This window comes from Mustela nivalis (assembly GCF_964662115.1).
Source record: "Mustela nivalis genome assembly, chromosome: X".
NCBI classification, from domain to species: Eukaryota; Metazoa; Chordata; class Mammalia; order Carnivora; family Mustelidae; genus Mustela; species Mustela nivalis.
Window position 1 is genome coordinate 28,044,093 of NC_139040.1, and position 72,089 is coordinate 28,116,181.

A 72,089-nucleotide genomic window follows, 5' to 3' on the forward strand; every position below is an offset into this window, starting at 1 on the left:
CTCGTAGAGATGTTGGGATTACTAAAACAATGGTCAAATACCTTGTACACTATCTTCCATGCAGTATCAGTAAATGCTAGATTTGTTATTCCTTTTTCCTTTTTTAAAGATTTGATTCATTTGCCAGAGAGAGAGAGCACACTTAGGCAAGGGGAGGAGCAGAGGGAGAAGGAGAAGCAGGCGTCCCGATGAGCAGGGAGCAGGATGCAGGATTTGAACCTGAAATCTGCAATCAGGAGCTGAGCTGCAGGCACACACTTCACCGACTAAGCCACCCAGGTGAGCCACTAGGTTCCTTATTCTGGAGATAGACCTGATAGCATAATTTTTACCTTATGCTTGTTCTGACTTTGGATAACTTCCTAATTCATCCAGGTATTTCAGAGAAGAACTATTTATTCTACATACGTGGAAATCCATAGAATGATTGTAGAAATGGTACAAATGGAAATGGAAGAAAAAAACCTGTGGCTTCTGGTACATAAACCAGAAGGCACACACAGAGATTAGGATGGAAGACCCAGGTTAACTTCCCTAACCTCAGATAAATACATGTGGATCCACAAGCAAATACACACATATATAAAAATACTCAATATACTGGATCCGTAAGTGAAAAACAAATCAATAATGAAAATGCTATTAAAGTACTAGAAAAAATGTTTATAAGCTGGAGGTAAATGTTTAAGATGTTGTTGTAAAATAATTCACACACAAAAAAAAACCATAAGGTTAGAAAAGTGACAAATTTGATAATAACAAAATATAAAACTTGTATGAAAAAAATTACTAAGCCAAAATTAAAAGCAAGTAACTGACTAAGAGAAAATACTTGCAATGGATTAAATGAACCAAGAATCATCAAAAGACTCCTACAAATCCATATATTAAAAAAAAAAAAGGAAGAAAAGTAGGTAAATAATTTGCACATGCAATTTATCTAAACAGAAACACAAATGATGAAAAAAGATGTGAGAAATAGTAGTCGACTCTTTACTTATCGGGGAAGTACAAATCAGAAATATCAGCTGTTACTTATCACTTTATTTGCAAAAACAAAAAGTTGACTCTAATTAAGGTTTGGTTAAGTTTTGGGGGAAAATGCCACAACGAGTTTTGGAGGATAATTTGCTTATACATTGTTGTTAAGATTGCTTTTATCCAAAGATACAGTTAAGTTCAATCTTCTCCATTTCCCTGGAAGAAATACTTGCACCTGTACATAAGTGCCATATACAAAATTGTTCATGGTAGCCCTATTTTTCTTTAACAGTGACAATTTGGAAACAAGCTAAATATTAATGAATAAGATGACAGGTAAGAATAAAAATAATTATGTGATCATACATGTAGGTATCTCCTGGTGTCTGTGCATGCGTTGCATACATACACACACATATGGACACACACACACACACACACACACATCCCCAATAGGAACATACATAATACATGAGTATGCCTGGCAAAATTTTGGAACAATAAAAAACAAATGCATGGAAGTAGTTCATTATGAGACGAAAGACTGGACTGTAGTAGGGGCTATGGATCAATGAGGACTTGGTCCAATGTATAATGTCTTCATTTTAAAAAAGAAGAATGTAATTACGATATTACTCAAAACTAGGTCACCTCATGGTTCAGCTGATTAAGCATCTGCCTTCAGCTCAGGTCATGATCCAGGAGTCCTGGGATGGAGCCCCACGTCGGGCTCTATAATCCTTATGGAGTCTGCTTCTCACTCTCCCTCTCCCCCACCCCCGGCTCATTCTCTCTCTCTCTCTCACACACACACACACTCTCAAATAAAGAAATAAAATCTTTTAAAAAAAGAAAGCTATTACTTAAAATTAGAAGGAAAAGAAACCCTGAAGTTCTGGAATAACAAGACATAAAATATTGCAGACTTAACCTTGCCATAAAATAATTCTCTTTACTCATGTGCACCAACTACTTGGTCTTACGCAGCTATGTTGACTCACATCATATAACAAGTCCCTTCACTGAGACAACAATTGCTTCCTTGGGCTCACAGGCACTAAACTACATCCAGAAATGAAACTAGTCTGGGATCAGACCTATGTGAAATGAAAGCCCATCCAAACTTGCCGAACTATCCGAAGTCCTCCATGTTCTAATGGGCGGCAGGGAGGAAGGCCAAAACAAACAAGAGAAAAAGGTCAAAACATGCATATTTAGAGAGCTCACACTTCTCTGCTTGTGACACTGTGCACATCTGGCCTTTCGTCAATGATTTCAATAGGGACTTTTCCATTTAAAAAGTGAAAACTTGTAAATAGCAAAATCTCCTGCCTCTCCATCAGTGAGTTAGCTAGAACCTGCTACTCTGTGGCCAAAGCCCAAATATACATAACTTTTTTTTTTTTTTTTTAATTGAATGGCCTTTGGAGTTTCTCTCCAGAATTTTAACTGGTGTGCGCACACAGACGGGCGTCGCGGGCTGCATCTAAAACAGGGAAGTTATAACAATGGTAAAATGACTAGAACGTTCATCATAAAAGAGACAATTACATTTAATGCAGATTCCATTTTGCACCAAAGGAGCCATTTCATGGTTATTTAAGGCAAGTAAACTGCAACAGTGCCACAAACTGTTAGGGAAGGTCTTCGAGGGAGGGGCTCTTACCACAGACCAGTCCAAGAGCTGATTGATCTAAGGGAGCTTATTGATTCAAGAGTTGCACCAGGCAACAGGGGACTCTTCAACACTCCCCCTGTCCTCAGAGCACACTCTCTGGCCACTGTGAGAAGCCATTGTCAAGGATCTAGCTTTGCGAGAGAAAAGTGTTGAGCCCAAATGGGCTCGATTGGTAACAGAGTTCTACTATGGCCTCTGTATAATCGTCTGAGATGCTGGTTGGTGGACACAAAGATCTAAGTCTCTCTCAGTCGCCCAAGACAAAACAAGGGTAATGAGCAAGTTTCCTTGTTCATTGAACCTGCCACATACCAATGGGGAGCAGTCTGCCTGTACTTTGATCTCTCTCTGCTCCACAGGAGGGGCTGGTTGCACTTCTCACCTGCAGAAGCTAGCAAAAGCAACACAATAGTAGAATATTTAAGTACACGTCTTAGCTCTACCACTAGATTATGAATTATAAATGTCATAGAAATGATTTTTTAAAGCTACCAATTTCGAGCACTTACTGTGTCAGGCCAACACCACTCTACATACAGTCTTGATTTTACATTGTAAACCTCATAGCACGATATAAAGCAAGAAATATTTAGCCATTTTCTTGACAGAGAAAGTGATGCATACAGACTTTAAGCAAACTGCTCTCACGGTCACCCATCTAGGAGTAAAAGAGCCAGGGTTTGAATGTGGGTTTGGTACATTCCAAAGACAGCTCTGGCTGCACACATACTACAACACCCTTTTCTAGATCAAATGGAAAAGCAGGGCTGGGAAAGAGATTGACAGAGGGAGCCCACAGGATTTTGCATGGTATCAGACCTTCAATAAGGATCTCCCACCATACACAGCACCCTTATTTATACATAGAAAGGACTCAATAAAAATTTTCAGAATAAATAAATTAAATGTACATTGAACCTTAGAGAAAAATGAAACAAAAGACTTTCAGCATGCTATTCCACTCAGAAATAACCCATTTTTAATTCATCCTCAATGTACCATTACTTCCTAAAGGACAATTGACAAGCATGATAGAAGAAGACTGGACCTCATCACTTAATAGAAGCAGGATGAGCCCCAAACCAAACTGTTAGATTAAAATAAAATTAATTACTGGATGTGGCATTTTATGACACCAAATGAAAATCCCACCTGTGCTATGCTTTTAGTTTTTGTTTTGAAAACTATTGCTAATTTTATTTTTTTAAGGATTTTATTTATTTGAAATAGAGAGACGGTGAGAGAGGGAACACAAGCAGGGGGAGTGGGAGAGGGAGAAGCAGGCTTCCTGCTGAGCACGGACCACCCCACCCAACTCCAAGCTCGATCCCAGAACCCTGGGATCATGACCTGAGCCAAAGGTTGTCGGTTAACGACTCAGCCACGCAGGCACCCCAACTATAGCTAATTTTAAATATTAAACCGTATCTTCTCGTTGCTCTAAAACCCTTTTAAAAACCTTTGGCTATGGGTGCCTGGGTGGCTCAGTGGGTTGGGCCACTGCCTTCGGCTCAGGTCATGATCTCAGGGTCCTGGGATCGAGTCCCGCATCCGGCTCTCTGCTCAGCAGGGAGTCTGCTTTCTCCTCTCTCTCTCTCTGCCTGCCTCTCTGCCTACTTGTGATCTCTCTCTGTCAAATAAATAAATAAATAAAATCTTTAAAAAAATTAAAAACCTTTGGCTAAAAGAAATTGAACTTATGGAGAACAATATGTGTGACATATGAAAAAGAGAAATATAATCAGATAAATCCCCTAGGTGGCAAAGTACAATGATTCAGCCACTTTGTAAAACAGTTTGGCAATTTCGTACACAAAAACATACTTGGATATTACCCACAGAGTATGCTCATAGGTATCGTCTTTTAGGATTTTATTTAGTTGAGGGGCACCTGAGTGGCTCAGCCAGTTAAGTGACTGCCTTCAGCTCTGGTCATGGTCCCAGGGTCCTGGGACCAGGCCCAGCATCTAACTCCCTGCTCAGTGGGGAGCCTTCTCCTCCCTCGCCCTGTTTATGCTCTTTCTCTCACTCACTAACTCTCTTTCCAAAAAATTAAATAAAATCTCCTAAAAAAAATTCTTTTTATTTCCTTGAGACACAGAAGGCAAGAGAGATCAAGAGCCCAGGGAGGGGCAGAGGCAGAAGGAGAAGCAGGGTCCCCTCTCCAGGACCTTGGGATCATGACTTGAGCTGAAAGCAGACACTTAACCAACTGAGCCACCCAGGCACCCACTCCTACATGTTTAAGTCAATAAAATGAAACTTATAGTCTCAAAAAAACATGCAAGTGAGTATAAGCATTATTTTTAATCATCAAAATCTGGCGAAAACCAACTGATCTATCAATGAGTGCATAAATTTGTGGTACATAGTTTAATGCCATCTCAGTTTACTTAGCAATTAATGGAATGAACCTACAGATATGTAACAGCATGGCTGAATGTCAAATTAATTAGGATAACTGAAAAAGGCCAAGGAAAAATGCTAAGCGTTGTATGATTCCATTTACATGACATGCTGGAGAAGGGAAAACAATAGTTGAGGAAAACAGATCAGTCAGAGGCTGGGAGGTAGGACTGATACAAGAAGGTATGGAAGAGTTGGGGAGACATTGGAACCATACCCTATCTTTATTTGATTGGTACGCATTTGTCAAAACTCTCAAAACTGGGCCCTAAATAGGCAGAACTGTACTGTGGGCAATTTCTACCTTAATTCTTTTAATTTTAAAAAAGCGTCACTTAAAAAACTTGTAACTATTTGCATTTTTGCATTTCATTTTATTTCCAGGAGTAGGAGTTGTGGCTACAAATGTAGATAATGCAAAAGGTAAAAATTAAATGTAGTCATTTAATAGGTATGCTACCTAGGACATAGTATAAGGAGATATGGTTTCATTCCAAAAATTAAGAAGGAAAATATTCTAGAAAATCGAGGCTGATCTCACTTCTGAAAAAAAGTGTGTTTATATTTAATACACATGTAAGATATATTAATATGTATTATATTATTTAAGCTATAGGTGTATCTGAGTGTGTGTGTATATGTGTACTAAAGAAAATCTTAGTAACTTAAGATATAGAACATTACAATATAATTTTTGAAGTATCAGCTATGACTTATTATTTTTTCCATGAATACAGGCTAGTATAATGTGTTAATTAGGAAATATTTTTAAATTATTGTTTCAGTAACTGCCAAGAAATCGGATTAACTTTCAACATATTTTCTTGATTAAATGTTTTTATCCCAACAATGAAAAGGGCACATTTACGAAATAGTATCAAAAATATAGTTAATGGAGAAGTATGACTACAATTACTCTCTCGAAAATCAAATATAGTTTTGAAAAAAAGTAACTCCACTAACACTAGTTCTTTTTCTATTCCAGATTGCCACTTTTTTTTTTTTTTAAAGATTTTATTTATGTATTTGACCGACGGAGATCACGAGTAGGCAGAGACACAGGCCGGGGGTGGGGGTGGGGGGGTGGGAGAAGCAGGCTCCCTGTTCAGCAGAGAGCCCCATATGGGGCTCGATCCCAGGACCCTGGGATCATGATCTGAGCCAAAGGCAAAGGCCTTAACCAACTGAGCCACCCAGGCGCCCCTGCCACTCTCTTTTAATAGAATATTGACCACGGTTATCTGAGGGGCTGGGGAGAGGAACTGAAGCTGTATTTAGGAAAGGAAGACACTAAAAAGCATTTTTTTACTTATGACATGAATATAAACTAAGAAAATCCAAAGAAGTCAACCAAAAAATTACCAGAGGTAATAAATGAGTTCATCAGGGTTGTGAAGTAAATCCACAAAAATAAATTAAACGCTTCCCTATACACTCATAATACAGAAAATACAATGAATAACTCAAAGAAATGAGATAGCATTCACAAGTTATTAGAAACATTAAATGTCTGCGCATTAATTTTGTGACACAAAAAAGCTAGAGCCCATATGAGTAAAAAGTGTAAAATTTAAATAAATGGAGAAATACACCTTTCTTATTGTTAGAAAGCCTGAATAAGGATGAGCATACACAAACATACAAATATATAATAAAACAGTTGTCAGAATGATGACATCTTTCAACTAAATGAGGGACAGAGTATCCAGAAATAGATTCAAATTATTATTATGATTATTATAAGAACTAAAATTAATGTAAAAAATATAAGTAATGTGCTAATGAAAAATAGATTCCTTAATGAATGTTGGACCATCTGGATATGTATATGGTAAAATAAACAAGTAACTTAGACCCATGCCTTACAATACACATTTCCAACAAATTCCAGATACTAGTCAAGCTTATACAATAGTGTATGTTAAATTATAAAGTTAAATTATATGATAAAAATTGCAAGTAATTGTCAGGAGGGGTCAGACAAATGAAACTAGTGTCTGAGAACAGAAGGCACTCACTACATCGGGACAAGGCATATAGCTGAAGAACCTTGGGGCGGGGAGGGGCACAGCACAGAATATGCCAATCAGTAAGCATTAGGGAAAGCTAGGGCAAGGGTAAGGCAATGGTTACCAGGTAGACAAGTCAATAAGAGAAACATGGGGACAACTGGGTAGCTCATGTGGTTAAGGGTCGGCCTTTGGCTCAGGACATGGTCGCAAGGTCCTGGGATCATGCATGGGCTTCCCTACTCAGCGGGGAGTCTCTTTCTCCCTCTCTCTCAACCAACCTCCCCCCATCATGCTAACTCACACTCTCTCTCTCTCTCTCTCTCTCTCTCTCCCTCTCTCTCCCTCTCCCCCTCCCGTCAAATAAATAAAAGCTTAAAAAAATACAATTAAATAAAAATGTTTTTAAAAAGAAAAGGGAGCAGCAATGGAGCTAGGCAAGATTCTCAGTTGATGTCCTAGGCAGGTTGCGGCAGAAGGTTGCTAGTCTGGGACTTAACAATCAGAAGCCAAATTTCCTGAAAGACAGAAGTCGGAAATGCACAATCCTGATCATAGGAGAATCCGAATACCAGGCAGATTATCAAAGCAGAGGGCCTGTCCCAGAACTGCTGCACAAGGAACAAACACAATCCTGGGAAGGAAGCAAAAACTAAGTTAGTAGAAAACGGATTTATCCAGTTCAGGCTTAGCGTATAAGCAAAGGTTAAATGATTCCAACTGTGAGGATTTAAAGAGATTGGGGATAGTGAACCAGGGAGATCACTATGAAATGGCTTTTGAATTCCAGGTGTGGGAAGGGAGATCTATTTCTGACATTTAAGAAATAGAATACACTATTAAATACAAGATAAATGTATTCAAATGCCCTAAAAATAAAAAGGCTGTTGAGCTATAAAATGTAATAAAATGAACATCAAAAGGAAGCATTATAATGGAAAAAATTCATGAGAAAAATGTAACTGATAAAGGCTCCCTATCCGACTTGAATAAAAAATCAATGCACATATATCAAGCTACTACAGAGATTCTACTTGATAACAAAGAAGATAAAAAGGCAGTTTATGTAAAAAGAAATTGAAATAGGACATCATAATGTGGAAAAAGATAAAGCCTCAATAGCAATTAAATGAATACAAATTAAAATAAGCTACAAGATCCACTGCTCATCTAGTAAACGAACATCAACACACATAGTTTATAAAGTCAGCCACTAAGGGGAATTTGGGGAAATGGCCATGCTTATACTTTGCTGCTGGATCTGTAAATGGATTCAGTTTTGACGAGGGTAATTTGCCTATATATGAAAAGAAAAAAGAAACCATTCATAATTTTTCTCCTAGTAATTCCATCAAAGGGAATATACCCCAAGGAAATAACCAAAGGGAAAAACTGATTTGTACTATGATTCTCATGGCACTGCTCAGCACAACTATAAAAATTAGGAAAGAGTCCAAATGCCCTTTCTTACTGATAATGGCAACAAATAGGTTTTTTAATAGGCTTTAAAAGTGACAGATGTGAGGACTTTGTTGTTCCAAATAATCGTATATGTGTTATTTGAAAAAAAATCAGAGCACAAAATAATAAGTACACAACAAAACACCCATGTTTATAGGTGCAAGACAATTTATAATTTTCTATTTCTTCTGTCAGCATTGGCAAGTTCTATTTTCCTAGGAATTTTCCCATAACATCCAAATTTTTAAATTACATTTCCTGGCATAAATTGATGTGTAACTTTTTTTACATTTAAAAATCTATTGGGGGGGGCACAACTGGATGGCTCAATTGGAAGAACCTGCAACCCTTCATTTTGGGTTGTTGGTTTTCATTCCACACTGGACGCAGAGATTACTTGAAAATAAAAGGCCTTTTAAAAACTAAATAAATAAAAACTTAACACAAAACAAAAATAAAAATGTAACACGATGTTCACCTTTCCATAGCTATACTGGTTATTGGTGTTCTCCCTGGTTTTTTCCTTTGACAATGTTGGTAGAAGTTTCTGTATCTTATTAGTCTTTTCAAATAAATGTTGGCATTCCTGAGTTTCTCTACAATACGTTTGATTTCTGCTTCATTTCTGCCCTTACCCTTATTTTCTTTCTTCCATATTTCCTGAGTTTAATTTGCTCCTCTTTTTCTACCTTCATAAAATAGATGATCACCTCATTGCTTTCCAGCCTTTTTTCTGATGTATTTGTGGCTACAAATATCCCTCTAACTAAAGCTATATCACATAAGTGTTGATATATATTTTCATTGTAATTACATTCAAAATATTTTCTAATTCCCATATGCTTATTTTATGGACTCTTGGGCTGTACAGAAGTATACTGCAAATTTTGCTGATATATCATGAGATATTGGTCATGAGTTTGATGTTGGCTTGATCCCTTATGATCAAACAACATAGTTTATGTAATTTGAATTCACTGAAATTTATTCAGACTTGCTTTACAATACAGGTATTGATTGATTCGGAAAGCTATCCATATGTAATTGTAAAGAATATACGGTCCTTAAAAAGAAAAGAAAAAAAAAAAAAAAAGAATATACAGACCTGAGGCATCTAGGTGCCTAAGTCCGGGTAACCGGCCGTCATGATCCCAGGGTCCTGGGATTGAGTCCTGCATCGGGCCTCCGCTCACTGGAGAGCCTGCTTCTCTCTCTCCCTCTGCCTGCTGCTCTGACTACTTGTGCTATCTCTCTATGTCAAATAAAAAAATAAATCTTTAAAAAGAAGAAGAAAACTCTCAAAAAAACAGATACCCAGATATATATTGTTGGCCAATGAACTGAGTGAATACTTCTACCATGGTCACTTACAAACTACCAGTACAAGATCACTGAATAAGGAAATAGAAAGACAGGAGTATCACAAATCAGTATGGGCTCTCTCCAGTAAACCACTATATATATATGTCTTAAAAGGTCAAATTATTAACTGTATGGTCCAATATTCTTTATCTTTCCTGTATTATTTGCTATGGATTGAATAACAACACATGTTGAAATCTAACACGCAATGTGATAGTATTACAAAGCAGTAGCTTTGGGAGGTGACTCGGTTATGAGTATGGAGTCTTCATGAATTTTTTTAGTAGTATTAAAAAGCAGAGCCCAAAGAAATCCCTAGTCCACTTTTACCAAATTTCCCTTGTATTTCTGTTAATTGTTGCTTTATATATTTTGAGGCTATGTTATTACTGGCATACAAATTTGGAATTATTTTATCTTCACACGTGGTTGACACTTTTTTATTTATCTGATTTACACTCTAGTAATTCTTCTCAACTTTAGTCCTACTTTGTTAATGAGGGAAAGGATCCTGGAAGAAGGCCAAGGTTGCTACATTTCCTAAAGACATATATACAACCAAGAACTGACATGACAATGTTTCTCATTGTCCTTAAATTCCTCGACAAATATTTACTTAAATGAAAATCACTTTCATAATGATCTGAACCAAGAACAGAGCTTTATCTTCTATAAAATGCTCTTGCATGGCTTTAAAATATACTGAGTGTTCCCTAAAGAGGACTACATGTTCTGTCCATAACTGAAGTAAGATTGTTTAACAGTAAAGATAATGATGTCACCAATGGCAATACAGTCAGTGTACTTCTGTCATCAATATGACATACTATATGCTATGTTTATAGATGGTGTATTCAAAGTGGTTCCACATGGGGGTAGAAATGTTTATTTTATTAAAACTCCTAGTGCAGTAATACCTGAAAATCTACATCCTTAAATACATAATTTACAAAAAATTATTTTTCCGGGGCGTCTGGGTGGCTCAGTGGGTTAAGCCTCTGCCTTCCACTCAGATCAGGATCTCAGGGTTCTGAGATCGAGTCCCACATCTGGCTCTCTGTTTGGCAGGGAGCCTGTTTCCTCCTCTCTCTCTCTGCTTGCGTCTCTGCCTCTTGTGATCCCTCTCTGTCAAATAAATAAAATCTTAGAAAAAAAAATTTATTTTTCCTTTATCCTTTCTATTACATTTAGGAATGCTTACATATTCCTAAGTATACAAAGGCTGTATTATCTGGAGGTTTCAATATACCATGCTTAAAAGATAATTACAAAACATTTGTCATAATTTAACGTACTTTCGGGATGCCTGTATAATTTTATTATTGAGTTGTAAACACCAAGGCATTTCTCATTTCTGTGAAACTCAAACAAACCAAGTAATCAAGTATCAGTGGGCCAAGTGCAAGGATATTCCAGCCTTTTGAAAACATTCACAAGGTGAAATAAAGGTCAGGTGACTCCTCCAGGGCCAAAAGCTTGGTCTTTGGCTGACTACTCTTGCCATATAGGGATGAATAAAAAAATAGGTATCCATTTATCTTACAACGGGCACCTCTCTCGTGCAGACATCTCTGATTATTCTAGCCCTTGAGATCATCTTCTGTAATGCAAAAAACCATTATAATCTGTACCTGACAACCTAATCCTTTACTGCCCAAGCAACATCATGTAACTGACTCAAAGAACAGGCTCATAGAATCTGACTGCCCAGACAAAAAACTACTTATTATACTTCTTAAATGTGTGATGTTGGACAAGTTACTTAGCCTCCATACACCCTGATTTCCTGGTTTGGAAAGTGGGGACAATAAACCTCATCTATTGCATAGCAGTTGTTGCAAAACACAAGGAAATTATGCATAAAAGAGCCACTACTGTCTAGGTAGCACCAACCCAGGGACCACGACCACACCACAAACCTTGAACACTGAAAGCTTTCTAAGATGTGTCCTAAAGACATTTCCGCATACATTACTGAGGATCTATTATGTGACAAGCACTACACTAAAATCTTTACAGATATAATAATGAATCCAACATATGTGACCCCTTCCCTCCTTACACTAGAAGAGAGAAAAAAGAAAGCCAACCATTTGAACAAAAGCTATATAATCAAGGTGCAAAGAAATTAAGAAAAAAATATTGCCCTAAATTCTAGAGGAGTTGAGAAAAGCAAATAGTCCCTAGGGGACCACTCCTTATGAAAGAAATACTCACGGCAGTGGGAAGGTTGGACAGTGATGGCAACTCACATTTTCCACAGAGCTACAAGATGCCTAGAGGATCACAGATTAGAGGGGCAGAGTTGAAAAGACAGGTGAGCGTGAGGAAGGTGCCTAGCAAGATGAAACACTGTTGTACAGTTAGACACATCATTCTTCCCCACCTTTCTCCAAGTATTTCATAAACCTCCAAAATGTCACCAATTATTTGGTGTGAATACCATTTTGTAGAAAACGTGAAATGCAGAGAGTTTGGTTTTCTTGTTCAGCACTGAACAAAGCCCAGGTAATTCTGGACCCCAAAATAGAGACAAGAGCCATCACAAAGAAGTAATGTGGGGAATTTATGAAGACCACGGGTAGGACAGTAAACTGGCCAATACTGTAAAAATGGGGATGTGAACCAAGTTTAAATTTCTGAGACAAAGCTGCCAGATAGGAGTGTAAAGAGCTATGGGAACAGAAAAGGAGGCAATATAAGTCCACTTGTACAAAAGAAGTATAAACAAAGGCTGGATAGAAGAATTGGTAATTGAGCTACACCTTGAGAAATGAATGGGAGTAATCAGACAAAGGTGCAGCGGAAGGACATTCTAAGCACAAAGAGCACTAGGTGAAGACTCAGAAACCCGAAACAACACCAACTGTTAGAGGAACTGTAAGTAGTTTAGTCTTGATGGAGCTTAAAATACAAGACAGAGTTCGTTGTTTTGTAAAGGAAGGGTGGAAAGTCAAGTGAGGGTCAAACCACACAGAGCTCTCTACACCAAAGGAAGAAAAACATGCTAATTAGCGTACCTGCACTGGCAATGAGAGAGTGCAAGCTAATGAAAACAAAGCATGCCTCCGCACCTGGACTAGCAGACAGTCGTCTGGGGAAGGGGGAGCTCCGCCAACCTAAGTAGGTTCACCTGCAATTTAGAATTCGGACTGTCTGGCATAGCAGAATTTTGATCAGGATTACAAAAGATTAAAGGGCCCATGAATGTGGATTCTCAGAGTAGTTTAAAACTCCATAACCTGGACCAGGGCGCAGGGTCCGTCCCACCCCCCTGCTTCTTCCATTTTTTTAAACACAGTAATCTTTGAACATTTTACATTCTTTCAGTCTCCCATGATCTTCCTTGGCAAAAACATCACATGGAACTGCAAAATTAAAGTCCAGAAACCCCTCTGTGAACCGGAGCACAGTTTTCAAAGTATCTCGCCGCCCCGCTCCCCCCCCCCCATTCCTATGACAATATGAGAACTCCCAAACATGAAGACTTTTCAGATCTTTAGGATTTACTTCTGGGATGAGAGCTTTAGGAATTGACAGCAGTTATCTCTCAGATTCTCTCCAATAGAGGTTAAAGATCACTGTAGCAAATCCATTTAAAACAAACACTAATATGTGTATGTTCCCACACTGAACGAGGATCGCCATTTTTAAACCCTTATTGCTGTAGATATCTGTCCTATTATTACATTTGAAGATTTCTGAGAGCAACAGACCATGTCTTTATCATCTTTATAATCCACAGCAACTAACAAAGGACTTATCAGTCCTAATAAATATTCACGGATTTGTTGGTTGATTGATTAAATAAATGAATAAAAGTTTTGGTGAAGTGACTTCATCTGTATTTTAAAACCCACATAAACTTCTATGTAAACACGGTTCTTAAAATGCTTTGTTTTGAAAGAGATTGTAGCCCATTTAGAAAGCCATTTTGCTAATAAAAGAAGATTGGGTAACTACAAGGTATTTAAAAAGAGGAACTGATTCCAAAAGCAGATGTATTTGATTATGTGTGATGGTTGCTAAGGAAACAACTGAATGTAAATTTCATTTTACGTAAGACTCAGCTAAAATATTGATCAGAAGAAAGGGAAGAAGCTTAAACCAAGTAATACAGTGATGAGAAATTGCATTCTGCTTGAAAGAGAAAAAAAAGCTGATGCTTTATGTAATCAATCTCTCTATTTCAGCCATTGTGCACAGATACAGACAGGAAAGCCGGTGACAAGAAAGCAGAGAGGAAATGCCTTCTTGCACTTACTCATTCCCAGCTTCTGTCTCAGGCCCTGAATCAAAGCTGGAGAAAAGGCAAAATTGCTAAATGCTACAAGTGTCATTCGTTCAGCCCTTAGGGAAGAAGCTTTCAAGTGAAATCTCACATTTTAAGGCCAATCTCACAGGTCTTGAGTTGGGTGAGGCGCTGTAATATGTGTTCTTACAATACATGGCGCCTCTCCAGTCAACACACGCATTATACCGCATCATGATTTATTACTGCTCAGGTTTTTCCTCTTCATTATAAATTCTAGAAGAGGGTTCTCTCACCTAAGCCTCTACCCCTAGTACCTGGCCCAGCGACCCACTTCTCTTTTCAGGGTCTCAACCTTACAATTGGCCAATTGCACTCTACATACCAAACATGCTTGGAAACTGACTTACTACAATGGGGCACTCTCTCACACCTTACCAAGCTCTCAACCCTGAGCTCCTAAGCCCCATCAGTCCCTGGCAAAAAACTTTCTCATCTTTCACTTCTGTGCTTAGAAATCACTTCCTTCCAGACACTACCCCCACCCCAGCTTTCCAAGTCTGAGTTAGGGAACCCTCTAAAGTGTTCCAGGTTGACCCTGAGGACGCCCACGCGACTCGTCGAATTATAATGATTTCTTTCATGACCAGAAGTTCCTCATATCATCCCCAGGACCTAGCACGGGGCCTACCACCTCACATGAGCTTAATAAACAGTTGATGACTGCCTAAAAAACTGAATCCCTGCCATAGACAAAGGAATCTGACAGGTGTGGGGTGATCCAGGGATGCGTGAGCCACAATTCTCGCTCGCCTGAGGAAAGAAACAAACAAATACATAATTAACGCCAACACAAGGCAGATGTAATGAATGCTACAATTAAGGCAAACATGCACTCTGAAATTTCTAGAACCATCATGATTTCAAATAATCTATCACATTGTTCCTATAAGTATACTTGGAGTTGTCAAAGCATGTGTCCTGATTTTAGAGTTCAGCAAATGCATTTGCTGTATTTCTAACTATGAGGCAATGGAAGCCGGAAAAGAGGAGTTCTAAGGGAGACTTGTTAGAGGAACTGTGATTTGCATGGGGCTTTGAATGGAGAGAGTGAAAAGCAGAAATGAGTGGAGGGAAGCAGAATTTCAGGCAAAGGGAATCAGCCCAAGCAAAAGCCCTGAAGCGGAAAGGCACAGGGCAGTGCCAGGGTTAGGGTAATGAGTGAACCAGTATGACTAGAGGAGTGAAGAGGAGGTCCTCTTATGCCATAAGGAACATTAGAAATGGCAAAGGAATTATTAACCTTTCATTATCACAAGGGAGCTAAATTGATGATCTACATAAGAAAGTTGCAGGGGCGTATAAGCTTGGTTCCAGGGAAGCCAGAGCCAAGAAAACTTCTTAGGGATAGAAAGCAATTTTACAGCTAAGAGGGGTTATTAAAAAGCCTAGGAGGGGTGCCTGGGTGGCTCAATGGGTTAAAGCCTCTGCTTTGGGCTGGGGTCGTGATCCCAGGGTCCTGGGATCGAGCCCCACATCAGGCTCTCTGCTCAGCAGGGAGCCTGCTTCCTCCTCTCTCTCTGCCTGCCTCTCTGCCTACTTGTGATCTCTGTCAAATAAATAAATAAAAATCCTTTAAAAAAAAAAATAGCCTAGCAGGCCAGAAAGATGGGAAAAACGATGTGCATATTTTTAAATTTACCTTAATAGTATTTCTCTAACGGGGATGTCAAACGCTTCATTAAAGAGGGGGGCTCTAAAGAGGATGGCTCATTGGGTTGAGCGTCCAACTCTTGATCTAACCTCAGGTCTTGGTCTCAGGGTCATGACTTTGAGCCCCACTTTGTGCTCCACGCTGGGCATGGAGCCTATTTACTCAAAAAACTCAAAAAATGATTTACTGGGCGGCCTAAGTGGCTCAGTGGGTTAAAGCGTCTGCCTTCAGCTCAGGTCATGATCTCAGGGTACTGGGATGGAGCCCAGCATCGGAACCCAGCATCGGGCTCTCTGCTCAGCAGGGATCCTGCTTCCCTCTCTCTCTCTGCCTGCCTCTCTGCCTACTTGTGATCTCTGTCTGTCAAATAAATAAATAAAATCTTTTTTTTTTTTAAAATGATTTATTAAAGAAGCCTATTTAGGGGTGGAATCCAATTGAGTAAAAGAACATGTTAATCTCTTCTTCAGTAAACTTGCCTATAGAAAACATTTAACTGAATGCAGCCAAACTTTATGGGAGGGAATACTTGTGAGTCAATAATAATCTCCCAATACCTAAATTTATTTGAATAAACTGAGCATGCATATATATATCTGTATATATATGTAGTTTCCCTGCATGTATGTGTAGATTCACATCATCACACAAATTATGCCTTTAAGGTTAGGTAGCACATAAAATAACTGCTTAATTAACTGCTTCATTAAAATGAGATTGGGTAGACAACACCTAATTTCCTTGAATATCTGCTTTTGAATATGGCGCTGGTTACACTAAAATTTCATGCAGGTTACATCAGAGCAAAGAAAGCCATCAAATTCCCTCGCTTTACCATAGCCGAGCAGGTAGGGATATTTGAGAAAGGGACTTTTCGATCCTGCTGTCCAGTGCAAGAGCTGCACTCATGATTCTTCAGGGCCTGGAGAGACGGAACAGGGCAAGAAGGACAATGGCAAGAACCGGCAGCTCCTTTAGCGCTCCAGGTCAAGATGTTCCGACTGCCGTATCTTCTCTGGCTTAGTCTATGAATTAAGTTCTTCAAATAACCACAAAATCAAATATATGTTTAAAACTCCCCAAAGGCAAATAGGAATAGCTTTTCAATTATTGATACATTTAGAGTAGACCTTCACTGAGATTAAGGCCCAGTGACCACATATTTTACATTTTTCCATTAGGAACAAAGAAAATAGAACAGACAGGTTAAAGAACTTCCTGGGAGTACATATTATTGTGCACAGTAGCATTGCATATATACCCAGTACGAATGGAACACACCTTGAGTCGAACAGTGTATAACATGACCAATTATATGACCACCATGTACAGACATGGTCATAGAGATAGCTAACTCCAGAACCGGAAAGGCAGTGTGATCTCACGGTTAAGCACAGTCTATGTTGAATAGGTTCAAATGCTATCACTACCCCTGGCTAGCTGTGTTACCTTATGTAAGTAGCCAAATGTCTGTAAACATCAGTTCACCCATATTAAAGTCCCGAACAATGGCATTTCCATTACCTACTAGGGATTGTTGTAATGGCAAACACTTAATAATGGCCTAGTAAGTATTAACGTCTTTATTGCTGTTGTCATTATTCTTACTAATCACACCAAGTCAGACAAGTTTCCCAAATTCCTTTCCAGATCTCTTATATCAGTAGGTAGAAATTCAACACAGACCAATGTATTTCCTAGCTATACAATGGTATTCAGAAGAATTTCACTCAGGACTCACACTAAGAATAAAAATAATTATCATGTAGAGTAGTTTTTTCAGGTCCAGTGATAAACACACATTATCACACCTCATTCAAACTGCATAACAACCCCATCAAGGAAGTAGATTTATTATTACCGGTTTCCAAATGAGGAAAGCAAAGGTCAAAAGGAATAAATAAATAACCTTGTTAAGATCGCTCAGCCAGTACAGGGCGGCACCAGAATTCAAAACCAAGTCCATTTGACCCCAGAGGACACAACCCTGGTGACTGTGCTTCCCTACTCTGTAGGATGAGGACGTGGGACTCTCTTCCTGATTTCATTAAAGTGGGCCTTGGAACTGGCAATTCAGTCTAAAACTCACTTGCTCACCCAGCCAGCGTGCAGATCCAGCTCTGAAGATGTACAACAACCTGCTTCCTTTTGCTATATTATTCCAGAACAAATGGAAAAATCTCAATCTGCAATGTTATACAAGGGCTACCATGAAGGGTAAATATTTCTAAGGTGCTCATTTCCTATTCCTCTCGGCTCTCTTCTAGTGCTCCTTTGCTGTTTAATGTTTTGAAAAATTAATAGTTTAATTTCCAGTGTTGATTTATTAAAACAACTCTGACAGGAACATCTTACCTGAGTATCTTTCAGCTCATCATTTACTGCATAGCAGGTAATGTTACGGTTGGGGGAAGAAAAGCCCAGGGAGAGCAGGAGAGAAAAACTTCCCTCTCTCCCCTTTAGAGGAAAAATTAGGGCCACAGTTCTGAGAAACAGAGAGCAAAAAGTAAATGCCATCTTACTTTTCATTTGACTCGGTGGCTTCTCCAGGGTCAACATCAATCATAGCAAGTCTGAATGCCAACCTCAATGAAAAGAGTCTGATAAAATGTATATATTGTATGTATGTATCCTAGATACTATATACGCAAATGTCAGCTAAAATATCAATCTTAACATAAATGCTTGAAGCTTCTAATTATCGTGATCAATGGCTACTAATCATGGTCAAGATGATGAGAAGTTATAAGAAATATCTAGAAAAACTTTGATTAGAGGTATAACGTAAGGTTTTTCTAACATTTAAAGATTCTGCATGAGTTGCAATTATCACATGTGTCACTGATGAGTTACTTTTCCCATCAACGGTAAGCTTTGTCAGGTGAAGGCTCTACACACTGGGTTAGCTCCTTTCTCTAGGGCAGATGTTGGCATACTTCTTTCTGAAAGGATCAAATAGTAAATATATAGCCTTTGTGGGCCACATAGGCTTTGCAGCATCTACACCGCCCTAGCAGGGCACCAGGGCATCAGCCGTATATATAAAGGTATTGATGAGGGAGCAGGAGGCTGGCTGAGGACAAAGCAAAAGCTGGCACCTTGCAGCCCCTCTCCACCTGCTCCCCTTGGAAATCTGTGTAGCATTCCTCAGGCAGCCTTGACTGCCATAAACAAGAAACAAATAGTTAACTTGCAGAGATCACAATCCTGATCAGGAGTCTCCCTTGGTTTACAAATGTCCCAGAGATTTACAACAAAGGTGTTACCTTATCTATAGCACAATTTCCAGAGGCAAATAACTCAGTTCCTCAAACCTTAATGTCACCCTCCCCTCCATAAACAAAAAACTGAAGGAGGCTAAGCTAGAAGGAAATGTAAATATAGTTAAATCTCTTCTGAACCTAAATCTCACTAACAAAGACGCTTGATAGCAGGATTGTGACATCCCACCAGGAAAATCTCCCAACTATCTTGATGTTAATAGCTGGCCAAAAGACAACACAGAGTAAGCCCTGAGGCCTCCAGTATCCCTGCACATAGTAGGCCCTCTTTATTAAGACAGCTCCTTTGAAACCTCCCCTTCCCCTCACCTTCTCCCAACCACAAAGTACATAACCTGCCATCTCTCACAACCCTGAGCAGCAGCTCTTCCTGCCCAGGGGTCCTGTCCCTGTGCTTTAATAAACCACCATTCTGCACCAAAGAATTCGTTCTCGGGGCACTTGGGTGGCTCAGTGGATTAAGCCGCTGCCTTTGGCTCAGGTCCTGATCTCAGTGTCCTGGGATCAGGCCCCTGCTTTGGGCTCTTTGCTCAGCGGGGAACCTGCTTCTCTCTCTCTGCCTGACTCTCTGCCTACTTGTGATCTCTCTCTCTCTGTCAAATAAATAAATAAAATCTTTAAAAAAAAAAAAAAAAAGAATTCGTTCTCAGTCATCAGCTCCGGACCTCAGCCCACCGAACCTCACCTAGGTTCTAGAACTTCATCAGTATGAGCATGGTTGTGTTCCATAAAGACTATATTTGTGGACACTGAAATCTCTCTTCTGTACTCTTCACATTTCACAAAATATTATTCTTTGTTATTTTACCAGAGAAAAATGTGGATTCAAGGAGCGTTGGACGGTCCATTCTGAGTCCCGAAGGTGTCCGGTTTGTTCTTCCGGGTGTGCTGCTTTCACGTGGGAGGCGTGGATCCAGGCTGCGATTCTGTCGACCTTCAGTGCCGTGGGTGTTGTCAGGAGTACCGTGTGGGGTCCCTTCCAACGGGGTTCAAGGTTTGTGGCTCGATGTCTGCGGACCCAGAGGGTGTCCCCGATTTTATAGGGATGGGGCCGCAGTGAGGTGTTAAGTTTCTCCTTGTAGGCGGCTGCCAGGGGTTTCCAGACCTCTTGTTGTACCAGCTGCAAGGCTTGCAGATGGGCCTGTATAGAGCGGGAGGGGGAATGAGCAGAGATATCTGGCGCAAAGAATGTGACAGCAGGGGGCAGAGCACCATAGAGAATTTCAAAGGGAGTTAGGCCATGGGGGCCTGGGGTGTTCCTGGCCCAATAGAGTGCTAAAGGTAGGAGCAATACCCAATCTTTAGAGCCAGTTTCAAGCAGTAATTTAAAGTCTCCTTAATGGTTCTATTCATTCTTTCTACCTGTCCTGAACTCTGGGGTCTATAAGCACAATGTAGTCTCCAATCAATCCCCAGAAGCTTGGCCACCGACTGACTTACCTGGGAGACAAAGGCAGGCCCATTGTCAGACCCCAGTACCTTGGGCATTCCATACCTTGGGAAAATTTCTTCCAGCAATTTCTTGGCAACTATGTTGGCAGTTTCCTTTTTGGTAGGAAAGGCTTCTACCCATCCTGAAAAGGTATCTAAAAAAACTAAGAGATATTTATATCCATACATGCCAGGTTTAATCTCGGTAAAGTCAACTTCCCAATGTGTGCCAGGTCGATGACCACGTACCCGGACACCTCGTCCAATAACAGTTTTTCCAGGATTGACTTGAGCACAGGCTTTGCAATTAGCGGCCGCTTGATGAAGAAGGAAGTTTCTTTTGGGGATAAAGTCTTTTAGATCTGCCCTATTTATTAGGGTCTTCATTTTACTTGCACTTAAATGAGTCAGCTGGTGAAGGTGATTTATTAATTCTTTTGCCATTTTTATGGGCATTATGGCTTTTCCATGGTATTCCCATCAGTTCAGGGCTGAGTTGTAATCGGCCCCTAACTTCTGTATGAAGTCCAAGTCGGCCTCCTCATAATTCCAAATGGGTATCTCTTCTGTCTCTCCTGTCCCAGTGGGTATAGTGACAGTTAATAGCTGGGGCCCCAAAGCTGCCTGTTTGGCCGTTGCATCAGCCAGGCGGTTTCCTCTCGCATCGGGGGTATCCCCTTTTTGGTGGCCAGGGCAGTGTATTGTGCTCAACTTCTTGGGGAGAAATAAGGCCTTTAATAGGGCCAATATTTCAGTCTTATTTTTAATCTCTTTGCCGTCTGAAGTTAGCAGTCCCCTCCGCCGATAGATCTCTCCGTGAACATGGGCAGTGGCAAAAGCATATCTGCTGTCTGTACAGACATTAAGATTCTTACCTTCTGCCAGTTGGAGGGCCTGGGTTAGGGCAATTAATTCTGCTCGCTGCGCTGAGGTGCCTTCTGGCAGCGCGCTTGCGCATATAATTTGAGAGTCGGTCGTGATGGCCGCTCCTGCCCGTCAGTTTCCATCCTGCAGGTAGCTACTGCCATCAGTATACCAGGTCAGATCTGCATCCTTCATGGACTGATCAGTTAGGTCGGGCCGTGTCCCATGCGTTTCAGCAAGGATCTGGTGACAGTCATGCAATGGTGCCTCTCCAAGAGTGGGCAATAAGGTTGCGGGGTTAAGAGTCACTACAGGTCCGAACTGGATCCTGTCTGTGTCCAGGAGGAGGGACTGATAATGAGTCAGGTGGGCATTAGACAGCCAGCGGTCCGGTGGTTGGCAGATTAAAGATTCCACTGTATGTGGAGCCAGGATGGTTAGGGGCTGTCCTAAAGTCAGTTTGGTAGCGTCTTTGATGAGGACCACTATTGCTGCTATCATTTTTAGACATGGTGGCCAGCCCGCCGCCACGGGGTCTAACTTCTTGGAGAGGTAGGCAATAGGGCGTCTCCAAGGCCCGAGTCTTTGAGTTAGGACCCCCTTAGCAAATCCTTGTTTTTCATCAATAAAGAGGTCGAAGGGTTTTGTTATGTCTGGCAGGCCTAATGCTGGAGATTTAAGGAGTGCTCGTTTGATATGATCAAACGCCTGATGCTGTTGCTCAGTCCAAATAAAAGGAGTACCTTGTTTAGTTAAGGGGTACAGAGGAGCCGCTATTTCTGCAAACCCCGGGATCCATAGTCTACAAAAGCCCGCCGTTCCTAGGAATTCCCGCAGTTGCCTGTGGTTTTGAGGTGCGGGAATGCTAGATATAGTCTCTTTCCTTGCAGCCGTCAGCCATCGTTGGCCATTATATAACTCATAGCCCAGGTAGGTGACTTTAGTCTGGCAAATTTGGGCTTTCTTTGCGGATGTCCTATATCCCAATTGGCCTAGGGTCAGTAGGAGATCCCCAGTACCTGTTTGGCAGTCCTCTTTATTGGTAGCTGCTAATAGGATGTCATCGACATATTGGAGCAGGATCAGAGAGGGATGTCTTACCCGGAAGTCGGCTAGGTCCTGGTGAAGAGCTTCGTCGAACAGCGTTGGGCTATTCTTAAACCCCTGTAGTAGCCGTGTCCAGGTTAACTGACCTGATATTCCCAAATCCGGATCCCTCCATTCAAAGGCGAAGAGGGGCTGACTCTGAGGACTCAGTCTCAAACAGAAAAAAGCATCTTTGAGATCTAGGACTGTATACCAGGATTGGGTTGGAGGCAGGGTGCTAAGTAAGTTGTAAGGGTTGGGCACCGTAGGGTGGATGTCCTCTACCCTCTTATTGATCTCTCTGAGGTCCTGAACTGGTCGGTAATCATGGGTCCAGGTTTCTTGACAGGTAACAGAGGAGTGTTCCAGGGAGACCGGCATGAGGCCAAAATGCCCTGGTCTAGTAACCGCCGTATGTGCAGTTTGATGCCCTGGTAGGCCTCATTGGACATGGGATACTGCTTAACATTGACAGGAATGGCGGTTGCCTTTAATTGTATGTGAATGGGGGGCTGCTGAATAGCTAGTCCCATTCCTCCTGTTTCCACCCAGGCATTCGGGTAAGACGTAAGCCAGGATTCTATGTTTCTCTGAGGTTGAGGGGGCTCCTCATGTAGTCTATATTCTTCTTCTAACTGTAGGGTAAGGATGTGTAGAGGAGTCCCGTTGGGGCCGGTCACAGTGGCCCCTTGTGGCTCAAAATGGATTTGGGCCTTGAGCTTGGTTAATAAATCTCTCCCCAGGAGTGGGTAGGGGCAGTCAGGCACATGAAGGAACGAATGAGAAACTTTACCTGAAGCCAGATGTACTTTTCTTTCCGTAGTCCATCTATATTGCTTTCCTCCTGTTGCTCCTTGAACCCATGCCATTCGGTCACTTAATGGTCCAGGGCTCTTGGTTAGAAAAGAGTGTTGAGCCCCTGTATCTACTAGGAAGGTGACTGGTTGCCCCCCAACGGTTAGGGTTACCCGGGGTTCAGGGGGGGGGCTCCTGACCCTGACGCCCCTAGTCTTCATCTAAAGCCATAAGTCTTGTAACTTGCTTAGCATTTCCCCTAAGGCGTTGAGGATTCTTCGGGCAGTTCTTGGCCCAATGTCCTCTCTCTTTGCAATAGGCACATTGGTCCCGCTCTATCCGAGGCCTCCTTATGTCTCCCTCCCTGTCTGGTTTCCCTACCTCTAAGTCCTGGCTGCCTTGCACTACACACTATGGCGGCCAAGATTTTACTAAGTTCCTTGTTTCGTTTACGTTCTCGCTTCTCTTCCCTTTCTTCAGCTTCCTTCTTTAGTTTTTCCTCTCTTTCCTCCTGCAACCTCCTAAGTCGTTCCTCCTTTTCTTCCTGAGTTTCTCTTTTATTAAAAATCTTTTCTGCCTCCTTTAATAAATCTTGTAAAGAGAAATCTTGTAGATTTTCCAAACGCTGTAGTTTATTTCTGATATCTGGTGCTGATTGCCAAATGAATACCATTGAAACATTTCCTCTTTGTTCATTACTATCTGGGTCCTTAAGCCTTTCTAGAACAGCGGTTGGAGATTCCTCTGTCCCGAGTCACCTGTCTTACCTGAGCCAAATTGGTGGGGCGGCGCCCCGCATTATGGAGACCTGCTATGAGTAACTGGCGGTAAAGGTGTAGGTGGGCCCTACCTTCAGCCATATTGAAATCCCAGCCGGGGAGGGTCAAAGGGAAGGTAGCATCTATCACATTAGGGAGTTGTGTGGGCCTTCCGTCGTCTCCTAAGACGTTCTTTCTGGCCTCGAAGAAAACCTTTTGTCTCTCCTCGGTGGTGAGGAGAGCCTGCAAGAGCTGTTGGCAATCGTCCCAGGTAGGCTGATGTGTGACTAGAATGGATTCAATTAAGGCGGTTAGGGCTACGGGGTCCTGTGAAAAGGAAGGGTTATGGGACTTCCAATTGTATAATTCGGAGGCTGAGAAGGGCCAATATTGGAGGTTCCCTGGCTCTCTTCCTTGGCGCAGGGGAAAGAGCTTGGAAGTTCCCTCCTGTGTTAGTTCCCAGCGACCTCTAAGTCTTCCCGCGATTGGGGATGGCAAGGGGTCGTCTCCTTCACGGGGGTGATCTGGCTCCCCTGTGGAATTTAGTGCCTGTACAGGAGGAGGAGGATGATAAGGGGGAGGTTCTTCGGTTAGAAGGGGAGTCTTCAGGAGGAAGGACCTTCTGTGGTTTGGGACGCCTCGGAGAGGAGGGATTGTTATTAGAGGAAGAAGAAGGTTTGGGAGGGTCAGTAGGGATTATAGGATATAGGTTAGAAGAGGAAGAAGGTTTGGGAGGGTCGGTAGGAATTAGGATAGGTTGTGGAGCAGGGGGAGCGGAGGGTACTGGGGGAGGAGTAGTGTCTAGAAGGGGTTTAGGCTTTGGGTGAGCGAAGGGAGAGACCCAAGGAGGAGGATCATCAACCAGGCTTTCCCAGACTACGATATAAGGTACTTGGTCCGGATGGCCTTGGGGTCCCTGATTGAAGATTCGCTCCTTGACCTGCAAAATAACATTAAAGGTCCCCTCTTTGGGCCACCCAACATTGAGGGTGGGCCACTCTGAAGTGCAGAGAGTCTGGCATTTTTTTCTTTTAATTTCCACCGACAGGTTGTTGGCTCGAATTTGGATATCTCTCCAGTGACCTAAGGTGAGACTTAAGGGGGTGGTGTTTGCCCCATTTTAGAGTCAAAGAAAACACCAAGGACAATAAGTAAGACACACAAAACAATTAACAAGAAGGACGCTGCGCGATTTCGGTACAAGACCGAAAGTACAAATTCACCCGGCCCAGGGGGACCACGAGGTCTCCCTGTGGCGGATAAAACCAGCCCAGGGGAACCAAGAGGCTCCTCTGTGACGGACAAACAAATGTATCCCTCAGATACTTGTGGGGCCCCGAAAAAGCGGGCCCCTCTAATCCCTAGGGCGTCCCCCAGGGTGGCAGGGGAGAAGTCCGAGTTCGTCAACTCCTTCTCAAGCTGCCCAAAATACGAAGCAACAACGCGCTGTTGTACAATCCTATACAGGCATATAGGCAGGACGGAAGAAAACACGAGACAGGAGACAAGAACACAGTTATTATGCTGGCCAGCTTACCTCCCGGTGGGAGTCGGTTGGATCCTTGGGCAGGAGTCCCATGATCTCGGTGGGACCTCCAAATGAAAGACCCATGGATCCCCGTACCCAAGAATTCAACAATGCCACAGGATGCAAACAGCAAGAGGTTCTTTATTGTAGTGTAGCGCGGGCGCCTGCAGGTGGTCAGCAGCTCCTGGTAGCTGAGCACCCCAGGCTGGGGTGGTGCAAGATTTTTATAGACAGGTACAAACAAGTTTTGGGTGGAGCGGAGCTGATTGGTTGACAATTTGAACTTTTGAAAAAGGCATACTTGGTGTTAGCGGATTGGCTTTCGGAGACCCGCACGCACGAAGAAAAAGGCGGGAAGGGGAAACAAAGAGGGGAAGTTAGACCTTGTTACTCAGCAGAAAAACATCTTGTCTACGTGACTATGCGGCCCCCTGCCTACGTGACCAACGTGACTATATGACCCTCTGCCTATGTGGTCAGGCATTAGGCCATATCTTACGAGAAAGCTATTTGCAGGGAGGGCCATATCCTGCTATGAAGCAGCTATTATGAAACGACCAACTATCATTGTCTTCTAAAGGCCAAGCAGTTACAGAAAAGCAAGAGAACGGTTAACTAGTCAATCCCTAAATATTACATCCTAAAAGCCAAGCAGTTACAGAAAAGCAAGAGAGCGGTTAATTACTTAATATCTGGGGGAAGGGTCTTTCAGGTTATTATTTCCAACTCCTAACCTGGGTGTGGACCAAGCCGATCCTAAAAGGATACAATGTGTATTTGAACGCTGCTATCTGTCCTGGAGAGTCAGAAATAGATAATGACAGCACTTGACAGGAAAACTAATCATCAGGGTCAACAGGTGTTATGTCTTGTGATATTCTAAGGCTCAGATTTGGGGAGGTACAAACCCCTACATGACTGCTTGAAATCTGAGATCGTAACTACGACAGTTCCTGATGAAAGGACAAGAAAATCTGTTGCAACTGGCAGGAGATTCATGTTAATAGATATCTTTCAGCTTCAAAGAAACACCATGAATAAATGTGTTTCAATCATTTCCTTTGTGTTTGATATATAATAGGAAATTGATCGAGAACAATCACCTTCACTTTCCTATTTCATCAGCAGCTGCACATCTTGGCATCCTTAATTTAGCTTCCTAAAACAAGGGCTTCCTCCCCCAAGGACTAGTCAATAGCTGGTCTACTCCCTTGCTGTAATTGCATAGACATGAACATCAAAAATAACACATCTCTCTCCCTCTCTCACTCATGTAATCATTTGCCCGTTAATTCTGATTCATATTACTAAGAAAGCGGTGATATTCATGCCAACATAATGATTTCCAAACGAAAAAGACTGGGGCCAGTCTAACATACACTGAAGCACCATGAAACTAAAAATCCTATGTGCTTTCCTCACTGCTCTATGACAGAGACCTAGCACAGTGCCTAGAATATAGGAAGTTTGCAATAAGTCAGGCAATATCATCTGGGGGTTAAGTGTGTGTACCTCAGAGGTAGACATGGATTTGAAACCAGACTGAACTTGACCTTACGAGTAACACAGGCTCACTGAGCCTCAATTTTCTCATCCAAAATTTGAGGATAATTATACTGAATTGATTTGTGTGTTATCTGTAAAATCACAGCCTAGCCACTGGCCTACAAGAAACATTAAAGACATACTAGCTGCAATACCTTTTCCTCTTCCTCGTCTTCTGCTCCTTCTTCATCATCTTCAGTATTGATTCCTCTCCAATCAGTGTGTCCCAACTTGTTCACTGAGTCACAAGAAATTTGTTTCACCAAGAACTAGGGGATCTATGGATAGGGAGACAGTGCCTTCAGGCTGCCAAGGTTTCTCAATGGAGACAAAACCCAGGGTTTCCAGAATGATGATTCCTCACTGGTTCAGTAACAGTTATCAATCCTGGTTTGCCCAGAACTGAGGGGGTTTCCAGGCCTCCCCGTACTAAAACTAGAATGGACAAGATGGGGTGGATCGGTCCTCGAACCATTAATTTTCCATTCCCTGTCATCCTAACATTACACTGCAACCCATTAAAAAAAAAAAAATCGATTTCCGCAGGGGAGTGGGTGGATTTATAAGAGAGAAGAGGAGATGAGACTAAAAGCCTCTGGTGTGGGCAGGAAACATAATGCCTAACAGGAGTGTCTGTTTTCCCTCCTCTCTCAAACTGAAGATTTTAGCACTTCATACAATGGATAATCAACTGGCTCTGGCCCTGAAGCAGAATTGCTATTTACATTCAGCCCCCTCAAAAATGCTAATTGAAATTATTCACAGCTAAAGAAGTTTGAAAACTCCTTTCATTATATACACAAAGCCTGGGAAGGTCGTTCTCTCCAGTTTATTTTCTGATGAGCTCTAGGGCCACAGAACTAGGAGCACCCAGGCCTTAAGCAGCTGGCCACTCTATTCATATGAAAATCAAACAGTAAGCCTTAGGGAGACCAGAATCGCTTCTCCAATGGGTTTCCACCACAGATCTGGAAAAACTGCCTAGGATGCACTCCTGCTGCAAACAGTACTTCTGGACTTGCTTTAGGACAGGGATGGCCTCAGAGAGGGACTCATCTTTTTGAGAGAGAAATTACAGCTTTTCCTTCTGCGGGGCAGAAGTCCTCCAGAACTAACTATAGGCAACTGCTTTCAGGGGAACTGTGAGAACCTGTTGAAACCAAGTAACCCGGCATGTCACACACTAGCTTACACTAACAACAACATATTATATATCATTAATATATGGTAAAGTATAGTAACAAGGATGATATTTTTTCACGGTTCACAACATGACAGGAATATTGCTAATGATAGCTCATTTAATCTTTTCAATAAACCTGTGTAGGATAGGGCATTATTATCCACAATTTACTGTGAAAACTCAGATTCTGAGAAGTAATCTGTCCAAACATCACACCTCTACTGAGAAGCTGAGCTTAAATACCTCATCTAAATTACACGTCTATAGAACCTACAATCATAATCAGAAAACAATAACAATTGCTCCGTTTCTTTTCATTAAAGATGATGGAGGGGAAGGAACATAATATAATCGCAGAGAAGTGGCAGAATGGGGCTGTCCTCATCATCCGCCCTAACCCCGCCCCACCAGGCACCACTTAAAGGTCAAGATGGACATCAAGAGAATCCATAGCCCAGAAGGTTAGCTAACAAGGTTGTATTTTCGGTGGCAATGCAAATAATTTTGCAGAAAAATCAAAGATACACCAGGATTGGAATGGATTCTGTAAATCTTCTAAATCAACCTCACAGTTTATGCTTGAATCTCTGTATGACACGAATTGTCATTTAGTCTAAATCTGAACAATTCTGAGATTGGGAATGCACTAACATAAAAGATCATTTTTTTATTATGTCTGTGAGACAAATTATCTTTACACTTAAGGAAAATCTATGCCTTAGAGCTTTCATCACTGAACTAGATTTAACTGCTTCAGGACACACAGAGCCACTCAAATTTCTCTATCATGCCCCTCCTCACTCATATAAATTATACATTTACTATGTACCAAGCACGGTTTTAATTGCTTTGAATATTAAATTAATTCCCATAGCAATCCTATGAGGTAGATGCTGATTATAATACCCAATTTTACAAATGAGGTAACTGAAGCAAAAAGGACTAGTGAAAGTGAAGCAAGGAAACCTCATTGAAAACAGAGTCTGGAGGACAAAAGGAAGAGCTCTTGTGCCCTACAGCTCCTGGGAGTCCCTTACAGACACAAAAGGAAGAGATGTCCTTACATTCTCAAAAAAAGAGGAGCGTATTTACAACCCCAGCAGGAGGAAATAAGATTTTCTCCTCACCCTAAAATGCCCTTACACTGAGAGACTGCCAGCATGACTTGGAACTCACAGATTTCTCCAATGAAACTGTTAGAGATAGACAAAGCCCCTCCCATATGCCCCCTTTCCTCTGGAAGACTGGTTCCTCTTCTCCTTTGTTCTCTGGATGGGACCACAGCTTCTGTGATTCCTTAGTCTTCCAGAGCATCATTACCTCTGCTATGCCAAAATAAATCCATTTTAAAGGTAAAAATATCCGGTTGCATTACTTTTAAGGTCAACAAACTTAAGTGGCTTGCTCCACGTCATGCGACTAATAAATTTAGACCTGACGCAAGCCTCTGCTCTTACCCATAGCATTTTGTTGACCCTCAAATATTTCTTAACCTAGAAGTAAAATTCCTCCTTCTTAGATACATTTTTACAAGGTACACTTCTGATTCCTCTCATTATATTGGCTTGCTTTCTTGACGACAGCCCTGTTGATTCATAACTAATTACCGCACTTTGGACGTGCTTTGATGGAGTCATGGGAGAAAGGAGACATCATCTCCAAGCTAAAGCTCTTCTGTTTACCTTTTCCCATCTACCCTCTGGCCTGCTGTGTAAGACACAAAGCTGAGGTCTATATACATTAACTGTGTTTACAAACTCACTGGCTTTCAGTTGGTCTTGGCTTGTGGAAATCATTGGAAAGATAATAGAGGAGTAACATGGGGGGGGGGGTATTTTATTCCCCTAGTACTCACCCCTGCTGGATCATAGAGTGGCCGAAGTTCCATTTCAATTGGTAAATACTCTCTCTAAGCCAACCTTTTGAAGTTTCAGGAACTTCTCTCAATCCTTCCCTCCTTCAGGTCTAGAAAAGGTATGGGTTCTGAAGTGGAGCACAATATACCATGCCCCAAAAATACCATCCTTAGTAGAGAAATTATTTCAGACTGATTATTTTTAAGAAATAACAGATATAGGAAAAGCTCTGAAAACTGTATTGAAGTTACCCTCTAGTGACAGACATTCACATTTGTGGGAAATGTCTCAATTTGTAAGAATGTCTACTTCAAGGTAACAGAAAGGCTGGGGGGTTATTCTGAACCTAGAAACTCTTACCCAAGGAGAAGGCAAGGATTTAAACATGCAAAACAATCTTACCCTCCACTACAACGCTTATCCTAATCAATTCCCATAACATAACATGAGACATGTTATCCCCAAAAAGTACCAACATCTTTTGTCATTAGCAGATGTTTTATGAGGTGACAGCCTGGACCATTTCAGGGAGTTACTCAGTTTTACCAGATCTCTCGCGTGTACACAAGAGATATGTACTGTGAAGTTTAACGAAGGAAACCTCATTTAAAATTAAAGAAATGAAAGAAAAAGTTTTCCTACTCGGAGAACACGTTCTGCCAATGGCACATTTTCAAAGGCCAGAAAAAGTATAGTCACCCTTGTCCCACTGGAAAGGGTACAGATGCACTCTCCATCACCTGATGATTCCTGATCTAAGTTTCACACATAACATCTGGCTTCACTCAACACCAGAAGGTGTGGAGAATGCATCAATAATTTCACAGAGGGTTCTGATTTCTACATTCCAAATTTGCCAAATATTCTGTAAATGTGATATTCCAGCTCTGTATTCAAATAATTGTATCTCTTGGGCATTCTGAAAATATTTTACTCAAAATGAACAATATTAGCAAAAATAAAGGCAACTGTCTTCGGGGAAAAAAAATAAAATAAAATGGAGACAGAAAACAAAAAAATAAAATAAAATGGAGACAGAAAACAAAAAAATAAAATAAAATAGAAACAGGGCAGGGGGGCTTGGTGGTTCAATCAGTTAAGCATCTGACTCCTAGTTTTGGCTCGGGTCATCACTTGCACTCAAGGTAGTAAGTATCAGCTTCAGAATTCTGTCTCCTTTGTCCCTTTATTGCTCTCTCTTGCTCCTGCTCTCTCTCTCTCTTTCATAAAATTTTTAAAAATAAAATAAAATAAAGACAGGAGGCAAGATGGGAGAGCTCTCATGTCCTACCACATACCCAAGACTACCTTGAATGCCCAATAGGAAAAATATTACTTTGCCACTCCAGAAGGAGCGAAGAATTTCTCCATCCCAGCAACAAGATCAGCATAACGAAATATGGCCAGGCATAAAGTTACACTCACACTTCCCACCAATGAAGTTTGTTTGAAAGCATCCCTCTCAACTTCCTCCTTTTGTCCATAAAATAACATTGCTCTCCTTTGATATTCAAAGTTACCTGTGGTTTTCCAAACTTGTAAGTCAAAAATCACAATTCCTCTGCTATTTCAGAATAAAATATTTTTTATTTTTTATTTTATCATATTTTATCATTTTCCTGATAAAAATAACTAGCTTTTTCACTTTTAAGGTTAATAACATTTCATAAACTTTGTGTCTGGTTTTCTTCACTTACTCTGTTTTTTTTCAGGGGGCAAGGGGTGGCAACCAAGAATATACTTTTCCTGCCCCATACTTTTCTTGACCCGCAGTTCCCTATTATTGCTAGCCATAACATACTTCATTATTTCTTGATCTTATCTATATTTGTCCCCGAGTCTCGGTAAATACCCCTTAATTAAACTTCTCCAATTTGACTTCAAAGGATATCAACCATTTCCTGCCAGGTATTGTAATGATTCAACCTCATTCCCTCTCCATTTTATGCTTGATTTAATCCAACCTAAATTTGAATTAGCTTGCTGAGGCTATTGTACAGGAGACTGATCCAAGAGATTAAAACATATACCTTGAGGGTTTTCTCCAGCCCTGAAAAGCAATAATGCTATGGCTGAAAATTTGTTCTTAAACATTCAGCAGAGAACCCATTAATTCCCCGAGTCTGATGTACACTGAGACTAAAATGAGTAAGCAAAAATCAATAAAACACAATGCAGCTGAACCCTGCATTATTATATGATTTTGGACATACATAGGCCAAATTAGCCCCTTTGAAATGTCAAAACATTGTACATTAGAAGTCCCTTAAGAGAATTTGGCTTAACAATAGTATTATAAAAGGGCTTCACTAAAAAAGAAAAAAAAAAAAAATAACATCCAAAAAAACAAATGGGTAAAATTTTACTCCAAAAACTACTTCTGGGCAGTCTGTATTTGTAGTTACAGGTTCTGAAACACTAGAATCTAATGATCTGTTACTAAAAGTGAAGTGTGGAGACGGTATTGATTTAGGTTTAGTTACTTAGAAACAATATCGATCCTTAAGAGATACATTTCAACATTTTGCATTCAGGGCATAAAGTAGTTCCATCCAATTGATTAATAGACACTGTATATCATTTTTGTTTTTAATGAGATCTTTTTCTCCTGGCCAGGGGAGTAGTACCCCAGTGAAAGATTAAAAGTGGATTTTACAGCTGAAAAGTTAACATAAATGAGTTCCCATTCCATCTTGTAAGAAAGCAAGGGGGCGGGAGGAGCTGGAATACAAGGCAGATTCATTTTTAGAAAATGGTGAAAGGTTGCTCAGACCAGGTAAGACCCAGGGGAAGTAGCCACGTCTCTGTTCCCCAAACAATCATACTCGTTTCCATGCACATTTTAAAATCAGAGATGGAGCGATTCGAATTATGCCTCCCAAACTCTCCTTGAGTGTACAACAGAAAAGACGGGAAGCATTATGAGAATTTCAAGGTTTGTACTTTAGACAAGTGTCCAGTGGGGTTTAGCGTCCACTTTACCTCAGTTATAATATTTATGGTTACTCTAACATTGCTAACTGAAAATGAGGTTAACTGAAACACAGGGAATGAGCACACGTTCCCAAACCTTGGAAGAAATCACAGAGCCAGATAGGAGGGACAAAGGGGCAACCAAACACGAAAAGGCGCTGCCATGGAATGGAAATACCAGGCTTAGGATCCCAGCGCAGCCCTGGCTCGGGGTGTGACTTTACACGTGTTTGCCAGAACGCTCAGCACATCAACCTAAAAAACAGTGATAAAAACTCAATTTCACATGAACGCTCTGAGAAGTCAGTGAGATAATGTTTGTCAAAGAGGATAGGAAACCAATCATCACATAGGACTTGTTTCAGTAAACGACAGAATCATTTCATAAAAAGAAAGATTTGTTTTTACGTCGTGTCATCTAGTTAGAGCAATAAACCACATGTCTTGGAATGAAATGGAGAACTAGAGGAGGCAAAATGGACAGAAGGGTCACAAGGAATATCTCAGGTCTCTCGACTCAGTATTTTGATGAGAAATAATCCACTCCATAAATCATTTAGAGGCGTACTTAATTCCTAAATTCTCATTTCTCCATATCTTATGGATCTGTACTCAGAGATAGGCAACTGGTAATTTCAATTGGTTTCAATAAAATGCAAAAGTATATCTGTAAATCCTTGACTCAGGTATCAAGGATGTCTAATTATCTGCCGATCTTGGATTCATTATGCCACTGGTATCCTCAAGTGAGAACAGCTAAGAGGAAATTTGCTCTTTTGTTTCTGCACTTAGCTCAGGCTGCTAATGAAGAATTTTCAGGGGCTATGCAGGGTTTTTTTGGTATTTGTTAGCATCCTTGCAATTTATAAAGTGGCTTACAGTTTTCCAAGTGATTTGACATACATCTGAGTTTCCTAATGAGTACTGTAAGGACTTACAGATTTGGTTGTTGCTAGACTATTTGAGTCTACAGAGAAACATTTGCACAAGCTGTCTCCCAACCGCACAGGCACACACACAAACTATAACACGTGAGCAAAAATAGACATTTATTTTCAACGCACACATCGTGGGGTCATTCAGAGCAGATAGCACACTCATTGATGACCTTAAATCTAAAGTCTAACTTAAGAATGGGCATAGAGGGCGCCTGGGTGGCTCAGCGGGTTAAGCCGCTGCCTTCGGCTCAGGTCATGATCTCAGGGTCCTGGGATCAGAGGCCCGCATCTGGTTCTCTGCTCAGCAGGGAGCCTGCTTCCCTCTCTCTCTCTCTGCCTGCCTCTCCATCTACTTGTAATTTCTCTCTGTCAAATAAATAAATAAAATCTTAAAAAAAAAAAAAAAGAATGGGCATAGAGCAGGAACAACAGAGCACCAAAAATGACACAAGGCCACAGAAGCCTCTCTTGTTCCCACAGATGCCTGCAGTTATTAGAAGTGTTAACAGTACTCTGAATTCAGGAAGATACATGCAATAAACCTCATAACACGAGCAAACGAAGATTGAGGCTTTCAAAACACTCAGGAGAAGGTCAGGTTAAGGGAGGAAGTATACCTCTTCCCTCGCTACCTAACTGTAGGAACTTTAGGAATACACTAAGCCAATCTTCACTGCCCTTTTCCTCGTGTACCTTTGGCTGCTGATAGAAATCATTCCCATTCCCAGACTTTTCTATGGCTTTCATTTCTTTTAGGATACATTTTATTCACACAGCAACCAAATTCCCAAGGAATCAGAGATCGGATCACAATTCCTTTGGCTACAGAATCAGCTCTGAACAGGGCATGGGTGAAGGTAAATTGGATCTCCGTGTTCTCTGTCAGCAACTATCCTAAGAGCCCGCAGCTCTCCTGCACCCAGGTCTGCTCCTGGAGCTCGGAAAAGCCTTCCCTTTCCTTACTGAAACATCTCTCACACTCCAACTCCTCACTCTCCAAAAGAGATAACAGAAAAACTTAATTCATTTGTGCTAAATGACGCCAGAGGACAGTGAAGAGAAAACATATGCTGCGATCACAGGTATTTTTCACAGGAGTTTCTTTCTGGTATGCACTATGCCTTGGGCACAGCCAAAGACCTCTAATAATAGGAAATGAAGATGCTTGTGGCAGATCTGTGGGAGAAGCACTTTGGGTCACATCTTCAATCACCTCTGAACGCTTTGGCACTCATTAGTAGAGTTAGTAAATGAAGACAATGCGATATGGCACTGGTGTTTAAGCGCTGGCATTCCCCATGGACCCTGTCTTCAAATACTAACTTCCCTGCTGCCTTCTCCAGTATCAGTCCCTCAAAATCACACTCCCTCCAGTGGAAATGAGGCCAAAACAAAAACTGAAGACAGAGAACTAACCTTCTTGCTGAGGAAAATAATTCAGTCCAGTGAAACAGATGCGTTCTCATTTATATCTTTAATGTGACAAGTTCCTTTGGACCTAGCATTTTCAGAAGGCTTGATGTGGGAAGAAACATTTACTATATCTTTAATGACAATGGGGAGTTTGTGAATGCAGGAAAAAAAGGACATTTCAGACAATGAATAGGAAAAAACCCAGTGTGTTGAGAAAAAAGCAAGAAATTTGATGATAGTGGAGGATGCCTGACACCTAGTAAGAACTCGGACTTTTTGTATCATTGTGATAGAAGATATGTAACATAAATTTCATCACTTTTTAGGATTTTATTTATTTATTTGACAGAAAGAGAGAGCTGGGAGCCAGTTGCGGGGCTGGATCCCAGGACCCGGGGATCATAACCAGAGCCAAAGGCAGGCACTTAACAACTGAGCCACCCAGGTGCCCCAAATTTTAAAATGTTAACGATGTTTAAATGGAAAGTTAAGTGGCATAAGGACATTCCCATTATTTTTTTAAAGATTTTATTTATTTATTTGACAGGCAGAGATCACATGTAGGCAGAGAGGCAGGCAGAGAGAGAGAGAGAAGGACATTCCCATTATTATGCAGTGACCAATACCCACAGATTTTTTCCTGAAAGAATGAATGAATATAACGAGACTGAATAGAAACACAAAAGCCACATGAAGGAGCATGTCCTATATACTCTGTACGTGGTGGGAAAACACTGATGGGGTTCAGGGTAAGCATCCCCAGAAGGTACTACTTTGGCATATGTATTATTTCAATGTAAAGAAAATTAAGGCCAAATAGACTCAAGAAGAGCTTTTTAGGGCGCCTGGGTGGCTCAGTGGGTTAAGCCTCTGCCTTCAGCTCAGGTCATGATCTCAGGGTCCTGGAATCGAGTCCCGCATCGGGCTCTCTGCTCAGCAGGGAGCCTGCTTCCTCCTCTCTCTCTCTCTGCTTCCGCCCCTCTCTCTCTGTCTGCATCTCTGCCTACTTGTGATCTCTGTTTGACAAATAAATAAATAAAATCTTTAAGAAAAAAAAAAAAGAGCTTTTTAGCTTCCCTTTAACAGCCTACAAAATTTAGAGAGTGCTATTACCAAAAAATAACTTTTTTAAAATACTTCAGGACATTTCCAAAAGGAATGGCAAATATTCATTTACCATTTACTCATCCAGTCTCCTCCTACGTATGTTGTCTTCCTCCATTTTGAAGCCCGACCTCCTACCCTCTTCCCCTTAAAGCTCAGGACTTCACACAAGCCTCATTTACCTGTCAGTGGGTCTCATATCTTTGATAGTCCCCTACACAGAAAACTAATTTTGTTCTTCTCCTAACCTGTCCTGTTACTCTGATCATTACACCGGCCAAAAAACCAAAAGGCGGAGCAGGAAAAAATTTACCATATCCAACAACATTTGCGGGGGGGGGGGGGGGGGGGTAGGGAGGGAAGTGTGAAAGAAAGAAAAAATAAAAAATTATCGGAGAGACAAAATTTATAATCACTCAACCTAGATTACGCATTATGAGAGTTTAAAAAATAACAACCATTGTTGACTTATTTTTAAAAATTGCCCGCGAACACAACCTTCAGCAACCAACACCTCTATCAATCAGCAGCCACTGACATCAATGCAAGACTGTCAGCAATGAGATGATGACTCACTAAAAGCTCAGATGACAGTGAATTTTTAGCAATGAAGCCTTTTTTCATTGAGGTACCTCCTTTTTTTTTCCTCCCAGACATAATGCTACTGCACACATAATAGACTACAATATAATATAAAAATAACTATCTTGTGCACTAGGAAATCAGAAAGTTCATTTCACATACTTTATTGAGAAATTCATTTTATTGTGGCAGTATGGAACGGAACCTGCAAACTCTCAGAGTTATGCCTCTATTATTAAACACCAAGATTGGATGCTTATCTGATCTCTTCCAATGGTATGCTGTGATGATGTATTTACTAGAACCTGCTGCTCTCAAAAAGCAGTTCAAAGTTCTCTAGGGGTTCGATCTTAAATTACTTCACCAAAGATTTAACAAGGAGGCTTCAGACAACCTTCCTGCTTAAACTGCACTTCAATATGTGTATGTTGTAATCAACAAACTGACTGACAAAGGTATTTGCAATCATTTTACCTAAAAAAGCGCCAATAGTTCTTTGGTCATAGAAATTCTTGTTGTACTTGCGATGTGATTTGAGAAACCAGAATTTTTTTTTTTAAAGATTTTATTTATTTATTTGACAGAGAGAGATCACAAGTAGGCAGAGAGGCAGGCAGAGAGAGAGAGGAGGAAGCAGGCTCCCTGCTGAGCAGAGAGCCCGATGCGGGACTCAATCCCAGGACCCTGAGATCATGACCTGAGCCGAAGGCAGCGGCTTAACCCACTGAGCCACCCAGGCGCCCCAGAATATTTATTAATAAAGAAATTTCCACTTTCCAAGCACAAAACTGACAACTGGGATTTTGCCACAGAAGAGGTACAATCTCCTCTTAATGAGTAAATGTAAGCTCCATGGAAATTGATCAGTGTGATATGAGCAAAATGAATTCAACAAGTCTGAATCGAGTGTGTATCCGGTGAGCAAAGATACAAGCCGAATTTCAGGTTCTCAAGTGCAACTGCACAGCGGGGTCACCTGGGAAATTTAATACATGACTAATCACTGCACCCCACCCCTAGAGATTGTGATAGAATCTGCTGGGTAGGGTGCAGTGATTTTTATAAACTCCCTAGGCCATTCTAACATATAGCCAAGGTTGAAAACCACTTTATAATAGAATTTTTAGAAATGACACATAGGTACCTACAGAGAACAATACACGGTAGTTTATCAAAAAATCTGTTCCAAGATGAAAAGACACCAAAACATAGAGTCCTGAAAACTACCACTTAGTTTCTCAAATAGGACAGAAAAATGATGGAGACAGTTTTAGGAAAGGTATTCTAGCTCTGCTACTCAAGACGGACTGAAAAGCAGAAAGAATGGCACTAAAAAGACAAGTGGAGAAGCTATTAAAACAGAAAAAAAGTTAAATAATATCCCACTACTTATATAATGAATTTAAATCCTCATAGCATAGTATTACCAACTGTAGTACATTCCCAGTCTATATCTTTAAACTTGTCTCTTACACTGCCTACGGAAGCAAGCTATAGGCTACCCCAGTGTTCCCCAAGAGGGGACTGATAAGCTAACAGGTGTTCTGTATAGAAAAGGGTGCCATGTTCACAAAAGGTCAAGAAAGCCAATTTTTGAGAAACTGAAGAGGCTTTTTCTTTTTTATTTTAAACAGCAAGATTTCTTGGAATCCTTAATAACCGCCTCTTTTACAACCCACGCTTTAGAATCTAGATTTTCTAACTGGACCACATTCTAGAATGCCTCTCTCCTTAGCAATATTCTTCAATTCTAATTTATTTATAAAGAAAAGGTAAAGAATAATGGCGCTATGATCCAGGCTGCTTCATTTTCTTTTATTTAAACGGGTAACATAAAGCTCCAGAGACAGTGTAAAATAATGAGACCTGTATGTTCTTAAGATACTGTGAATTTTGTGAGCACCTGGGTGGCTCAGTCAGTTAAGCCTCTGCCTTTGGCTCAGGTCCTGATCCCAGGGTCCTGGGATGGAGCCCCAAATATGGAATCTCTGCTCAGCAGGGAGCCTGCTTCCCTGTCTCCCTCAGTGATCTCTCTTGCTCTTGCTCTCTCTCAAACAAACAAATAAAATCTGTAAGAAAAAAAAGATACTAAGACTTTTCTGTTCTAACACCTATTAATACATCATGAACTTGCACTGAAAACCACCTCCACATGACGCCCCTGAAAACACACACAGAAACCAGAGTCAAACAGTTCACGGAAACATACACAGTATTTTAAAAAACCAGACCGAATCATGTCTTGCTTGAAGAGGCAGGAACTGCCTGACAGTTAAAGGGATACACCCATGTCTAGCTCTAAATATTCCATGCGAAGCTAGGTCCTGGCAGCAACCTGGTTCTAAAACAGGATTTTCAGAACTTTTTGCCTAGATCCGTTTTGGTTTGGTCCCCCCCGCACCCTGAATGGAGTTGGCATTCAAAGTTTCACCCCAGAGACGATTTAGCTTTTTAAATGTTGACGTAGAAAACGCCAAATTGACCCCGTAACAGATGTCTCCGGGGGCAGGAGCTTGAGAGAAGTGAGCCTAGGTCAGTGTTGTTAAAGGCAGGATGGACTCTGAGCTCTCTGGCAGAGACCCAAAGGGACAACACATTGTCTCTCCTTCCAAGAGTGAGTTCATATGGCGTATTCTCTTGTTAGGTTTCTTCAGAGTACTCGTGTCAATTACAAGACCACCTACTTCTTTTTAAAATTTCTGCCTGAAATCATCCATCCCTATGTCGATTTGTCTATCGATCTACAGATCACCATCAGGGGTCTAGGAAGTGCCAAACAGGAGGTACAGGAACCAGAAGATGAAAGTTTCAGTCGTGGCTGTCCTTCTACTTAGCTTAAACTTCCCACAAGCCTCTTTCCCCTTTGAGGCCTCAGTTTTTCTGGCTCTCAAAGCAACTGTCATTCCCAACCTATTTCTGTAATGCAGTTGTTATGGGGAACAAGGGAGATGATAAACATGAAAGCCTATTGGAAACAGACTGTAAACTTTTGTGTGCCAAGTTCAAATTAATTTCCCATAGACTATAAGTGGCAAGGATCAGAGATCCACTACAAGTAGATTTAAAAAAAAAAAAAAAAAAAGAGGGGCCCTGGGTGGCTCAGTCGGTTAAGCATCTAACTCTTGATCTGGCTCAGGTCATGATGTCAGGGTTGTGACATCAAGGGTCATGCTGGGCTCCCTGCTAGGAGAGTGGCCAGCTTAAGATTCTCTCTCTCTTCCTTGCCTCCTGTCACCCATGCCACAAGCACTCTATTTCTGTCCTTAAAAGAAAAGAAAACGAACAAAAACAAAAAAAGAACAGGGGATTTATTTTATGATTGTAGAACATTCTCTGATATGACCCAGAATGTCAAAAGAAAACTAGCTCCTCTGTATCCCTCTCGCTCTCTTCTCTAGACCACATGGTCTGTCATTGCCATTTCTCTCTATTTCTAACTGATTAGATTCCTGCCTGTTCAATTTCGGCATGTTCGTGAATCCAAACTCTGACTCATTCTTTGTAATCCCAAATCCACAGTTGCTGGAGAACCTGACATTCATCCAAAACTTGTCAGTGACAGCGAGGAGGTCAGGATTGTGGGAGAAATCGGGCAGCATGTTCCTTCTCAGTAATCAAGTTCACTAAGATGATAAAGGTGATGGTGAGGAAAATGCTTGGCACTTTACTGCAGAGTGTGATGAGCATAAAATTACATAAATAACTTATCACCACATTAGTGTCTCATTAAAAAGAGAATTACTCTTCCCAAAATCTCAAAAAAGTTGTCTACCTGCAACAAGCAGAGACAGAAGCCTCTGTATCTTAGACAGGGGACAGGCATGGCGCTTTCCCATACCTAAATATAACTAGGACTAAGAGGAAAAGCTTAAACATTACCAATGCCTTTGGATTTCACTGGTTTTTCTAATTCATGGTTTAAAAGGGAGAAAAGGGGTCTCTGTGATACACCTTCCCAGCACCAACTGCTAATGAAAAACCAATAGAGTTACTTACATGGTGGAAAAATTAGTCTCTACCACTTAAGGGTCTTCTAACTGGTCTAAGAATTAAATTGACAGAAGGTAAATTTACAGAAGGAAATAAAAATTAACTGCATATTTAAGGTGAATCCACATAAACCGAAGACAGGCAGAATGAGGTATATGTCATCGAAAACAAAGGAAAGGCAGGAAGGGTATGGGACTTCAAAAGGAAGGAAAGTAGTTAACAGGAAAATGAAAAAGAATAAATGATTGGTAAACAAGTATTTGTTGGGCCACAGACAAACACTGGGACAACTTTGCTAAGTTGATCGCTGTCAACTAACGAAAACTCATATTCATATCATGATACAGATATTTATGGTGATACTGGTCTTCCTGGAACTTGTCCTCCATGAATATTCCCTTTTTTTTTAAATAAGATTTTTTATTTATTTATTTGCCAGTGATAAAAGGAGAGAGAGCGAGCAAGCACAGGCAGACAGAGAGACAGGCAGAGGCAGAGGGAGAAGCAGGCTCCCTGCCTAGCAAGAAGCCCTATGTGGGACTCAATCCCAGGACACTGGGATCATGACCTGAGCCGAAGGCAGACACTTAACCAACTGAGCCACCCAGGCGTCCCTCCATGAATATTCTTTCCAGGAGATAGGAGGAAGGTCTTTTTGACTTTCTTTGCTTTTGATTGTTTGTGGCTAGAAATAAGCTGCATGCAAATCTTGGAATGATTAGTTCTGAACCTCAACATTACTAAAGACGATGCTTTCGGATGTTTGTAAAAATTAACTTAATTGGGAATTTATGCTTTTACATCTCACTCTGTAAAATGAATAAAATATACTGACGTGATTTCTAATGCATCGTTTTTAAGCTTTAAATGTTTATCTGAAAACAGGGGAGTGAATTTCCCAAAGAACCAATCCGTTTGAAAATGGGTCAGCCCGCTTCAGCTGAGCTTTGCTAATAAACAAACACCTGTTATCACTTGCTCTCCTTTATCAACCAGAACAAACCAAGTTTTACCCCTTTGGACAAAATGGGTATTATGATGAATAAACCTAGAATCCCAGTAAATCTTCCCAGTAGAAAGATTTGAAGGTCCTATGAAAAACATGGCATTTGGAGTGACATTTCTCAAGAATTCAAAATTGATCATCCTCTTTGATACATAAAGAGGAGGAAAGGAGAAAATATGCCCCAATATTATAAATCATGTGCAATGGGCCGAGGCTGTAACATCCTATCACTGATTACCCTTGCCGAAGCCACAGAAGGGCCACAGAGCAGCTCTGCTGTTTACATGGTGAGGAGACTCCTTACATAGGTAAGCCTGACATCTCTGTAACCAGCAAGTCTACCTATCCACTGCATAACGTGAAATTCAAGAGATGAGTTATGAGAGTAATTCTGAGAACTGGCAAGAAATAGCCCCATGGCTATATGGTGGCATTTGAGTCCTATTTTCATTTACTATATATCTCTTCACTGAATCCAGATTACCTAACTTTTAAAACATCTGTCCATGTGAAAAGATTACACAGGAGCCCAAGGGAGAAACAGCTTAATAATCTGTTCTGTGGTTCTTATTTTTCCTATCTCACTTTCCAGGACACCCATGAAGTATGAATCTCCCCAGAGAGAACAAGACTGTAAGATTCAAACATAAAATATAGCCTTCTTACAAAACTTGCCCATTTACCTACCAATCTCCCTTTCTTTCATGTCTTAGCTCCTTCCAAATCAGAGGAATGAGTTGGGTTCCCTTGTTACAGTAAAACAAAATGCTTTCTCCCATGTGGAACACAGTTGTATATTCAAAAGATATTTATCGAACACAGTAGATGTCATGCACTATAGCTAGACATGGAAACCTGAACTGTTTCCAGAGAAAAACTCACAGGTCGTGTGTATACATTCAGCATATAAAAGAAACTCACGATTCTTGAGAGGACAAATCCAGCTTCAGATAACAACTCTAGTGCACTGTATGAAGGAGGGGGTGTGCACGAGTTGGGGGAAAGAGTAACACGAAAAAAGCAATTTTATAAGCAAGAAACATTAGCTAAACTAACAATAAGCAGTAATACATGCTAACATGTTTACAACCTACAGAAAAGACTACATAGGAAAGCAATTCTCAACTATGTGTATGTCTCAGAATGACCTAAGAATTTGACTACCATGTAGATTATCTGGCCCCAACCAACTAAGTTCGTAATTTAGAAAATCGTTGGTAGGTCCTAGTGAGGCACATATTATTATCAATCCTTCTGAATGGTACAGATGTCTTCCGTTAAGCTGTTGCTGCCTGTATCCCATTGTAAAAAACATATAATACAAACATATTGACCCATGAGTTTCTAGTCCTCCATTAACAGATATCAACTTAGTAGATAAGTTGATGCTTGTGTTGAATTTTCCTTAGGATGAAAGGACGAAGAAGACTAGAACTTGAGGTAATACTAGGGTAGGAAAAGGACAACAGGGGGACCTCAGTCAATGCAGGGGTAGGCTGAGGCCATTGTGAACAGAATGACAGTGGTGATGACAACAGATGCAAGGAGAGAGAAATGGGAAAAAGCAGTAGAGAACGGAAATTCTGCTTGACGTCCTTCATATCCAGCATGCCCCACAAGCAACAAAATCAGCATCAGGGAAGGACAGCCACACAGCCCACAAGTCATCCTTGGCATTATCTACGCTGCCATCTCTCTTAGTCGTCTGCTATGTACTGGGGCAGCACTGGCACGAAATAAAAGATATGGAAGACAGCCGTGACACCATCAGAAACTATCCATGAATGTTCCCAGCAGGATGGTGCCACAGAAAGAGCCATGGACCGGGGTCAATGGACCCTGACTCTAGAACAGGCTCGCCGCAGATTTCCTTCACCTCTTGGAGGCTCCTTTTTAGCTCCTTCAGATAGAATCTATTAGCTCAGTCCTAGCAGGCAGAACAACTGAGGAAGCCAAGGGCTTAAGCAAGGAAGATGAGACCTAAGGAAAAAGGAGCCAAACCATTTAAAAACAGAAGAGCCTTCTCTGCCACTCAGCGAGGGGACTGACTTCCGTTTCAAAATTAAAAATGGAAAAGAAAAAAAGGAAAAAGACACACAGGCAGGTTATTTAATGCTGCATGTAACACAAGAAGTGCAGCCAAACTCATCAACGTTGAGCCGTTAAGAGAGAAGTATGCAAAAATCACATCGCCAATAAAGTTCTGTACAGAAGCCTACAACAGCAAAAATGCAAACTAGAGAAAAACGGAAGACAGAGAGCGGCCCCTGAGGGGGAAACTTCCAGGCCTAGACCTGTGCCCAAACGGGAGGAAAGGGTGCAGATTCTGGCCATATGGACAGTTGCGCTCTGGGCAAAAGCCTGAAATTGCTAATTAAATAATGTGTGCGCTTCAGCAACACAGTTGCTCCTATTACTGAATCGCTGGGGTTCCTCTGGGCTTCCATGCCCTGCCCAAGTATTCATTGTCCTCCTGCTCCCTATCCCTTTGCTTCCCAAGAAGCCCTCTGGCTGTAACACCTGCTCCCTGGTAGGTGACTGCAGATCAGAATCAGAGAAACGGACATCTCTAACCAGGGAAAATGTACATGCTATTCAAAACACCTTCAGAACAAAATCCTAATAGGCAGAAAGTTCATGCTCTGTAGACATTTGGTGAGGAGAGAGTTGATGCAAGGTCTGGCTGCCGGAAATTCTATGGTCTCAGTCTCCCCAGGTTTCTGTACATTCATCTTTCCTACTTGCCCCGCCCAACTACTCTTGCCTCCAAACAAGGAACCAGTCTCTTCATTGCCTCCCCTCCTTCTATCAACATTTGTTCCCATGAAAGAAACTGCATTGTCATTACTACTACCTCCAATAGGGTACAGTATCATTTTCATTTCCCAATGGTGAGTGAATTTCAAGGCCTCTCTCAAGTCCTTGAGAATGGACAGTATTTGCCATCTCCTAATAAAGAGATTTCTGGATTTATAGAGCAATTGAGTGAGTTAGGGTACAGTGTATCTTTGAACCCTTCTCAGGAACCCTGATGTCCGAGTCTCAACCTCAAACTAGGACTGATTTCAAATACAGACCTGGAATGTCAGGTTCATGGTAATATGGCATCAATGTTCGAATCAGTAAAATGACTATACTCTACATCACTTGGCAAATTTCTTCTTTTCATGTAATTTTCAAATCACGGATAGATCTGGTCAATGAACTAATGACCTGTAAAGCTGATAGTAATATGCGAAGCACGTTGAAGGGGTAGAACAGAGAAAATATTTTTCCAGAGTGATTCCTGATTATATCAGGCATTCTCAAAAAGGAATTTCGTGATACCCTCATGGACAAGATGAAGAAATGCAGGCTCCAGATAATAATAAGGTGACACACAACCTTAATTGATTGACGCTGACCATTCGCTCATTTTCAACCTGGGAGGAGGTCTATAGCAATATACAGTGTCCTAGCCCTTCACCTAAACCTGTGCAGTATGGTAATCAGTAACTGAGTAAAGACATACACAACCTGGAGGTCAAAATTCTAGGTGCACAAGTGGCTTGAACGAATACCTAGCACATGGCTTAAAAGAATACAAGAAGTAATACTAGAACAGAAATAAAGTAGCAAACCTCTATTCCAAAAACCAAATAGAGGCACAAAACAGCTATGACAAGTTAACAATGTTTTATCATTTTCCATTAACAACAAATTCACCTAAGTCAATGATGTGTCATGTTTCCTCAAACCACCAGTGTAAATGCTTAAGAGAAATGCAGTTATCAGAAACTACAGCGCCCACAAATAGGGTGCATTAGGGAACTGATCAAAAAAATAGAGTGCCCCTTCTTCATAAGATTCACTTTTTATGAATATTCTCATCTAGAGGCAGCATTGCCTTCAGGGAGCATATGGAAATATGTGGGAGTTGTAAGAGTGACCAGGGAGAGCTACCAGCATCCACTGGGTAGGGACTGGAGATCCTTAACAATGTGCGAGACATTCCTACAAGGATGCAGAACTTCCCCATCTAAAATGTAAACAGCATACATCTGTAACAAAAACCTAACCCAAGAGACTAGGATTGGACAGACTCAAGTAAGCATGTCACAAGAAACCCAACTGAAGTGACCAAGAATATCTCACCTACAGAAGAAAAGGGGACTCAGTAATAATAAGTCTCACAATATATGAATTTCTGGTTGACGTGATTGCCAAAGGTCTCATAAGTGAATAGGAAAGAGACTGGCCAGGAACTCAAGAGCTGAAGACAGTTTATTTGTATGGTGGGTGGGTCAGAATGTAGAACTGGGAACATGCCAAATACATCTGCTAGGTCTCACTGCCAGCTTGTATTGTGTAACAAAATTGCAAAGCTATCATAAAGATTAAACAAAATAATGAAAATGATGGCCTTATGCCGTGTCCATCATATCATGATAATTCAATAAATGCTACCTGCCAAAATTCTGAGGCTATAGAGTTTGTATGGAGTCTAGACTCACATTACATAACTATTAGACAAGAAGCAGTGTCCAAGGTGGTTTGGCAGGTGGACAGCCTGTGTTTCAACTCTGCATCCGTTATATTCAAGTTGTGACCTAAACCAAGTTGTAGGACAAATCTGGACCTTAGTGTCTATATTGTGCAAACAGTAATAATACCGGTACTTTCATAGGGCTGTTGTGATGGGTAAATCATTATTTATTTATTTATTTGAGAGAGAGACAGTGAAAGTGAGCATGAGTGAGGAGAAGGTCAGAGGGAGAAGCAGACTCCCCAAGGAGCTGGGAGCCCGATGTGGGACTCGATCCTGGGGTCCGGGATCATGACCTGAGCCGAAGGCAGTCGTCCAACCAACTGAGCCACCCAGGCGTCCCGGTAAATCATTATGTAAATCATACTTTCCGAAGTAGATGAAGTATAGGGAACACCATATAAGTACGTTCTGCAGTTTCTGCTGCGAGTGACCTTGGCACTCTTAAACAAGTTACTTAAAATGGCTTCTAGTTCCTTCTCTGTAGAAGGATTTTTGTGAGTATTAAGGAAAGTATCATATTGAAAGCTCCTAGGATTACACCTGCTGGGCATCAGACAAGTGGGGAGAATATCAACTATCGTCATTATCAGTGGTGAAAGGCACCAGGTTCAGCAAGCGAATCCCTCCACCATTCTAGCAAAAAGAGAGTTAATAAGAGATAGCAGTTTTCCTGGACATTATCTGTAAATAATAAGAATTTCTGGAAGTAAGGCTCGGGCATCAGGAGTTTTCAAAAATGTCCAAGCTGATTCTAATATGGAGCCAAGGTTGAAGACCGCTGCCATGGGCATCATACTGCCCCAAACTCTTTAATCAAGTCACACAGAGAGCAAGGCAACACAGATGACCCACGAAGCTTGTTCCAAAAGGAGCAGAACGCAGGGAAACATGGAGAAGAAAAATGGATACACCTCAACAGCAAGCTTTTCAAGATGAATCTTTCCTTCTTTGATCTGAGAAGCATTCCAGAGTCAACAGAAATTCGGAAGACAGTACAGTCACAGTAGCATCCATAAACATAAGACAACTCTGATGTTTCATATGTATATTTACTTTGAATCTGTGTGGATGTTGCCTTCTCTTTCATGTGATACCTGCATTTTTAAACGGCCACCTGGCAAAACTGCCTTGCCAAGGAGAGGCGCCGTGTTTACCCCAGGAAGCTATATTCAGGTTGGCAGGAGACCACCTCCCTGAGGTAGGCAGCTCTCCAAGGTACGCCCCCATGATCCCCGCTTCCTGGCAGTCCTGCCCTGTCATAATCTACACCCTGGAAACTAGCTTTTAATGAACCCCGAGAGTCACCTCTACGATTAGGTTACAAAAGACTATGATTTTGATCTTTGCCAGCCACGTTATGAGCTGCCTATGGAGAAGTGATGAATCAAGGAATGAAAAGATACCCCAGGCCCATAGTCGGCAAGGGAACTGAGGCCTGCTGACGGTCCTGTGCTCTTGGAAGCAGATCATCCCCCCAGGACAGCCTGACTAGCAGATTTAGTGAAGCTGTGGGCAGATGCTTGACCGACAGGAACACTGAGAAAATAAATGCGTGTTGTGTTCAGCCCCTAAGTTTTGGGAAAATCTGTCATGTAATAGATAACTAAGACAGTATTATACTCATATTATACTTATATGCAATTTAATGTTGCTACTGCTATTCTCATTACAAATACTACTAATAATAATTGCTACTATCTGTGGAACCCTTCCATTTTCGATGCCTTTTGTTAAGTGTTTAACACATAAGGTCTTCCTAAATCCTTCCAGCAATCACAGAAGGTAGATACCGTTACTATAACATACATTCCAACATTTCCCAGCTCAAGAACATTAGGCACTAAAACTGAAATGGAAATAACTCACACAAAATCAAAGAGCTAGGTAGTAGCAGAAGCATGATTCTGACTCAAACAGTCGTGATCCAAAGCTTCTGATAGGCATTCAGAGAGTCTAAGGTTTGAGTTTCAATCTCAGTTCTGCAATTACTCGTGCTTGGAAATGGGATAACTCATTTCAATTCAATGAACCTCGGTTTCCTTATCTGTCCAACAGGGACATTTGCAGAGCCAAAGCTCCAGATTTCTTCTAAGGATCAAATACAATCTGGGATCTAGACCTACATGACTGAACCTCATCTGGTAATCTGATGCCGTTGCTAAGGGCCCTCCACTAGCATTTGTAGAACCTGGAACAAGAACACAAATGGAGACTCTATATATTTTAAGAATAAAAATCCAAAATTTTAAATTTTAAAACAGTCAAATGAAATGTTCTCTCCACATGCCTTGAAAAGTACCATTCATAACAACATTGAGGGCCAGGTTCATAATCTGAATTCTCAGATACCCCGGGGTTCTGCACCAGAATATATGAACAGAGAGACCACCACCCCAGCTTCATGGCCTGCCTCCTCTTCCCCACTCCAAGAATGGTCCTACAGAATGAAGGATCACATTCACAAGCATGCAGTCATTCCAGCCCATAAATCCACAATCTGATTATACTAGGGTTGCCAGCTACAGCAAATACATGTCCAACATTTTTATCTGGCAAGCCTAGACTATGTACTCCCTTCCACGCAGTTTCCGTTCGGCCAAGGGGCACGCAAACGGGTAGCGTGACGTCCTCCCCTTGTGGAAAAGAGTGGCCAAAGGCAGGCCAGCATAGGACCCTTTCAAGCATTGAGCTCAGGGCAGAAGCACAGCTTCCCCAGAAATCAGACTGACCAGGCCCTAAATAATTAAATGAGCTTTACTTCTGGGTCACCGTTCTAACCTCCATTATCTCTTCGGGCCCGCTTTAGCTCACACAAGTGCACAAAGAGAGCTTCTACCTTCACAGGTTCCTACATCCAATGCTTGCAACTAAAGCCTCGCACAGAAACACTAGCATAAAGCTTGTCCACAGAGCTTTATTTATTTGTATCATCTCTAGAAGTCACAGCTCAAATCTCTCCTCCTTTCCCCAATCCCACTCATGAGTCCTCATCCTCGGAATTACTGCCCAACATTTCTAGACAGCAGTGAAGGAAGGGGAAAAACTTAGTGGTCAGGGAAGGTGCGTTTGTATGTGCATCCAAAGAAAAATTAACTCGGGCCAGCGGACCAGGGAAAATCCAAAAACAAAAGGATGGAGTGGACCAAGGCAGCAAAGCCATAATTTAAGGAATGGGATTACTTTTGCTCAACAATCATCTCGAAAAAGCCTATGCATCAGAGACTTACTCAATGTAAAAAAGTAAAGGCAAAAATGGAATGAGCAACATTTTCACCCTATTGCTTTAAGTGTTATATTTATAATCTGTTCATCTATAGAAATGATGATTCAAAAGTTAAGGGAGGCCACACACCACATTTCCATATTCATAGCAAACCCAGAGATAAAGAAAAGTCAAGTCAAGGACATCCATCCTGGCACTGAAATTACATCAATCTCTTAGGAAGATGACATACAAGCCAGTCAAACAGACAGACTTGGTCAAAATGTGTCTCAAAGAGGTTGATGGAGGTTTGACATCATAGCATAGCTCTGAAAAGTAGAAGTAATTTCCCAGGAAGACAGAAAATGACTTGAGGGTTTGGGGTGATTGCAACTTTCAGGAGGCAATAGCAGTGGAATGTAGCTGCTAAAAATGCTAATGACATCTTAGGCTGTTTAATAAATATGAATTAAAAAAAAGTTTTATTTTTTATGAGGCACGTATATAAGGTACATAGCTAAGTGCTTTCTATGTACATTATATTGTTAACTCCTCACAACAGCCAAGCAAATGCTATTATTATTCGCATTTGACAGAATAGGAAATGGAAGCCCAGAGAGTTTAAATACCTGGTTTCCCAGAACAGAATAAAATCCACCTAGATATCTCAAACACTGATGAGATCACTCCCGATTCAGGACCTGCCACATCTGAAGGGAAAGCAATGACCTGACCAGGGGAAGAAGACCAAGGCTATGAGGAAACCTTAAACCATGTCTAGTGTAGGAAAAGTTCAAGAAGCTAAACGGGGACATCTGCATGGCACAGTTAGTTAATCCTCCAACTCTTGGTTTCTGCTCATGCTGAGATCCCAGGGTTGTGAGACCGAGCCCCGTGTGGGGCTCCATGCTCAGCAAGGACTCTGCTTGAGATCCTCTCTCCCTCATCACCCTGGCCTGCTCATGCTATCTCTCTCAATATCTAAATAAATAAGTCTTAAAAAAAAAAAAAGAAGAAGAAGAAGAAGCCAAACATATTTCATATTTTTAAGAAAAAGGTTTAGGAGGGTACAAGATCCATAAACTCAGAGATTATGTACCTTTTAAACGCCCATATTTCCCGAATTTGTAGCACAACTCCTAAAACATAGTAGGTTATCAATAAATATTTATTGACTAATTGGATGAGTAAATGGAGGGAAAGATGAATGACTTACGAACTGCCTTAAGAAGTATAAAGTGTAAACACGTAAAAGAGATATTCTTTTTTTATATATATTTTAGTTATTTATTTGACAAACAGAGATCACAAGCAGGCAGAGAGGCAGGCAGAGAAGCAGGCAGAGAGAGAGGAGGAAGCAGGCTCCCCGCTGAGCAGAGAGCTGGATACGGGGCTCGATCCCAGGGCACTGGGATCATGACCTGAGCCAAAGGCAGAGGCTTAACCCACTTAGCCACCCAGGTGCCCCTAGAAGAGATATTCTAATTTTCTATTTGATCATGAAGAAAGAAGTTACAGTGTGGTAGATATTAACTATAAATAAGAAAGAAACCTCTAAACGTCCAGCAAGATGGGGTTGTCCTGAAAAGCCACAAACTTCTCCCTAGAGAAATTATTTATTTTTTTTAATTGCCAATCAGTTGATAAGACAGTGGGGTGTTTTCGTATGCCTTTTACAAGTAAGGAGTAGAACAGAAAGGTTTGCTATTTTCCTAAAGGTAATCAGGTTGACAATTTAGATATAGGCCATCATCCTTTCCTTTGAGTTTAAAGGACAACCTTGATGTTGCATATCAAAAGTCAGGAGCTTTGGGGCACCTGGGTGGCTCAGTGGGTTAAGCTGCTGCCTTCAGCTCAGGTCATGATCTCAGGGTCCTGGGATCGAGCCCTGCATTGGGCTCTCTGCTCAGCGGGGAGCCTGCTTCCTTCTCTCTGCCTGCTGGTGATCTCTGTCTGTCAAATAAATAAATAAAATCTTAAAAAAAAAAAAAAAGTCAGGAGCTTCCAACTGTGACTTGAATTTTACTACTCCAGCTCTATCTTTAAGCCTTACTAACATGTCTATAGATTTGCTGATGAATAAATCGTTGATACGTAAGAGATACGAACAGATCCTTGCCATATGAGGAAGTATACTCACCCTCTTCAGTTGCTCGGAATTTAACACTCACGATCAGATTAAATTGAGTACTGCCCAGGTCATACAAGTGTGTTTTACCGTAAAGGAGATAGTCTTATCCGACTAAGAAAGCTAATAGTAAAATTATAGATAATGTTTTGGGTCTATGGTGAGGTATGTATGGTTGATCCTCAATATTCAAAAATTCCAGATTCCCAAAACTGCCTACTCCCTAAAATCAATCTGTAATGCCCAAATCAGAACTCATAGAGTTTCACAGTAACTTGCAGATGGGCACGTGTGCACAGTGGTCAAAGATGTCCATGTTCCCAGCTGAAACAGAACAAGTAAATACCTTTTCAGTCTATTTACTGCCACCATTTTAACATTTTTGAGTTTTTTTCTTGGTGACTTCACGATTTTCAGGGATGCACCGGCATAATGCTGAAGGGCTATCTGGCGTTTCTAAGCGCAAGAGGCAGTGCTGTGTCTTATAGAGAAAATAATGTGTTGGTTACACTTCATTCAGGCTCAGATATATTTAGTGCTATTGGATGGGAGTTCGGTATTAATGAATAAGCAATATATACTAAACAAGGCATCCTTAAACAAAACACATATAAAGCAAGTTATGCATTGATTGATTAACACATTGGCTCACAAGAACCTGACCTACCCTACCTCAGTGTTCTTTATACTAGGAGTAAGTAGAAACAACTGCATATACTTCAAGAATTTCCTACTCTTATCTAAGATGAAATTTGTGCTCAACACCTACCATCTCATCCTGGCTTCCAGGAGATAAGTGCGCATACTCACAAGCCTCTGGGCAACAGCATGAGAGACAGGGAACAGAGACACTTAAACAGAGACCCCCAAGGGCTCAAGCTCAGCCCCAAGACGAAGTATCTGTAATTCTGAAAATAGGCTGAAACTACGGGTCCAGCAAGTCCAAGGCCTTCCTTGGGCTTCTCATCAATCCCAAACAGCCAGCAATCGAGGTAAGGATGACCTACCTGTGGCCGAGTTAAGAGAGGCTCTCTTCTTCCTGCCCAGGCTCATGCTAGAGAGTAGACTGCCTCTGAAAAATCTTTCAAGAGATTTCTACTGGTGTTGAGAAACCAGACATTCCTGTCTAGAGCTTTGCAGTGGGAAACAACGTGCAGACTTTAGGATAGGACCACAGTCAGTTTGACAGCGAACCTCACGGCAACATACTCCTAGCCTGAGCGAAGGATGAATGGAAAGGGCAGGGGGGACACGTGGGGTCTCAGAAGGCTCCTTCCCGACAGAGAAAACAGTCAGATCTAGGGGCTGCCGAAGTGCTTCCCCACTGATAAAGTCAGTGAAATGGTCACTGACTCGAGGAGGAAAGAACCCCCCCTCCCCCACAGCTGGGAAACAAAAGTCCAGCCTACCTAGCAGGATATCCAAACTAAGAGCAATTAGCCAGCGAGCGACTGAAAGGTTCAGCTCGCAGTACTTGCCACAAACACATGCCGCCCACTACCAAGAGAAGTTTCTAAAGAAATGAGGTGTTGTGGGTTTTTTTCCCTCATGGGAAAAAGAGCACTTGACAAAAGGCACTAAAATACTCAGAATAAAACCTCAAGTTGGAGCTGTCAAAGGCATCAGGATAAAAAGCACAGCAAACACATGCCCGAAGCTGCGGCACTTCTTCAAGCCAGACCACACTGCCACCTACTGAACAAGAACGCCCTCCTCCTTGGCCTTGTCTGTCCTGAATGCTTTAGGGAGATTCATTCTGCAAAACGCGACCATTCTGTCTGTCCCCTTTCTCTGGGCGCTGTGGCACCAGGACAGGAAGCCCCCCTCTGTGAGGCAGCAACACCGTCGTTTGGAGCGCCCACCCACCAGAAGGAACTTGGAAGTCATTGGATGGAACGCGGTGCCATTAGACACTGACTCATTTGTTCCATGACAGAAGTTGGTGGATGCAGAGTCCAAATGAATGTGAGGAGATGCACACCACACAGAAAACAACCGCATCACAAGGCAACTGCAGGGAAGAAACTGCTGACAAGCGTTTGAAGCAAGGCGCCCATAACCATGAATCACGCAGCCTAACAGCTGGGTACCAAATGATTTGTAAATCTAGAAGATTCAGAAATAACTTTGCAGAGACAATCCACATGAGATCCAATTCCTAGCCCACGTTCCCTGGACTGAGGCCACTGAAAAGCACCCGTGGGGCTGGAATGAACTGCTTCCCACACTGTTTATTGCTTTCAAGCACCTAGAGTTAGTGCTCCAGATTCAAGCCTGAAATCCCAAATTATAGGAAAGCCCAGGACAAAAATGGGATGCCCAGGCTGAAAGATCACTATTGCCACTTGCCATGTAAGGTTACTCTAAATTAGTAAAGATCATTTCTCGACTCAAGATAGAAGCAAGAGGAAGGGTGAATGAAAAATAAAATGGGAAAGGAATAAGAAAAAAGGAATAACAGGGACTACTACTTTAGTTTTATCTATGTTACGTGCTTGATACTTCTGTAAGCATTTTAACATTTAACTATCTATAATCCTCTCAACAATACAAATGCTTTTAATGAAGAGGAGACTGAGCATCCAAACACCAAAAGTACTTGCCCAAGATCGTAGAGATAATGAGATACAGAAGCTGGACTGTAAAGAGTTTTTAGAAACTAAGAACAAAAAGGAAAGAAACGTAGTTCCAACTGCTTCCTATTGTCAGATTAGCAAGAGGTATTTTCCCCACCAAATTTAGACAGAGTAGAGTAGCCCGTTGAAGTATGATCCATCTTGCCAGGCATGGAACTGGTGTGGATATGTCTAGGAAAGGCAAAACCAAACCCATGAGAAGTCATTTTCCTCTATTCCACTCTAACTGCATGATTCCCGCTTTTAGAGAGAGAGTAATACTTTCAAATCATGAGAACCTGTGCATCAGGAGAAGAGTCTTATGCCCCAAGATTGATAATCACAAGTCAGGGACTAGCAGCCCAAAGAACTGTGACGAACCTTTAACTTCTCACTCAAAACATTATGACTGTATGATGAAAACTCAGAAAACATCTGAAACTTTTCACCTATCGTCTGAGATTCATAATAATTTTGGAAATGGATGAACCAAGTTCAAAAACATGGCCAAGAATCATACTAGGAACTGGCCTCTCGCAAACATTCCCTAGTGCCGAGGAACCAGCAAAGCATTTGAATCATGTCCAGGTACACATCAACCTAAGATGCTACAGCCAGAAAGGAACTGAGACATCACCGAGTCTAATGTCCTTATATGACAAACAAATGACTAGGATAGAGAGACAGAAATTTCCAATCTAACGTCTTCCCTTTATCATTCATTCACGAGTTTCAGAGTTCTGTTTTGCTTTGGGGGTAGCACCGAACAAATTTTACAACAATAAGTTATGCTTCTGTGGCATACTGATTATTTTAGGCTATTTGTTTTTACAAAACACCAGACACAGATGAAGCTCTGAAAAACTGAATAGAGGTTACCCTTTACCAAGAGACATTTAATTTATAAGAAAATTCTTCATTTAGGAGTTTCTACCTCCCTGAACCATGAAGAGGGGGATGACTCAATCTGTGGCAACTCCTCAATGGAAAAGGAAAGGATTTAAATCTCCCTAACAACCACATTTTCTTTCACTGTGCTTTGCCCGATAACCTCCCATAACTGTCTCCACTGGCTCCCTACTCCATGTCATCTTTCGTCCATAGGTGGAAATGGTATTTCAGGTGACGGCTTTACTGGTTTCCAAAAGTTACTAAGCTGTTCTGGATCTCTCCCAGGTATACAGGAGGTATACATGTTACTAAAGAACTTATTTGCTTTTCTCGTATTAATCTGTTTTTTTTTTAAATTAAAGATTTTATTTATTATTTATTTGACAGATCACAAGTAGGCAGAGAGGCAGGCAGGGGTGGGGTGGGGGGAAAGAGCAGGCTCCCTGCTGAGCAGAGACCCAGATGTGGGACTCAATCCCAGGATCCTGAGATCCTGACCTGAGCTGAAGGCAGAGGCTTAACCCACTGAGGTACGCAGGTGCCCCTCATATTAATGTCTCTTAAACCAATTTGATTACCTGGTGAACCAAAGAAGCTAAAAGAGAAGGGAAAATTGTTCCAACCCCACATCACGTTCTGTGAAATGCCAACAAAGTGCGAGACAGTCTTTAACCTCTAAAGGTTTCTGATAGAGCTCTACTTGTAGGTCCTTTTAAAAAGATCCTTATAAAACATCAAAATATTTGGTGGAGCTGCCCAGGATTCCGATTTTACTTACAGTGTTCACTGATTATGAAGAACAAAACAATGACCACAAGCTGGTATACGAAAACATTTGTATTTAAGGCCTGTACATGAATCTGAAAAATGGTATGAATTTCCAGAAATCATTTGTTCGAATACTGGATACTTCTTCCTAAGTACACTTGGGCAATACCTCATAGTGCAGGTGACAAGGGGGGAACCACTGTTACAGAGGAAAACCCTGCAGACACTAGCTATATCCAGCTTTATACTCTGACAGAACTAGATGTGACCTACATACTAAGTTTTAATACCCTGTAGGAGTGGTACGTGGGTGGATCAGTGGATTAAATCCTTAGTCTTCGGCTCAGGTCCTGGGATCAAGCCCTGTATGGGGCCCTCTGCTTAGCAGGGAGCCTGCTTCCTCCTCTCTGTATCTGCCTACCTCTCTGCCTACTTGTGATTTCTCTCTCTCTCTGTCAAATAAAAAAATAAATAAATAAATCTTAATGCCTTGTAGGAATAGTTAACTACCCCCAACACATTCCTTTCCCCACTCACTAAATACCTTTAGTTTCCTCAGCCATACTCCACCCTTTTAAATTTCTAAACAAACAAACAAACAAAAGCAAATTTTGCAACAAACGAAGCAGATATTATTTCACAAGCAATACTGCTCTAATGCAAAGCTCTCAGGAAATAATCACATATGCCCTTACATAATATGTTCCTTATACCTACCTAGTAGTATTAATAGTAAAAGGTATTATTGAAGGTGGATGAAAAAAAGATTACTACTAGTTGAAAGGAACTAAAGAGCACTCTGGGCAGATTGTGCCAGCAGGTTGGGAGGGATAAAAGCACAGAAATTGAACCCAGAGCATAAAATATGGGATGGAGGAGAATGGTATGGAACGACCCAAGTGTCCAATAACAGATGAATAGTTAAAGAAGACGTGGTGTATACACACACACACACACACACACACACAGACACCACATATACACACACACACACACAATAGAATGTTACTCATTAATAAAAGAAGATGATGAGCTATTACCATCGGCGACAACATAGGATTGATGGAGAGGGTATGATGCTATAAAATAAGCCAGACAGAAAGAAGAAAAGTATCTTGTGATTCTATATGGAATTAAATAATGAGTTAGATAGGTAAGTGACCAGAAAACAGAAACAGATCCATAAAATAGAGAGAGCAGAAAAAGGGTTGCCGGAGAAGAGAGGGGTTGGGATGATGGACAAAATGGGTGAAGGAGAGTTATAGATACAACCTTCCAGATACGGAATGAATCAGTAACGGAGATAAAAGGTAAAAAACAGGGACTATAATCAATGGTATTATAATAGCACTGTATGGTGACAGATGGTAGCAACTTTTGCGGTTAGAACAATGTAACAGACTTGTTGAATCATTATAATGTACAATTGAAACTAATGTGCTATTTTGCGTCAAATGTAACGCAGTAAAAGATTTTCGTTTAAAAAAAAAATAATCAAAAGTTCCCAAAAAACAAAGCAAATGAACAAACAAGAATAGTCCATAAAAACAAAGACCAAACTGGTGGTTATCAGAGGCTTGGGGGAATGGGTCAAATAGGTGAAGGGGGTTAAGAAGTACATACTTCCAGTTATAAACCAAGGAAGTTACAGGGATGAAAATTACAGCATAGAGAGCATAGTCAATAAAATTATAATGACCATGTATGGTGCCAGATACTAACTAGACTTACTGTGGTGAACGTCTTGTAATATATATAAATGTTGAAACATTAAGTTGGACAACTGAAGCTAATACAATATTGTATGTCAACTATGCATAAATTACAAAATATCTCCTTGAATTATCTCATAGGACAGAGTATCACAAGAGTACATCATGGAGTGCTAAGTCTTCTGGTATGCAAATTAACTGGCAGAGGAGCTAGGAAAACAAACAACATCTCTTTTCATGCCAGACTATGTTGAGAAAGCTTCCTGGAGGAGTGGGATAGAAACTGGACCTTATAGTATAGACCGGTTTGAAGGTAAGAAATCAATGTCCCAGAGCTAGAGGAAATCATTGAGAAAGTGAGCACTGGGAGGGAAGGGAAAAACAATGAACAAGTCAGCTTGGATTAAGAAATGTGTAGATCTCTGGAATCTTAAGAAAGAACATTAGAAAGATGCGATGATAAAAGTTCATGGAAGGCTTTGAAATCAGATAAAAGTCGTCATTTAATTTTTTTTTAAAGATTTTATTTATTTATTTGACAGAGAGAGAGATCACAAGTAGGCAGAGCGGCAGGCAGAGAGAGAGGAGGAAGCAGGCTCCGTGCTGAGCAGAGAGCCCGATATGGGACTCGATCCCAGGATCCTGAGATCATGACCTGAGCCGAAGGCAGTGGCTTAATCCACTGAGCCACCCAGGCGCCCAAGACGTCATTTAATTTTTGTGGTCACTGGGAATCTCTACGTGTTAAGAAGGTGAATGACACAGTGAAAAGGGTATAGTGGTCTACAGCTTTGCTCTCCGTGCATGGACTTCATATTTAAGAAGATTTTATTTATTTATTTGACAGAGATCACAAGTAGGCAGAGAGAGGGAGAGGAGGAAGCAGTCTCTCCGCAGAGCAGAGAGCCCAACACGGGACTCGATCCCAAGACCCTGAGATCATGACCCAAGCCGAAGGCAGAGGCTTAACCACTGAGCCACCCAGGTGCCCCTGGACTTCAAATTTAAAATAGAACTTTTTACATCTTATCACATATGAGGCCACAGACAAAATATATAAGCTCTCTGAGCCACAGGTTTTATAATATCTAAAAAGTGCACAGTAATATATTCATCAGGTTTCATGAGAATCAAAGGACAATCTACATAAAGTGGGTGAGTACATTGCCTACCACAAACAACATGACGAGTACTAACAATTTCTACTAAAAACCATCCTCGTCTTTACCAACAACAAAATCACAAAAAATGGAAAGTAATTAGGGAGTTGAGGCAGTAATCTAGATCTATTATCTAGGCCTAGAAAAAGGCAAAAACCAGGTCATTTGCTGAGGTCACAGAAAGGATGGAAACAAACATTTCCAAGGAGAGATTCAATAGGATTTGGGGACAGATAACATAGGAAAGGTGAAGGAAAAGGAGTGTGAGAGAAAATTCCAGGGCCAAAGAACCTTGGATGATAGAATACACACAAATAACAAGAATGAAGAAGGAAAGTAGAAAGAGGACGTTGTTTGGGTGACAGAAAAAAGTAATTTCTCTTGTACAATACTAATTTTGAGGTAACTGAAATATACCCAAGTGATTATACCCCGCCCATCTTGATAACATCATACTAAGGCCCTAAGACAGGATTGGGAAGGTAGATTTGGAAAGAAACTACAATGACATCATAGTTAAAAACAAACAGAAGCCAAACTTGCCAAGAGAACAAATATTAAAGAAGGAGAATAGTGGGTAAAGAAAAACAGAGAAACAAGCAAAATTAAGGAATAAGGCAGAGGGAAAGTGTGCAGAACATTAGGGAGAGAGAAGCAACACCTCCCTTTAAGAATAGTTACACTAGTGTGCAAGGAAAAGGATTCAAATTAATCATAGAAGTAAATGCCCAAGTTAATGCCAGAATGGTCTTTTAAAAAGATAGACTTATCCGTCTGCAATAATTTATAGTTCACTAGCAATCTAAAATGGAATTATCACTTAATACATTCATTTATTCCAAAAACATCTACAAGAGTTCTACAAAGAATGACACTAAGTGATTCAGGAAAAACAATAAAATATACAAAGTCTGTCCCCAGCAGGGAGCATGGGTTTTAGAAGATACATTAACACATATATTTACAAATATTTAAATCATAATACCAGAGTAAATTAGCAATTTGAGACAATAGTTGTCAAAGGATAATATGTTACTATGATCCAGATAACTGTTAATAGTTCAGAAAAGAAACAAAGTTGGTCGAGAGTAATCAAGAAAGGCTTCCCAGAGGATATGAACTTCAACTGGGATATTGACACATGGTTTTTCAAATATTGCAACAAAACTCTGATACTGTAAACTCTTAACCTTTGCCATCAACTATATCTAAAAAGCTCTGTCCCGGATATTCATCACCTGTGCATCTATAGAACCAGAAGCCTTTCTAAATTGCTGTTCCTAGAACTTTCTCAGTAATGGTCAGTATCAACCTTGCCTTCTGTTCTCAACTCCATGGAATAGGACACCTCCTGGGAAGTTTAGTACCTCCAATTAGAATCCTACAATCTTCATGAAGGCAACGTACCAATCCTGGAAAACACGCTAGGAAGCCAACTTTCATAAATAGAAGATGGGTCTTGCCTTGTTCCAAGTATTTCCAGAGTTTCGTGTTTTTATACACAAGGTCAAGCTAGAAATCATTAAATGTCAAAGGGTGAGGAGGGAAATCAAATCATGAGGTAAGGACCTGCCCTATATGTGGAGCCTAGCATTCAGGGAATGGAAACACATACTGCAAAAATTAAACAGTAATGTAATTTTCTTAGTCCTGATCCGCCAGCAGAACTGAGAAAGGGAGAAAAGGGGCAGAAAGAAAAGGTCTGGGTTCATTTGGCCTGAAGGAGTGCCGGCTTTGAATACACTTTCCTGGTAAAGTCTGATATTACAATGCAGGAAATGGCTTTTAAATTATACATGTGTCTCATTCTGTACAGCACAGAGACGCTGACTGGGTCTGAAGTATAGAGGAAAGGTGGCCATGTCCCCAAAAAGGCACTGCCCTTCGAGGAGATTATGAGGTTGCTGTCCTTTTGCAGTTCCCAAAGCCAACACACTGAAATTTCCTACGGCCATAACAGAAGGGCTGCTTTGCCGAGAAACGAACAGCAGGAATATATGTGCTAAGAGAAACCACTTTCCATTAAGGAAACAAAAAATGTGATTTCTTATTCTTTACAAGCGACGAATTGGAGCAATTATCAGACATGTAAAAGCATAATAACAAAAAATAATATGATTAAGAATAAATTTTGTAAAAGCAAAAGACCAAATGTTCCATTACAATTAGCCACATGGAACTCACGTGGGACAATCGTAGAATGTGAAATCAGAAGGTAGAGACACAGAAAGGAATAGGGAGACGCTTTATATCTTTGGGTAAATATCACAAATGGTAAAGTAGGTAAAGAAGGCCATTCCTTAGGGGCGCCTGGGTGGCTCAGTGGGTTAAGCCGCTGCCTTCGGCTCAGGTCATGATCTCAGGGTCCTGGGATCGAGTCCAGCATCGGGCTCTCTGCTCGGCAGGGAGCCTGCTTCCTCCTCTCTCTCTCTACCCGCCTCTCTGCCTACTTGTGATCTCTCTCTGTCAAATAAATAAATAAAATCTTTAAAAAAATTTAAAAAAGAAAAAAAAGAAGAAGGCCATTCCTTAGGCAAACCAGCAGCACTGCAAAGTTTGGAAGGAAGCTATGCTAACAGAGAAGTCAGGTGGACTGAGAGAAAGGAAAGGTCATGGCAAAGACAGGATAAAAGAAAAGAAAAAGCCAAGTCAAAATTGTTGAAGGGCATCAGGAGAGTCAAAACCCTGGGTACAGTTTCCTAAGTATTCTTATGAAACCCCCATTCCTCCTTCTGGCTTCTCTTTGGAGGTTTCTGGGACAGGCATTTCGTGACATCTAAAATAACACATAAAATATATATATATCTGTTAATCTGTACTCGGGAAATATTTCTGATTTTAAACACTGGTCTTGCAGAGCCAATGTCCTAATCTTCATTGGCAAACTGAGATCGGTAGTGGGGATTTCAAACCAGATAACCAGGGCCAAAAGAACAAAATAAGAATAATACATGTTTCTCAAACCATGGACAAGGAATTGGTTGTTTCTGGGGAGCAGTGGGAGGTTCTACAATCCCATATTATAAATCTCTGTCTCTAACTCAGCCAATTGATGAATTTTAGCTTCTTTGCCCAAAGTCTCTTTCCATATCCAGACTATTAGAATCCTGTAGAATTCCTTCTGAAAGGTTTGAAAAGGCTTTAATATTTGAAAATTTGTCTTTCCTGGAATTTGTACATTATACAGCTGCCTGTCTTTCAATATCTGAGCATGAAAACAAGAGGTGAGGTTAAGTCAACTCCTTTATTCACAGAACAAGCAATTTTAAACAAACATCTACTTCGTTCACATTACTGTGAAGGAATATAAATAAAACTCAAAACAGAAACAGAATGGGAATAAGAAGCCTAACATGGGGATGCCTCGGGGGCACTGTCAGTTAAGGATCAGACTCTTGGTTTCTCTTGGTTGTGGTCTCAGGGTCAAGGGATTTAGCCCCAAGTAGGGTTCAAATCTTAACGTTGAGTGGGCTTGAGGTTCTCTCTCCTTCTCCCTTTGCTCATCCCACTTGTACATGCTTTATCTCTATCAAATGAATAAATCTTTATTTTTTAAAAGGATGCAATGTGTAAATAAATATCTTTTTTAGAAAATGGGGTGCCTGGGTGGCTCAGGGGGTTAAAGCCTCTGCCTTTGGCTCAGGTCCTGGTCCCAGTGTCCTGGGATGGAGCCCCAAGTTGGGCTCTCTGCTCAGCAGGGAGCCTGCTTCCTCCTCTCTCTCTGCCTACTTGTGATCTCTGTCTGTCAAATAAACGAATAAAATCTTAACCAAAAAAATAGGGTGTAATGTGTTATCATTCAGTAAGGGAGGGGGAAGCTCTTCCCATCTGAATTTGACCACCCAAAGCCTTTTCATCCTACAAGACCAACCTGAAAATTTCCCCAATCCAGATTGTGACAACAGACTTAAATGCAAATGATATAATTAGACCAGTCATTCTCAACCAGGGGTGGTGAAAGAGTGCTACACAGATGAGAAGCAGGGAAGAATCATCTCATGGAGCTTCTGGGGAAAGTGTTACGTGGGTAGTTTTAAAAACAGAAACTCTCAACTGTTAATTTCTTTGATGTGTTTTTAGTCAGACTAATTTACTTTGGAATTTAAAACAACAATAAAGCCATGACATTTTCATGTTTACCAAAGAGAAGCATGGGACAGAAAATAAAAATCTTTCCTTGCATAGACGAGACCATGTCTTAATTCCACATCTTATGAAGAAACTAGAATCAATGTTTTCTTACAACAGTTCAGATGCATCATTTTTTGACTAATACCATTTAGGAAAGAAAATCCTGCCATCAAATAACAGGTGGTATAACTAACATGAAAGGAAGACTTCAGAAAGAATGCTAATATTGACTCTATCTCGAAATTTAATTCTATAAACTAGAAATCAGAGGGGAATTCACAATGGTCAGTCCAGACTCTAGAAAGACTATAAACTGAAAAAGTGATAAATGACTCCTCTGTTGTAGAACAGAAGCCTCAAAAAACTCTGGGCAATTGACTAAACCTTGTTCAAATGTTTAGTTTCCCCTCTTCTAGGCATGTGGCTGAAACTCCTGACCTTGTTGTAGTTCCTAGTGCTTCCAAATGACCATTTCTATCCAAAGAGTTAGGACTGAAACTGATATATGCTGAATAGAAACCAGACCACTGTCATCTTAACAACCTTCAAGTTGCTTCATTGTTCCCTATGTTAGAGTCTCCATCACCCAAAGTAACAGGGTGAGGGTGATGGCAACAAAGAGCAGAAATCCCAATGGTCCAGAATGGATGTGTAGCATGGACAGCCAGGAAATAAACCGGAAATAGACTTCACGTTCGAAGCGAAGATTTCAGAGTTCTTTGTTGATGCAGCATAACCTAGCTAATCCTGACGAATACAGCTTGGTTCACTATAACCAACAGAGTTTACATTGCTTAAATTGTTATGACCCACTCTTCAAAGGTCAGAATTAAATAGCAACTAGCAATTAACATCTGCCAAAAATAAAATAATACAGAAAAACTACCTTGTATCTACTCACTGATGCTTGGAATAGAGAAAAGGAATGCCCCCCCAAAAAAGGGTATATATGCCAGGAAATACAGTAGCTCAAATGTAAAGCAAAGAGACACAAAATATGAAATACTTTCAGGTGGCAAAACAGACTCTCATCATCCATTCCTATAATGGAAATCTATTAAATACAAAGGGAAATTTCTTGAGAAACTAAAAAGTAGACCACATACAAGATGGCCCACTAAAAATAGACTATCTAATGACAGTAATGGGAATTTCTGAGAGGGGAAAATGAGAGGGAAAAAGAATTCGGTAAAGACACATACAGGGGTACTTGGGTGGCTCAGTGGATTAAAGCCTCTGCCTTCAGCTCAGGTCATGATCTCGGGGTCCTGGGATCGAGTCCCGCATCGGGATCCCTGCTCAGCGGGGAGCCTGCTTCCTCCTCTACCTCTGTCTGCCTGCTGGAGATCTCTCTCTGTCAAATAAATACTTAAAAAATAAATAAAAAGACATATACATGAGTCATTTTAAAGCAAACACAGTGACACATCTCATATGAATAGCACTTTATATTACATGAAGCTCCTCATGTATATTTCCTCACTTCAGGCTCAAATTGAGATGAACAGGGCAGGGATTATTATCTACATTTCATTGGTAAAAATTACTAGGCCCAGATTCATTGCAAATTATTTAAGATAAAAAAACTAACACACGACAAAGGTGGCAATAGAGTCTATGTCTCTTAAACGCTAGTTCAATCTTTTCAGGTATCACATGTATTGCCAATAAAATCCATGCAGTCATTTACTCTATAGAAACCACTCTGCCAGAATTAAAATCATTATGTTAACTTCCTGAAATCACTTGTGATCTAAGTGTAAGCTTTATTTGATTAATCACCATCTGAGCAATAGGTGTAATAGCCAAGTTTATCCTGTTTGAAGATGAGACACTTACAACTCAGATTCTGTATATACTACACATTAAAAATGCCATCATGTTAATTCATTTCTCAACTGATGAGGAGTCTGTAAGTAAATTAGCATTGTGCTTTTTCAGATAAAACAAATGTTTCTGGGTTTTCTTCCCCCCCCCCTCATTCGACAGATTACATGGAGTAAGCAGGCACAGCATATACAAACAACTCTACTTAAGCAGGTATGAAAATAGGTAACCAAGAGTCCTACAAAATGGGGTTCTAGGGATAGAATTCCTAATTTTTCCTATACATATGCTCTTTGAAGGTGCATTATCGCACTATTGCTACCTAAATACTAGGAACATTAGAAACATACGTGGGCCTTCACTGCTACACCAGGGGTTAGGTACTACTCTGAGAGTTCCCTATTATTTGCACGAAGTAAAAGTCTTTATTTACATACTGATTGCTACAGAAACTGGTTACATAAATTTATTGTTTTTATTTAGCAACAGAGACCATAAGTGGATGCAGGGGCAAAGGAAGAAGCACACTGCCCACTGAGTGGGGAAGCCCACGGGGTGGGGGGAGGCGCCGGGGGGACCTAGATGTCAGGATCCAGACTTGAGCCAAAGGCTTAACTGGCAGCCAACCAGGAGCCACTGGTTGCATAAATTTAAATGCATTCTAAGACAGTTCTCACATGAAGGAAGCACTGCTGACTTGACCAACCATTACATACAATTATCAGACACAGAGAAAGATAAAACGAGTCACACTGCACTCAGATGCATAAATAAAGTGTAGCTTATTCATTTATTCCATAACAGATTTGATAAAGTTCATAAACTCTCACCCACTAAAGAGAAAAATTCATCTAGCTTCTTCATTCATTTTACTCTAATAATTTAACCTCTTTAAGTTACACAGTCTCTTTATGTAAACTCAGTCTAAATCATGCACTCCATCCCCTCTCTCGTCCCCAAGATGGCACCTGGGCTTTATGAGAGGGCTTTTATCAATATAAGAGGTATTAAAATAGGTCATTTCAATCTGTTTAATGTGAGACCTCAAAAGATCAAGAATAAAAAAAAAGTACTCACTCGTATGCTTATATTCCAAACGATGGCTCTTGAATAACCAATGCAAGAATTTCAAAGGAAGTGTCCAAATCATCTTTCACGACTCTTCGAGTGATATCCGCCTCTAGAATCACCGAGTTATGGTTAAAGATGGACTGCAAAATGCAGAGTAACCACCTCTTTCAGAAATACCATTGATATCTAATCATATTTCTCTTCCTTCTCCTCACAAGAGAAGGGAATTGGTGGTTTCTTCTTTCTTACCTAAAGTCCTTTGAGAGTTCCTGAAGAAGGTTCAGAGAACTTCCTCTGTGTGCACTGCCATTTAAAAGGCCATTAGAACTTAGTGTCTCCTTGGAAATCTAAACAGGAAACGGCTGCAGCTGGCTAGCTGCTCCAAGAATAGAGTGAAGAGAAGAGAGGGCACTGAAACTGGCCTATAGTCTTAGAATCTGTCCACATACATGATACATCAGTATCTCTGAGATATCTAGTTCTTTCCTGTTGCTGCTATAAAAAATTACCATAGACTGAGGGGCCTAAACCAAAGTAAGAAGTCTAAAATGAGTTTTTTTATAGGTCAAAACAAGGTATTTGCAAAAGCTGGATCCATTGGAAGACTCAAGGGGAGAATCCATTCTTTCCATTCCTGGTTGTACACATGGTGGATATCCCTTGGCTATGGCCACGTCACCTGAAACTCTAGGACCACTGAGACAATACCTTCTCTGGCCTCCTATCTGCTTCTTCCCTATCATCAACCGAGTGATTATACAAAGGATAATCTCTTTATATCAAAAACTCTCTTTTATCAAATAGGGTACCATATTCACATGTTCCAGAGATTCAGACATTGAAATCACTGGGAAACTGTTACTCAACTTCCCACAGTCCAGAAGTGAGCTTCCTTAATCCTCCATCCCAAAAGGCCTTAAGGCCTAGAGCAATGGGGCCTTAGCAAAAACTGAATCAGAATTCAGAGTTGGTAGAGTGGGAGGGATTTCTTTAATAGCAACCCAGCTCCCTAGCTCAGAGGGAAGCCTGCTTCTCCTTCTCCACTCCCACAGCTTGTGTTTCTGCTCTCGTTGTGTCTCTGTCAAATGAATAAATAAAATCTTTTAAAAAGAAAAATAATAATAGAAACCAAGAAGACAAACACAAACTTGGTTAAGGAATCTAGAAGTAGGGATCATGAAATCACTCAGAAAAACAATTCAGGACTAAGGTTTAAACATCTCTCAAAGAGGTACATCAAAACCAAATCACAACAAGCCCCTCCAGACGAAGTATTTTCTGATTCTTTACGTATCACCCTTCTATCCAATTAGGACGAGATATACAATGAAAAGCAGAAATGAAAGTGAAAATATGTGCCCTTTTCTACTACACTTAATTTTGAAACTGACCATTCTCAGGAATGGAGAAAGTTTTAACTTCAAACGAAGATCAGAATGTTAACTATTACACACGACTTGACATTTCAATTACTAAAATGAGACAATTCTTGTGGCCCAATGTGGCCAGGGCATTTTTAATAATCCCAGAACTCATAAGGGCTTCACTCAGTGGCTAGGGAAGAACCAAACCATCAAGCGGGTTCGGATAAGCACTGAGGGAGCTAGAAATAATGAGTTCAATTCACTGACTTCCACTTTTCCCCTGTAACTGTCACATAAGCTTATAGCAGGAGGAAATGAGAGGGAAACAGAGTCATTCACAGATACTCCTAACCATCCTCTGACTATCTGATTCCTTGGGTCCCAGTGGCAACCTGTCTCGTCCACCTGTTGACTGCTCACTCGGCTAGCATTCACTGATGAAGCCAGAGATTGGCAGAATTCTAAGCTGTTTCCTTATAGCATACTTGGGCCTAATGGTCCTTACTAAGAGGCTATTGTTAGTTGTTATGGTACTTGTTAGTACAATGGACACCCAGATGGTGGGCTTTAACATTTGGTCCTCAATCAATACCAGCCACCCCACAAGGCCATCAAGGTAACTGTTTAACTACCACCATGAAACCCACTCTGGCAAAGTCCCCAAGCATACTCTAAGACAACTTTATTTACTCCTCCAAGTAGGGGTCATAAAGGAAACTTCCAGTTCCCATGGCATCAAGGAACAAAGAACAACCCTGGAGCAGGACTAGCTATATAATTTGGAGGACTACGTGCAAGATGCCAATGTGGAGCACTTTGTTCAAAAACTAAGACTTTCAAGGTGATGAGAACAGTCCATTGACTCAGGTGCAGGACCCTGGGAACCAAAATTATTTCTGTCTAATCATCCTATGCCACCAACTTTACACTAGTGTGGCCTTTACCAAAAACAATAAGTGTAAGGCAATGCAATATCAGGGAAGAACAGGAGGAAGAAGGGAGTTAAAGACATCAGCTAAGTGTTCTGCAACTATTATCCCTATTTAAAAATATATCAGCTTTATATAGCACTTCATTATAGCTTTTGTGTTTGCAAAGTGCTTTTCTCTCGTTCACTTCATTTGTTCAGAGGTGACATCTTTGGGTAATAGGTAGGCACGAGGTTCATTTTGCATTCAAGTCTACAGAGGGCAAAGGATTCATCCAAGGACATACAGTTAAGAAAACAGAAGGATACAGAAGATCACTGGCCTGACTGCAAATGTAGTTTACTAAATTATATTCGTTTAGGTTCATCAACAGTCCTAAGAGTCTTAGTGTAAGAACTGGAAATTATGCCTATTTTTCCATCTTTCTACAATATACAACCCGTTTTTGGGCCCGCCGTGGATGTGACTCGCTTCCTCTCCTATCACTACTCCTCCCCTTTGCAAGGGCATTCTATACACACCAACCTCCTCCCCTCACACATACACACAGTGTCCAGAAATCAAGTCAGAGACTTGGTTAGCTACAGTGCAACTCCAACTCAGCAGGAATACCAGACAGGACCAGATATATTTAAAAAAATTAAAAAAAGATTAAGGCAACCCCTCTTGAATACTGGGACGAGATGTTGGATGAATAAAGAGGTAGAGAAAGATATTACTGATGAATAAAATACCCTTTCCACTGAAGAACCTGAGAATCTCCTGTGAGAAGCTTTCATTTGGGCTTTGTCAGGTTGTTCAAATGTGAATGTCTTAGCAGAGGGACAGGTTAAGCCATGAAGTTATTCAGATTCTACTATGAACATTTGCAATTCCTTACTAAAAACTGATTTTTGTGGAAACAGAAAGCGTGTGGAATCTACAAACAGGCTGGGGAGAAAATTCTGAGAAACCAGAGGGCGGACGATATCTACTTCCCAATTATCCCAGTTGCCCTTGTTTCTCACATAAATACAATTGGACATTTGAAAAATGATAGCTCCAACTTCTGAATACTTAAAATTCTATACATAGCTTTGGACTCCTCAAAAACATAAATGCTGGGGAGCCCAGGTGGCTCAGTTGGTTAAAGAACAGCCTTGGGCTCAGGTCATGATCTCTGGATCCTGAAATCAAGCACTGCACTGGGCTCCCAGCTCGGTGGATGCCGGTTTCCCCCTCTCTCTCTGCGGGCCTCTGCCTACTTGTGATCTCTCTCTCTGTCAAAATAAATAAATATTTAGGGGCGCCTGGGTGGCTCAGTGGGTTAAAGCCTCTGCCTTCTGCTCAGGTCATGATCTCACGGGTCCTGGGATCAAGCCACACACCAAGCTCTCTGCACAGCGGGGAGCCTGCTTCCCCACCTCTCTCTGCCTGCCTCTACCTAACTATGATCTCTCTCTGTCATATAAATGAATAAAATCGTTAAAAAAAATTAAAAATTAAAAATTAAAATGTAAATAAATGAATAAATATTTACAGCTTTTGTTGAACATTAGTCTTACCAATAATATATAGTTTATTAGCACATATTTTCTATGTCCTATGTATTATATACTATACTAATAGAAAAATCTAAGCTAAAGAAAACAGTAATAAAAAAATCATAAAGAAAATACATTTACAATACTGTTTAAAAAAAATCAAAATATAAGTGGACCCACAAAGTTCAAACTCCTCTTATTCAAAGGACACTGCTTATCCGAAGTGATATGAAGATAGAGATTTAAGAAATTAACCTCTCCTGCTGAAAGAATGTGTCTTAACATACTTATTTCCTCACAATTAATTAATTCCCTTTTGTCTAAATGAAAAAGGATGCCTATAACCTTAATATCCTTAAGTCATTAGGGCAATTTCAAGGACTCTCTCTAGAAGTTCCATTCAGATGTACTCACATTTCTTAAAGGACATAAAACTCTGAAAAGGAATCCCACTTCCATAGAGATGGAAAAAATCAATACAGGTTTGCAAAATATAAAGTCAAAATTACACATAAAAGGCTCTCTCCAGTACCAAGATATTTAGGATAAATATATACTTGACAAGAAAGCATTCAGATAGGGGCGCCTGGGTGGCTCAGTGGGTTGAGCCACTGCCTTTGGCTCAGGTCATGATCTCAAGGTCCTGCTCGGCGGGGAGCCTGCTTCCTCCTCTCTCTCTGCCTGCCTCTCTGCCTGCTTGTGATCTCTCTCTGTCAAATAAATAAATAAAATCTTTAAAAAAAAAAAAAAAAAAAAAAGAAAGCATTCAGATATTTCTCAAGTAATAGCTACAGTTTGCTCAGATGCTTGGAAAATTAAAACAGTATGGACCAAGAACGTAAAAATTCTGATTTACAATGCAGTATCATTGAATTAATAAAATCTTGATATCCTTAGTATTCCATAAGACTCAACCAAAACGTGATCTACAACTAAAACAGGTGATGACATTTTTTTAAAGGCTGTAACATTTTAAACACTTTTCCCCAGAAAAGGAGAGCACAAAGCACATCAGTACAGAGCTCTTTGAAAAAGATGCTGAAAGGCTCTTTCATTTCTGTCTGGCAGCCATATTTGACTAAATACCACTCTAGACCTTGGTTTTTTAAACAACTACTACCTACACAATTCTTTTCCCCAGAAACAATTACCCTTTCTCCTCTCCTGGCACTAATCTCAAGTGTCTGCAGTATAGAGTTCAGGGATAAAAGCAATCCAACTCTGCAGGTAAATTCAGTATCTCGCCAGAAAGAGGCACCTAGGGACAAGCAGATAAGAGAAGTCAGTGTCCTTCTCTACAGCAGGAAGTCTTGTAAAGCCACAGATTTCAGAAAACTGCCTGAGCCACACAGTTCCATCCTTTGAGGCCATAGCCCAAGAGCACCTAGTACAAAAACAGACACATTCATCTTTCCCCGCAGTTACAGGCCAAACACCCCCGAAGAGGGACTGACTCATAATTACCAGTGTAACTTAAAAAAGGCAATTTGAGAGCTCAGAGGTAAGATGTTTGCCTTGGATGTTGAGGTCATGCATAATCAGAACGTTTCCTGCTCTATTCTCTATCCCTCCACTAGACCATCATCTCCCTGCCAACGCGAACTAGATTTTATTCATTCGGTAAGATCTGACATCAAATAGGTAATCAGTAAATCGACTGATGATCATGAAGTCCAGCATCCGTACTTTTTCATCTCATAGTTGATGGTTTCCCATCACACCCCTTCACCAAAGGTAAGAAAGACATGTTTACAGTAGCACAGTGTCCAGGGAACATCAGAGTACTTGCCATCACACTTTCATCTTTGCATCTGTGAATGAAGAGAAAATTCTAAAAGACTAATGAGGTGGGTCACCTGGGTGGCTCAGTGGGTTAAGCCACTACCTTCGGCTCAGGTCATGATCTCAGGGTCCTGGGATCGAACCCTGCATCGGGCTCTCTGCTCAGCATGGAGCCTGCTTCCCCCTCTCCTTCTGCCTGCCTCTCTGCATAATTGTGATCTCTCTCTCTCTCTCTCTGTGAAATAAAAAATGAAACCTTTAA